Source organism: Manacus candei, unplaced genomic scaffold, assembly GCF_025592945.1.
Source record: "Manacus candei isolate 608988 ecotype Guabito, Panama unplaced genomic scaffold, ASM2559294v1 h1tg000062l, whole genome shotgun sequence".
NCBI lineage: Eukaryota > Metazoa > Chordata > Aves > Passeriformes > Pipridae > Manacus > Manacus candei.
In genome coordinates, this window is record NW_026138110.1 from 766,973 (window position 1) to 827,920 (window position 60,948).

General features: G+C 46.0%; 1 protein-coding gene across 3 annotated transcripts; it reads left to right on the top strand.

Moving 5' to 3' along the window:
* The first annotated feature begins 13,286 nt into the window (after nucleotides 1-13,286).
* Nucleotides 13,287-46,766, top strand: UGT8 (UDP glycosyltransferase 8). 3 transcript variants are annotated; one of them, XM_051804901.1, is made up of 7 exons: nucleotides 13,287-13,683; nucleotides 14,291-14,408; nucleotides 28,641-29,464; nucleotides 40,804-40,946; nucleotides 42,772-42,848; nucleotides 43,744-43,963; nucleotides 45,203-46,766. In XM_051804901.1, exons 3-7 carry the CDS (start codon nucleotides 28,643-28,645, stop codon nucleotides 45,564-45,566), a joined length of 1,626 nt encoding a protein of 541 aa, XP_051660861.1. In that variant the 5' UTR covers nucleotides 13,287-13,683; nucleotides 14,291-14,408; nucleotides 28,641-28,642; the 3' UTR covers nucleotides 45,567-46,766. The 3 variants fall into 3 exon arrangements, with proteins under 3 accessions (XP_051660861.1, XP_051660860.1, XP_051660862.1); XM_051804900.1 differs by lacking the exon at nucleotides 13,287-13,683 and having other exon boundaries at nucleotides 14,277-14,408; XM_051804902.1 differs by lacking the exons at nucleotides 13,287-13,683; nucleotides 14,291-14,408 and adding an exon at nucleotides 23,925-24,074.
* The last annotated feature ends 14,182 nt before the right edge of the window (nucleotides 46,767-60,948 follow it).

A 60,948-nucleotide genomic window follows, 5' to 3' on the forward strand; every position in this document is an offset into this window, starting at 1 on the left:
ATTTTAGTTTTGAAACCTAGACTGAAAGGGAATTTATTTGACTGTCAGAGGGCAAAGAGCACAGATTTTCTTTCACCCTTATGCCTACAGTGTGGGACCAGAAGATTTACAGTTTTTACCCATGGTAAGAAGCCTTGAAGGTCTTAATCCAAGAGTCATTTTTTTCATACACACTCCTTATTAAAATGCCCCATTAGACAAAAGAGTTCATCAATATGCCAGAGTTAGGGAAATTTCCCTTCCCTGCCCTTTGAAAGTTTGGTGACCTAGCAAAGACATGGCACAAAATTTCAAAATGGAGCCAGTTATTATACAAGATTTGTTTGGAGCCCCAGTAACACTGAGCATACTGAGCTTTGTGAGGCACACAGTGCTACTAACTGCAAACATTTCCAGCTAAGCAGAAGCAGGAGACTGTCCAAGTTCTCATCCCTGACACTCCAGAAACAAAAGGCTTTCTTACTGTTTGCTCAGCTCCACATAAACAGTTTGACCAACATAAGCCAGAACCCATATTATACACCCCAAGTCGCAGGTAACAAGTTCAATTTCATTTTTAAATGCAACTCCAAAACATCTCAGCAGCTCCTGTCTACAATTCACAACACAATCACCACATTAATCATCACTCTTGCAGAGTGTTTCACAGATGCCTTCAGGTTTGTGTGATAATTCACACCTAATCATCATTTGGAATCAAGTTTGAGAATTGTTTCTAATCAACACTTACAGTGCACCAGGGGTTGCAAAAGAATTTGAGTCATTATCAATAGTGTCCTCACTTAAGAGATAGTTTCATTACCTGCTTTGACCTTAACCTTGCTGATTCAAGCACCTCGTGCCTCTGTCCCATCTGCTCTGGCAAGAAAGGAGGGATCCTCTCTGATGGCTAAACCAAGAATTAAGATCTGGTGATAGCTCCTAGTTTCGTGCTGTGAGGATACACCCTCTTACGACTTTAAACTGCACGGCAATAGAAACAATACCAGCAGGGCAGTTTGTCTGGAAAAATCTCCTAAATGCTGTTTTAAGACAAGTGACTGCACTCTCCTCAAGCAGCAGGCGGTACCTCCAGCTCTGTCACCCTTTTCACCTCTGTGCCTGAGCCACACACCAGCCCAGTTCTGTAGCACAACTCTGAAGTCTTCATGCTAACAATGAATCCTATCCCTGCATTAACACATGAGTGACTCTGCAATCAACAGCTCTGATATCCAAGCAGAAAACTGAGAAGTGCTTTGCCTCCCTAAATTTTAGATGTATTGTGTGCAGCACAATACTAAGAACACAGAAACTTCTTTTCTTTCGCTTTTGATTCTTGATTTTACCAGAAACCTGGTATCAGTTGGTTCAAAATTGAACACAGGTTAGGCTGAAAATATTTCCAGAATCGACAACATTAAAGCTACTATATTAATCTTGGTAGTTATGTGTCATTTTTATGGGTCAAAAAAAAAAGACTAGATTTCAAACCTCTTCCTATTTAAAGCTGTTCAAGCTCATTTTCTCTCCAAACACTAAAAAAAATAAATCCAATGATAGCATGGTATAGGACAGGCCCAGAATGATTTATCTGTTAAGATGTTGCACTTAGATATGCGCATACTCACTGATCACCAGTAAACACCTTTTCCTTGGTAGTTTTAATGAAATTGGAAGACACCTCTGGTGCTCTCTAATATGGTGACAAAGAGGGAAGGCAATGCTATTCTGGGAGGGAGATATTTTCAAAGACCATTAGTCAGAGGGAGCATTTGATGCAGGCAAGACAGCAAGGCGTGACACCATCTGTTCATCACTGTGGTTATCAGTGATAATGGAATTTAGTTGTTCATACCCACTTCTGTTTTGTTAAAAGAACACTAATTTTTGTCTTTAAGGAGTCAAAACACAATAATGCTCATTTCCCTGTGCTGCATGTATTTGTGTTTTGTTCAGTGACCAGAACAGACCAATTACTGGCCAATGTCCATCCTGTTGAATCCAGGCTGTCATATGGCTACATTAAAGCAACTACTGCCAACCTTGTCACCAACATGTGCAAGTCACTGCACAAATTCCTTGGTGGCTGTCCTGAATTCTCAATGGACCCTCCACAATTAGCTTCCAAGCCTCAACTAGTCTGGAGAGGAATCTGCTAAAAATAAGGCTCAAGAGCATTTTTCCAAAAGAGAAGCAGGAGACATTTACCACGGGAAGCAGCACTGAAGGAGGAACAGAACCTGTTCCTGCATTTCTCGGTGAGCTTTTACCACTAGATGGTGCTTTCCAAGAGAGTCAAACAGTAAGAGTCAGAACAACAGGCAAGGTCAACATGCCAGAATGGAGGAAAAAAAAAATCTCAATAAATCTAACTAGCACCATGCTCTTATATTATTGAGTTTGCAATCTGGGCCACGTTGGGTTCTCTGACAGAAAAAGGGAGCCCTAACACACCCTGTCATCACAACAGGGACATGACAAACAGTGACGTATTAATAAGTGTTCCCAGCTCTTAATTGCTTCCAGCAAACAATACTGGGGCATGGAGAGAAGAAAATAGACTGGAGCAGCCTCTGGGCAAGCAGATGTCATTTTGAGAACATAGATGAGTTACACTGCAAGCGACCTAAAGGCATCTCAGTTACCACCTGGCATAGTCCCTCCAAGTATAACACTGGATCATTGGGCTCAGTGGCCTGGGAAAAAAGGAAAAAGTTGCTGTTTGTCCTTGTGAAGAGGCATCAACTTAGAGAGCTTCGCTGGTTATTTCCATCATTTAGAACCTCTTTAAACAAACACTAGGAAAAGCTTGGCAACTGCCCTTTGAATGATGTTGTAGGATGTTTTAAGACTCATGTACTGACAAAACTCATGGGGCTGGAAGCTTTAAGATGTGTTGTTTTCCTCATGCTCTAATCAGGTAATGAATAGAACATGGCACAGAACAAATATATACATTTTAATGTCAGTCTTTGCACTGTTTTATTGTTTGTTTAAGCCTGCCCAACTGAGACTCCTTGCACTATACGCCCCTGGTTGCATTCCACTGGAAACAAAGGCATATTTCAGGGAAGTACCTCTCACAAAGAGGTATTGATGAACCAGAAATCAGAGTCTGGACAAATGACCATTTTTCTATAAACACAGCTCTATTGTTTCAGCTTTTCTTCTTGCAGGGAATAAATATTTCATTATTCAAAGCAGTGGCTGAAAAGCAAACGACTCCTCCCCCTTCTACCAATAATCTTTCCCTCTCCACTCTAGAAAAACCCAACTCCATGGTTTCCACAATCCCCATGTTGCAATATTTCTATTCATTTTCTCCACTCTTGTCCACAAATACATTACTGTGGAGTGAAAAAGGGAAAGCCTCAGCCTATTAAGATGTACACAGTAATTTCTGTGGTCACTTGCCCACCACATAGGAATTCTAGTTTGCTCTTTGCATGTGTATCATCTACACTTAACACTTATCCCACTACTACCAGTGTCTTAGTTCTCACTAATCCTGGCCCTGTTTTGTTTTACTCTGTCCCTTAAGCTGCCTCCTCTGCAATGAGTTCTCCCAAGGAAGTGTTCTCAGCTATTTCATTGATATGAAATCAAAGGGAAGAACCAATTCTGTCTTCCCTCCACCCTTTGCACATTTCAAGATCTGATCCAAGTCAGGAACATAAAGCTCAATCCAGCCTCCAAACACGGTACTTCTGGGGATCACTTTGGTCCACAGGAACCCCACTGCACCCAGATTTCCACAACAGGCCCAGAGTTGAGTACATGTGAAGGGATATTTGCAGGTTCTCACCTAAAGTCTGCTCTCGAGCCAAGATGGAAAGAGTACAGGTAAATATCTTCTCTATTGTCCTTATCTCAAGAAAAAGCTGAGGGGAGATCTCATTGGTCTCTCCAGCTACCCAGTGGAACTGCACAAAGGAAGAGCAAAGCTCTTTTGGAAGGTGTACAGTGATAGCATCAAAGGCATTGGACACAAAGGTCAAGACTGGAAGAGCTGACTACATACCTGAACAAAAACACTGCCATGAGGGTTGGCAAACTGGCTGTGGAACCCACAGCCTCAGACATGTTCCAAACTCAAGCCATCAGGCACCCAAGACTAACAGGGTGGTTCTGGGATTAGACCTCCGGACATATCTTCCAACCTAAACCATATTTCAAGATTCCCATGCTCAAGGACCTGTTACTGGCTGTAGCTACTCCAGACACACATCATGTCCAGAACTGGGTTCCCAAACTTCTACAGGGGCAACATTAAGCAGCAGACCCCTCTTTTGCAGAAGGAAGACTCCCTAAGGCTCTCTAACATCCCAGTTCTGTAATGATTTTGCTACAGTTCTCCATTCACGGCACAGTAAATCAAAAACCTCAGTTAATAATCAGTTACTAAGTCTCGGTTCATAATCATACATAGAAAAAAAAAACCAGAAAAGGACCAACCACAACTCTCAGCACAGAAAAATGAAATGTTACATTAAACTTCCAACTGACCATGCTTTGCTATTCCCTACCAACCAAAGAACCAACCTCCCATAATAGCTGGTAAAACTACTTTGTAGAAGGAGAGATTAATAATTATATAACAGATTTTTCTTTCCTAAACATACATTTCTGATTGGCTGGAGTTCAGTCATCACTCCTGCAGTAACAGGAAAATGGGACAAATCTAAGTGTAACAGGTCACTGCTCCAAACATTTTGATGCTTTTGCATATATTTAACACAGTCTGGGTATGAAACTATGACAAACTGATTTCCCTAGGCAAGATATTTAAAATATTATTCAAGGTTCCTGAGAGGGCTTTAATATAAATGTACCCAGTGAAAGACACTTAATACCTCCAGTTCCATCCCTGAAGGTTTGGTGAGGGACAAGGTCCTGCAGAAGATCATTCACGTGAGGAGGCAAACCCAGGAAATGCATCATTATATGATAACATCAACACAGGACTGCAGAGATGGAAGATTTCCGTACTGACAAAGAGTGTCTGCTCTCTCCTGCACCACAAGTTAGGGCCAACATATCTGTCTGCAATTATGCTATTTCCTATCCAATTTTGGTTTTCCTAGGAGATCATAAGCACAGATGGGATTACACAGATATCCATAGATACAAGCCAATTAGTTCCATAGCCAGACGACTCCATTTGAAAATGTGTTAGCCCAAAGACAAGGCAAGGAAAAGAAACAGAAGATTAACACAAGGCCAACTTCCCCTCCAGGAGAAGAAAGGTAGAAAAAGAGTCTTGGAAAATAAAAGCAGACAAAATGTTTATTCGAAAAGGAGAAATAACACTTGGTATTATTAAAAATGTGTTATTTTCTGCAATTGTTTAAAACCAATTCCCTAGAGTTAGTTTGTATAGAATATCAGCATCGTGACTCATACATTGTACTTATTTAAAAATAATTTTCCTTATTCTATTTAATACTCAATTTTAATGCAGCCTTACCATTATGCTGTTAAAAATTACTTCACACACTGAACAATTTTGATGTAAGTTCGAAGGTTAGTACATGGGAAACTCATTAAGAACTCAGACTAATATATGTATGATTACTCAGTTGAGACTTTTGACTTGAAAGAAGCATGAATGTCATCGGGGTACAGGGTATGGAACACCAACAGGCTTCTAACATGCACCCCTAAGTTAGGTATATAATTAAAAATTTCAATTATCTTTATGGCTTGTTAGAGCTCTAATTTGTTAAGGCTACTCCTTTCTCTAGTTTTGAGACAACTGGAAATGGATTCTTGCTCTTCTTAAGAGTTTCTTTCCCATCCTTCTCTTGATATTTAGCTCTTGTTCTAAATAAAAGGGAAGATGGCTACACTGAAAACTAAGAAGAGCAGCCAAGAGAGAAAATGCCTTTCAATTTGTTCTCTCTTTCAAAGCACATCACCTGCCCTAAACGACTCTCTATATATTCAGGCCTCCAGGCTTTCTGTTGCCTTTAGCCCAAGGACAGCATGAAATAGTTAAAAGAAGAGGGGGAAAAACTTGGCATTTTAGGAAATGGTCACAGATACACTCCAAAAAACAGAGAAATCAGTACAGAACTAATATTTGAGTAATTACATGCTGTATTTGTAAGAAGGGACGATGTAAAAATCACACAGCAGGTGTCCCACAAGGGGTAGCTATAAAAGTAAGTCACAGCCTCAGTTGTATAAGGCTGTGGTCTCCTAAACAGATTTTGATGGTGCATTTCTTAGATCTGAGTGGAAGAAGTGACACCTACTGTGAAAAAAAAAACCAAACTCCTGCAGCTTTTAAAAGAGAGCTTGATATACAGTTTTTATTACTAGGGCTGCTTGCAATCAAGGAATAAGGGGGAATAGTTCATAAGATGTACAGGAACGGGTGAAGATGAAATAGGGATAAAAAAATCCTGTGAATACGCCTGTTACAACAAAACAGAACTGCTTCCTGAAAGGACAGCTTCTCCAGCTGAAGCACAGACCTCTCCCCTGGGATTTAAAGCAGTGGATGGCAGTAATTTCAGCATGACATTCTAAGAGCGTATCAATGCTTGCAAAATGCAGACAGACATGCAAGTGAGGAACTCGTTTGGAAAATCTGGCATGAGGATGTGGTGGTGGCTACCCAGGCGTTGGGAAACAACTTCTTGGCCTGGGGTAGGTACACACAGTGATTTGGGCACACTTCCCATCACACCCAGCACGGGAGCTATAATGAGATGAACCAGCACTGCTGCTGCAGGCTCACAGCTGTTGCAGTAAGTTCAGTACTAGAAGTTACTGACTTTCCAAAGCACTGCAGAGTTGCTGAGATCCGCTCGTGGCACTTGAAACGCCACGTTCCCTCCATGCTCTGGGGACTCACATCAGTGGCCACACTTTATTCCCTTGGCAGTTTTGATCAATCATGCTGTTGGGTTATTTTGTTTCCCATCAGTTGCTGGAAATCACTGTCCCCTACCCCTCCCAGCTTTTTATAGAAATAAATTGATATTGAATAGTCACCTGGCACTGGAGCCTGTACTGAGGATCTTTGCCCTGTACCCCTGGCAAGCATCCCAAAATCAAGGCTGGAGAGCCCTGTTCTGTTTTTTAATCTTATAAATCTATAGTCACAAATTCAGGGTTGCAAGGGACCTCCTAGGTTGGGACTATTATCCTACCACTGAAGGAACTCAGTCCTACCATGTCTTTCACAGACTTACCAAGCTCATCTTAAAGTCAGGATACAAATGGAAGAAGGTAAAACAGGTTACAGTCAGTAGCTTACAATCACAGCCTAGCAGTATCTGAGGAGACATGTTCAGACATCTAAATGAAGGGTGTCAGTTCTCTGCAGACTCTACTGTTTAGCACATTTTGAGACCGTGACTTAGTGTTGTCTTTAACTACAAAGACTCCAAAACACTGAGCTCAATATGACCTACTCAAGTTATCTTACCTCTGACAAGAGGAGGAAAAAAAAAAAAAAAAGTAGCCACCTGAACAAGACCCCAAGGAAAGCTCACTATTTGTTTTGCCAAGCTTCTGCCACTACATGCAAGGCTATGAATGCTGTTACAAACCACTTCTAAACCAGAAAACTGAACATGCACACCCCTAACCACACCCCTGTCAGCTGTGCCAGTATCCAGTGACCACCTAGATGTCAATTCAATTCTCTATTTCCTTGAGGCCCTATTGAGGTGCTCTGTTCCTCACTTCTGCTTCTCAGCTGAGGTAAGGAGAACAAACGAGATGAACAGTGTTTCTCACATTTGGTGGTGGTTTTTAGTAGGTGTGGTAAGACATCTGTTATTAATGAGAAATGTTGCAAGAACCAAGTACAATAAAATACTGCTAGAGCAACACATTTGTTTGTTGCCTTTTCTTCCCCTTCAAACAGAAACATGTTTCAGTGGAGTATCCAAGCACTATTAATTGTCTTATTTATGGTCATACACAAGTAACTTTCCAGGGGAAAAACACACAAACCACAGCTTACCATCGTGCATGATTTAAGTTATAACCATAACTACAAACCTCAGCAGCACTTCCTGAAGCCACTTACAGGTGTAAAAACAAAGTACAATCAAGAATCCTGTCAGATGGGTTCACTCCCTCTGCAGCCACATTTTGAACTCCGTACTTGTTACAATATGGAGATAGTGTCAGTGGGTTCTGAAAAAAACCACTTGCAAGGGCCAGGTATGAAATTAGTACTAACTCCAAGCTTTGGTATTTCATTTTTTTTTCCCCTTCTAAAAATGAGACTTTATTGTAGTACCACTTTGTAATTGCTTCTTCCTGACTAACAAACTGATTACAACAAGCAAGCTCTATCAGGTAACACACTTGAAATATCTTTTGATACTTAAACTGAAAAAAAAAAACAACCTACCACTAATATTTATTGTGTGATGTTCCTTAAGCTTAAGACATGAAATTGTAGCTCTTCTCTTTGAAGAGGGACAAGGATGGCTACATAGGGCACTATTTGCATGCAATATAACAACCTGCAAGGTAACAAATTACATATGCAAACAGTTTTAACCAAACCTAAACCCACTATGTTTTAACCAGATTAAATCCACACAGATAGTTTTTGAGTTTGTACCAATCTGGCATTTGAACCTCCCTGTCCATGACACCAATGGCTTCTCAGTTTTTAGTTTCTAAAGAGCTAAGAAAAACATCTTAACTGAAAAGTCAAGTTTATGGATAGAAACAATAGTTTAAATAAAACCTCATGAGTGACTTTTCATGTGCAGGGGGTTTTCTTAAAGACTTAATGACTGTTTTCCTTAAATTGAATGGAAAAACATCAATTTCTGTCATAATGGGAACATAAGCATCCATCTTGCTATTGTTACATTTCTTTGCAAACGTATAACAAGGAAGATGTTATCCCCCAATTCAAAAAACAACTAGAGATGCAGTGTCAAAGGAGCAATATTAGAATACAGCAATGCTACAGCAAGTTGCACAGGTTTTGAATTGACTCCAGTGAATCACAGTTAAGCATTGAAAAAAACACAAAGGAACAAAGAGTCACCAGAATAGGTAACATAAACAAAACTCGACTCAATCAACAAATACCTACACCACACCTTATTGCCTGTTTGGATTTCAGCCTAACATCAATACTGCCCAAAGATTTACAAGTGCTCAGAAAAGACAGCTGAGACGTCCAGACCCAAGTTTCACAGAAACAAATTAATCTCCACTTGCTAACAAGAAAAAAACAGAAGGGTACTGTAATTTTCCAATTACACCCTAAAATACAGAGTTCTGCTTCGACCAGTGCAAAAATAGCAAGAAAACTTAATTAACAAGCTTCTCTACTCTCTACTTTAAGAGCTTCCAGTACAACAAATACCACATGGGTGACCAAAGCCCTTCTGGGCCACTATTCAGTTTCTAACATCAGGAAGAGAAAATACTTTTCAGAGACAGCACAACTACTTGGTATAATCAAAACCTTTACTACTTACCCAGAACACTCGGGTACTGGACTTGCACACTCCCAGAATCAAACTCTGCCCTTGGAACAGGGTTATAAAGCTGTTGCCCACAGAACAGCTCACTGCCTTCCTACCCTGCTCAAACAGCCTGCTTTTAAACTTCCTGGGGTAATCAAGGAAATCAAGGTCAGCTGCTTTTCATGAAGAGCTTGCTTTCATCTCTTTCACCTGTTTTGATACTTGCTGCAGTTACTGTCGCCCGTTCTTGGATGACAACGAATAGCAGCTGTGTGGTTGCCATCTCTACCCACCTCGTGGTTTCACAGACTTTGACCAAATCCTCCCTCAGCTTTTCCCTTTCCACACAGAAGGGAAAGGGACACAGCTTCTTTAGACTCTCTATCCCCCTAAATACTCTTAAGTGTTCTTCCCTGTACCTCCTCCAACCACATAATGTGAAGTGGGATTAATGGTTTTAACACCTTTGTACAGTAAAGTGTTCTGACTCCGTGGTCAACAAACCCCCTCAGAAAGTTCCAGTACTGCCAGACAAGGAATAATAAGAGATGAGATCTCACTTGAATTTGTTCATAAATGATTCCTTCTTTCTTTGTCACAATTTCTGCTCAAGGAAATAGCACACACTGTTTTGTGATCACGCAGGCTGCACTGAGAGAACAACTGAAGGTGCACCACAGGTTTCTCAACCGGGAGAAAAAGTGATCGAGGCACTTGACATTCTGCCCTGCCCAAATACACAGCAGTTACCTGCAAATTAACATTTCACACCGAAAAGATCCTCAAAACACAGGGTGATCACACAGGGCTTATCTTCTGTTGGGCACCACCACTTACAGGTGTAATATACGGTTCTGGGAGTCACCCACACAGGTAGAATTAACATCACTTCTGTGTTAGTGTCTCTTATGTGAGATAATAAGACCAACAAGCACCTAAAGCAAAGGCAGGCTTTTTTGGACATTTTTCTTGCTTTTATGGGGATCTGTGAACAAGTTCCCAAGATGTGGCAAGCAGATCTAGAAGAGCTGGTTGTCTGGTAACACTGCAGTTAAATCAGGTAATATACATTTCAGATGATTAGTTCCATCTGGCATATTGGAGAGGCAAAAGAACTCCAAACCGCAGGTAAATAAATTAGTTTGGCCGATCACACACCACTTAACAAGCAAAATCATCTCACACTGTCTCAGATGAGCTACAAGGAGGTTTGTACTTCTACTTTGCTCTGTAAAAGCTCTTGAGGTATGTGCATGTATAGCCAAAACAATCAAGGCAGGGGGGAAAACAACCCAAAGAACAGGGTGTGAATCATCACGATCCAGAAATCTACCAGAGAAATCACTTTCTCTTTTGCCAACAGACCTGTGCAAATCAGGAGAAAAGCACAAGGGACATAATCCTCAACTTAACTTACATACACTGAACAGTTCAACTAACCAGCTTTGAAGAATCACAGATCTAGAATATTCCTTGATTCTTATGAGCACGATAAAAAGTCCACAAGGAAGAAAATGCAGCAGGGAACAGTTGCCTTCATCCAACAGAATCAAGTTAGAACTTGATTCTATTGGGTGAAGGCACACTACAGCCTCAGAGAAACACTTCGTGTCAAGCACCATTTCCTTGTTCCTCAGCCAGTAAAAATAACTTTGAGACATCGCTGTCCAACTTACAAACAAATTTTCATTAACTATTCCTCTCTTTAAAAATAATATAAAAGTGTCCTTTGGACAACAATAGAAAGTTCTTCAAAAACACTCCTGAAGGGTTTATTAGCTCTGCAAAACTTTAACCGAAATTAAGAATGCTTCAGATTTGTGAATTTTTATTATTTTATTTGAATCCAATTTTCTTACCACAATTTTTAATTCCAAGATTCCAATTCCACTGACTTCCTGGGTTACATTCTGGAATTTACCAGAGAATAAAAAATCCCTGTTTCAGGGTTGGGCTGTACAACTTATACACCTTAGAAATATAAAAATAGCTTAGTTAATGATGAACTCTTCACACTTACCTCGAAAGAAATACAAAATTGTTAAATACAAAAACTTTAGGCAGATCTGGATTTTGAAATGGAAGCAAATTTGCAATAGCATGTACCCATAACAGGACAGTATCACGTTCCTGGAGTTGAAGTGTTTGCACAAGGAAAGATCACTTACATGCTGTTACAATAAATGTATGATGTTCTGAGGAAATCATTAACTCTGAGCACAATAATTTGTGTCTGACCCGTGCTTGCTTGCTGAATAAGATAGGACACTGGCAAGGCAGAACAATGATCAAATCAAGCAACTATGACGTGCTGACAGGAAAGACAGAGTGTGTGGGAAATAATACAGAAGCTCGTAGAAGTACCATTCTCTCCTGAGTTAGAATTAAATGGCACACAGCAAATTCAAAACACTACCACCACTGTGAGACGTTTTCAGTACCACATTCCATGAAGAAACACTTAAACTGATTTTTTACCAAGGTCTGATAAGCAATTGTAATAAAAATCCCCAGGTAATTGCACCAATTGCTGCTTTCACAGCAAGAGCACCTTTATTAAACCGAAAGAGAGAAATAAAGAGAATATCGATAAATGTACAGGAGATCTCAACATAGCTCAGGGAGGTCTGAACAAAACCTACACTGGGTTCAAATCCAGACTTATGCCCATTGTTACCCCAAGAATGGTTCTGCTGGGTTTGGATTTCCTACATCAGTTGCCACTGGAATAAAGAGGTCCCTTAGATATGCAGAGAAGCTGAATTTACTCAATTGTTACCTATTGCCTTCCATTGGCATTACAGTTTGAAATTTATTTTGTCCAGAAGGAACTACAACCTTTGACACAACAATGTGAATATGCTTGATTTTGAGACATTGAACTTCAGAACCTCCTTTTGAGAGCTCAGTATTTACCTCAAAGCCAAAGGCCACTATGAGCTTGTAGGATTTCAGTGTCACCCACTGAAGCTTAACACGGGATGTGATGTTAACTAGATGTCAAATGGGGCATGGGATTTGAGAAACTTTAATGATTTGTTTTATATGTGAGAAACGCAAGGGCTTTTAAAAGGCTCTATAACGAATATCAGGAGAAGTTCTATGTCCCAAATAAATTGGACTAATTTGAATGAAAGTGAAGTTTCATTTTCTTTCGCAAGCCATCTGTACTAGAATGGGGATCGATCTAAAGCCTATGTTCATTTCTCTTATCGTGCACGTCATTAACTTACCACTCCAATTTCATTAACTTTCTTGTTTTGTCTGATGAAACTCAAACCTTCACTTTTATTAAAGGCGTAACTTGATCTGTCCAACCTGAAAGAGAGACTGACACTTCTTTAGAGTTCACTGTAAAAGTTTCAATGAAACGGTGGGTCCATAAAACACTTTTGAACGTAAAGTGTAAAGCAAGCAGACGGAAAGTTTGGATTTTAGAGTGCGTGTGAGATGAGGGACAAATTTTATTGTTTCAAAGAACTTTATTGTCTGTCCGCTGTGAAAATGCACTTTTATTGTACTTTATTGTTATGTTATTATTATAGAAGCGCATAGCAGGAAAAAAACCCACCCAAAAACCAAATCCACACCCACCCAAAACTAAGTGGAGAATTAGCGTCAGTATTTAAAGCCCGTCAGGTCAGGGCCTTAAAAGCTACTTTCTCAGGATGATGGAGGACGGGATAACTTCATTGCTCAGCCAACGTTTAGTCAGTTGGACGGACCTGGTTTAGAGGCAGGTGCCTCTGCCTCCAGTGGGGGTTAGAGCTAAAGAGGTTGGGGCTAAACCCCATGGGCGCTGGGGCTGATTGGCGGAGGCGGCCGCGGCCCCTCCCGCCAGAGGCGGGCCCGGGGGACCTTCCCTGTGCCGGGAGCTGCCCGCTGTCCCGGGAGCGGGGCAGTGCATGGGGCGGGAGGGCAGCCGAGCCTTTCCCCGGAGCCGGGGGCGGACGGCAGCGCCGGTGTATGCGGCGGCGCGGAGCGGGGGCAGCCCGGAGTGATGCGAAGTTGAGGGAGGACGGAGCGAGGGAGCCTCCTCTGCTCGCAGGGCAGCCCAGCCCCGCAGCAGGTGCAGCAGAGCCCGGGCGGAGGCACCGGCGGGCCCGGCGCTCCCGGCGCCGCAGCAGCGCCGCAGCCCGGGCCGGGCGGACCCGGCTGAAGGACGAGAGCCCCGAGCGGAGCTGCGGCCATCGGCTCCTTACCACAGGCAGCGACGCGGAGGAGCGGCCCTGAAGGGACAGCGGTGAGGGCGCTCGGCGGGACCGAGCCGGGCGAGGCGGTCCCGGCTCCGGCGGGGGGTCCGTGCCCGGGCGGGGCGGCGGAGAGGGGGCTCTCGTTCCGCCTCGCCGCTTGCTGAGGGGGGCTCTCGTTCCATCTTGGTCTTTGCTGCACCCCTCCCACATTCCCCCCCCTTTTCCCGTCTCCCTCTTTCCCTCCCGTAACCCAAGGGGAAGCCTTGGGCGCCTTGCATCACCCCGCGGCGGAGGGGTGATGGTGGGGCGGGAGGACTGAGAGCCGGGAGCTGAGGGGAACAGCCATGGCTGGAGGTGGGGGGTAAGAGCCGTGGGGCTGAGGGGAACAGCCATGGTGGGGGGGGTAAGAGCCGGGGGGCTGAGGGGAACAGCCATGGTGGGGGGGGGTAAGAGCCGGGGGGCTGAGGGGAACAGCCATGTCAGGGGGCGGTAGGAGCCCTCAGAGGGGCTGAGGGGAAGAGCCGCAGGGGAGCCGCGGCGATGCGGTGTCCCCGAGCGAGGGGACGGTGTGACCTGAGGAGGGACGGGCAGGGGGGGCGCGCCGCGCCACGTCCTGAGGGGCACCAGAAGGACACGTCCCTTCCCGCCCTTTTCCAGGGCGCTCGGGCAGGAAGAGAAGAGGGGCCCGGGGACGGCGGGCAGGGCACCTGTGTGGCACGGCGGTCGGGCGGTCGGCAGGCGGGCTCTGGCTTGGGCGTCCTCCGGCGCCGCAGCGGTGAGTGCGGGGAAGCCCGGCAGGTGCCGGCGCTGCGCCCTGAGGAAGTTTGGGCTCCGTGAGGGAAGAGGAGGAGGAGGATGAGGAAGGCTGAGGGGGTCCCTCAGCGGCGGCTCCTCAGCCCTGAGGGAGCGGGGCGGGGGGGGGCGCGTGCCGTGCCTGGCGCGCGCGGGGCGCTGAGGGCGGGAAGGCGGGAGCGGCGATGGGGGGGGGGGGATCGCGGGGAGGACCCGCTGCTTCTCGGACACCCATTTTTTGGGCTCGTTTCAGCCCCTCGGGGCGCTCCGGCCCCTTCCCCGGTGACTGCTTGGTGTGTCGCCGTGAGGGGGTCTTGTCGGCGCGGGCAGTGCCGCGGTCGTGTGGGCGCAGAGCCCCCCCCCTCCCCTCCCCTCCATGTTGCGTTGTCACCCTGGGGCCGCCGCGTGAGGGACATCGTCGAGCCGGGATGACTCCCCGAGGGCCTGGGACGCAGTGCCCTCCCTGGATATTCCCGGAGTTTCCATCCCGGCCGCCTCCGAAGGAGCAGCGTTGCGTAATTGCCGCTGCGCCTCCCCGTTGGGCTCAAAAAAAGGAGGAAAAAAAGGGCCAGGCGTGAACTTTTGGGGCCGCGCGTCAATAAAGTTGCGGTCTTTAAGCGGATTATCGGGTGGCATCTTGTCTTTCGTGGCTTGTTTACGCGCTCGCATGAGCACCGACTGTGGAACAATAGGGAATGGTTGGGAATTGCGCAGCCCGTTCTGCATGCTCATCAGAGTTCCCCGGGGATGAATAGGGAGTAATTCCTGTAGTAGACATCCTTGAAGGTCTCCTCCCCCGAAGCGAACACCTTGAAATTAGTATTTTTGTTTTCTGTTTGTTGGGTTTTTTTTTTTTTAATGCTGTGAGCAGGTGACTTAGTTCTGCGAATAATTCACACGATATCACTTGTTTCCACGTTTCTATCCCAGAAATTCTCAGCTATGTTTCCGAACTGAAGCCGCCTGCCTGCTTTTCCAAGCAATTATCGTACAAGGTCACTTATATATTTTAGCTGAGCTGGTTTTTAAAGCACCAACACAATGTAGTGTGCAATTAACCTTTGCTTCGCGTTTCCTTGGTTTTGTTCTTGTGTTTCGGTCATCGATCCAGGCCGAACACTGGATACTACAGTGGCTGCTTTTTTTTTTTTTTTTCCTTTCCAAAAGACTAACCAGTTTGTGCTGGAGTCTTGCACTCTGAGACGGCTTTCATGCTATTGTGAAAATATCATGGTTGAAATACAAGGAAATGAGGAAATGTCCCTTACGTTTGATTTTCTTAGAGTGCTGGAAGCAGTTGGGTTGCTCTGAAGCATGATTTGGATGGAGAAACCCATGGGACTAACCGGGGCTGGAGGAGAGGACATCTGAAATGATCCCTGCATCCCTGCCCTGGTGATGTCACCTGAGCTCTGGGAGAGTCCTGTCCTTGCCCGTGTGAGTGGATCGTAGGGAAGTGACTCATGAAGGAAGTGGCAACGAAGCAGTGGGTTGGTTTTCCACGCTGGTGGCAACTTAAACTTGGTGAATGGCTACTAGCTGTTGTAGTTCACTGGTGGTCACTCATTGCAGCTGTGATCGAGGCAACGCTGTCATCACTGCAGGCTGATAAACTCAGGTATCTTAGTTACTGTTTGCAGAAATCAAAGGCAGTCAGAACTGTCATGTGCCTGAAATTTTAATGCCACATTTATCATATCTAAAGCACTTTATAGTCCTGTTATCCATCCAGGTCAACCCTTTGGAACGATAACTCCACAGTTCTTCCAGGTACTGGGTTGGTTAGTAAATAAGTGCCAGGGCTGCTGTGGATCCTGAGGAAGAAAACGTAAGAACGTGCCATAATTCTCTGCTGTGTATAATTTGCATGGTTGGTTTCTAGCAGTATGTTTTATTTCCAGGAATGGAAAACAAATTTTCTGTGTGGTGGGTGTGTTAATACCTGTGAAAACATGGTGTGAGGAGGTACCATAATCCGTAAAATAGCACTGAACTTATAGCTTTGTGTATGTTTTTCCTGTACCTGTTGAGACTTGTACAGAGGATGTGTTTTGCTGGAATACTACTCCTACCACTTCAGAAATGTTCTGCAATTAATTAGAGTTACAGATGTAACAACAGTACCTATCCTAACTTGATTTTTCTCTAATTGACTTTTTGGAGTACGAGCTACATTATTTCTGACTTGACCTGCCAGGTTCAAGTCTTACTGCCTGCCCCTACTTTCCTTGGTGTTTTCCACTTTTGGGTGCTTGAAGTGCTTTTTTCCCCACATCACTGTTTTAACCAGGTTGCTTCCCTTAGAACAGTACCAGGAATTATTGGTACTGTTGGTACTATACTTGGTTTATTCCACCTTGGTCGAGTCCCTTGCCATTTAATGATAAGAAAAATCCCACTGCAGTATGAAAAGCTATTGAGATCTTTTTTGGTAAGATCAGATTCATGAGATGCTTAGTAAATGAAATACCTTTTCTCTCCAGATCAGGACTCTGAACAGAAATGTTTTTATTTCTGTTTCATTATTACACAGAGGTATTTCAGAAGAGAACAGGGCTGTGTTTGAGAAAGGCTGATACTTTAGAAGGATTTGAAATCATTCGCCTCCTTTTGTTGGTATTTCTAGTGTTCAGAAAAAAAATCTTTTGTTGTTGTTTTAGAAAGTATCTTTGGGCTCAAAACTGACATTCTGATACAGCTCCAAGGGTTTGTGAATAGGCATTGTAGAGGGCTCTTCTCCCTGTTTTCCAGGAAGTAAAATACACTGGGACCATTTAATATTCTGTCCTTCCCCTGGGACAACTATGCTTGGAGGGAATTTCTGAGACTTTTGCCATAAGGTTTCTTGAACCCTTTGACAAAATATTTCTGATGTTTTATGACACTTAGATGTCTGTATTTTAAAATGCTGAGGGTGTGGGGCCCTGTTATTCCTTGTGAGAAGGAAGTATTGCAATTGTTTGTAGCCAGAGCTGTGGTTATAAGCTGGTTTGTTGTGACCATTTCTCTTAAGCAGCACACTTGTCATGCACATAATTTTATTTGTACAGGGAAACAAGCACAGCTTTCTTCTTTGCTCTGTGCTCTTCTTTCCTCCTATGAATGGATGGGTCAGCTTCATCAAAAATAAGCAACTTGAGACTGTTTTCCCTTCCTACTCAGTGACTGAAGGGAGAGTTAATGGGAAGCCTTGAGTCAGCTTCAGATTGGGAACTGAGCTGGAAAGGAGCCCTGATGCCCTGCTGAAACACTTCCATTGAAACAAATTAAGGTTGTCTCTCTCTAAGGGGAGATAACAGTATGAACATCAAACCTTTTGGAGTTCCTTAATTTAAGACACTGTATTCCATCAGAGGAATTATTTTTACCCATACATCAACACCAGACTGGAAAAAGTTATTTAATTCATTGGTTGCACCCAAGGATGGAGCACATAACTGTAGCACAGCCTTCAAACAGGAAATTTTTAAAGTTCAGGGCCTTGGTGAAGATTTAGATTAAAATGCAGTTAGGTATGTTGAATTTGATTTGTGTTTTTTCACATTCCCCCCATCCAATTTGGAAGCTGTTTGACTGAAATGAATAAGGTGCTTTAATACCAAGAACACCAATTCATGAGACAAAGGTATTCAAAAAAGAATTGCAGAAACTTTCAACAAAATAAAATACCAGCTTTAAAAAAAATAAAAGTAATTGCGTTGTTACTTGCCCTTAATTTTATTTTCAGGACATCATTGTTGTCCTCCCAGTTTAGTGCTTAAACTGAACAGACCCTTTAATTTGGAGCCAAGTGAGGCGTTGCATGGCATCAGAGAGGCATCTCTCTCTGAATGGAATCTGGGTAAGGCTCAGGAATTTCAACCCCAATGCTGCTGTGAACATGAGATGCACAGCTGGCTTGGGAGGTGATGTGGGAAGCGTGGAGCCCACTGCCATTATCAAACCCTTGACCTGTGGCAGCAGTTTATGTTGTATCTCTTTCAGATTAGTGAGTCCTAGTGATATTTTTTTCTTCAGAAGGGGGCAGTTGTTACGAGAGCTTGGGTGCTGTGCAGGCAGCCCAGTGTTTATTTTGTAGGTTTGCTTGGGGAGCCAGTTCTGCCAATTTATCATAATGCAAACAGCTGCTGAAAAGTATGGCATTTTATATAGCATGGGCGTGTTAAACCTGGGTAGCAGTGTCTTTCTCGAAAGCTTTCTTGACTGTGGAGGTCTCATAGATGAGGTTTTGCGCTGGGCAAAGTCACTGTAGTCTAAATAAAACCTGAACAGCAGAGTGCTGTAAACAGCAGCAAAGCTTTGGGGAATTAGACCTTGATGAATCCTGGCTGGCCCTTAGAACAGTGTTATCTCCTGTCCCTTTATTTTCAATAAAGTACACTTGGAGTATTCCAAATAACTCCATCTCAGACTACACATTTTATTAAACAGTCCATTTTGCCTTAAACTGCTTACTACTGAAATAACTAACTACAGCCCTGCTCCGGGCCCTCAGGTTATTTCTGTTATAACCCCCTGTCAGACATTTGTTACTGTACAGTGATAATGTTCAGGAAGCTTTAGCTGCTTTCAAGAAGTGGAGGAAGATCTTCCCATCTCCTGGGTAGGAACAGACAGTGTGCACGTGTAGAAGCATTTGGGGGGGGTGGATTGTTTATTGTGGATTTGTTTTGGGTTTTACACCCAGATCTGTTTATTGTGGATTTGTTTTGGGTTTTACACCCAGATCGTTCTGTGAATCACAGTCTTGGAGCTGTGAGCCATCTTTATGTTGACCCTCTGTAGCCTTTGGATCTGTTTTCCCTTTTGCTTGATATTTGTGAATGAACAGACTGTACTGAGTCTCAGATTGTCTTTGGAAACCCACAGATCTCCTGTCTTTAGACCATTCCTTTCTGAAGTTACACTCCGGTCTCAGTCAACCGCTGATGCTAGAAATTGGCAGGACGTTTGTGTGTTTACAAATTGACAGAGCTGCTGCAAAAAAAACCCCAAACTGACCCTTACTGGAGTGTTTTACACATCTTAAATGAAGCCCAAGTTGATTGCTGTCCCCTCTTGCTCTTAAAATCAGTGTAAGCATTAAACTACATAGCAAAGCTGTTACATACACCACTTCTGTCCTTACTCTAGGCCCACATTTTGCTATCAGGTGGTTCAAAGCAGACACCCCAAAACACAAATCTGAACCTAATAGAGAGCAGTTGACTTCAAAGAAAACCTACCTGTACATTTCAAAACAGAACCTAATGATTAACAGACTGAACAAGCTGAATGTTTCTGGAGTGTGTGTGGTGCTGCTGCAATTATTTTAATTGAGCTTGAATAAGAACAAAACATTATTAAATCAAGTATTTTAACTTTTTTTGCCCGAGTTGTATTTCCCGCTGCAGAGACAAACCTGCCACAGTTTCCCTTTGTGGGTTCTGTTTGTGTGGCTTGTTAAAATGTGCTTATTTGCTATAGCATGAAGTCAGAAATGGAACAAAGAAATTCATTGAGTGCTTCTGGGTGTCATGTGATGGCGTGACCGGGGGGAGCTTGTACCAAGCTGGAGCCAACTGGAGTGAGAAATGAAGCATCCCCCCAAATAATTATTGAAGTTGAAGGAAAATCCCAGTAAAATGGGCTGAAGTTTAAAAGTAATGTTGTTTCAGAACCCGAGGCTTGTTCACGAGGCGAAATTCATGCTTGGGTGATGGTAGCATGTAATTACAGGCTGTGCTTGTTGCACCAACAAATTAAGCTCACTGTGAAGCTCTGTGATTTCTTCCAGTCCCTTCTTCAGAGAGTCATTTTATCAAAGGAGATTCAGTCGCTGATCAAAGTCTTGAAAACCAGAGTCAGGTGGTTTTTCTTTTTTTTTCTCCATTTTTTCCCCTTTTCTATTTGGTGCTTCGTTCAGCCGCTATTTCAGCCTGTCTTTTGATGCCAGTGTGACAGCAAAGGCCTCCTGGGTGGCTTTGACCCCCTCGGTGGAGACATCTTTGTCTCCCTCAGCTGCTGTGGCACTCGTGCCTCCTGCTCTCCGCAGGTAGGAGGCTTCCTCTCGTTTTCCTGCTCTGTTCCCGGGCTCTTCGGGGCAGTGTGGTCACACAGCAGGAGCAGGGCCGCTGAATAACCTCTTACACAGCACTGGTGTCCCTGGGAAACATGGAGCAACCTGTTGGCTTCTCTCTGGTGGCACTGCCGAGCCCCGGCTGCCACAGCAATATTTCCTGGGTGCTTCCCGGTGCAAAACGGCTGCAGCAGGTGGGGAAACTTTGCCCTCAGGTCTTGGTGCTTGGAGAGAGAGTCTCCAGGAGCCGAGGGGACTCTCTCAAGGGACTTGTGTGTCGGTGCCAAACCGCTGCATGTTCTGGGAGCTCCCAGGAGCTCTGAGGGAGGCGAGCGATTTGTCTCGTCCGGTCCGGCGCGACGGGAGAGCCTTTCCTGACAAATCCCTCCGCCAGGAATGTACGTGTCCTGCTTGCAAGCAGATGGCTCTCTCGCTGTGTGCAGTCAGCAGTTGTCTTTCCAAGGTGCTGGGGGGTGGGATAACCACGGGCAGCAGGAGCAGAGCTGCAGAATGGAGAGTGCCAACGCGGAGAAATGCGAGTCCCTGGCACACGGAGTCAGGTTCCTTCAGTCCCCCGGGGTTTGGAGCGGTGCGTTAAGCGGTGGGCTCTGCTCATCCCCACTGTGTCGAGTGAAATTATAAGGATCTGGAAATGTCCCATTGGAGTTGCCCAGTGCACAGCAGGGCGAAAGAAAAGAACTTGCTGTTCTTGTTCTTTTTGCTTTTATTCGGGTTATTAAAATACCTCAAGAATACATCTTGATTTGTTTCTGCTCCCCTACCTGAGATGTCTGCGGAGGTTAATGTTTCACAGGCTGTAAAATCTTCATGGAACTCACTTTAATGCAGTTAGTTGGACTGAACTTCGCTACTGCTGTACCTAAGTATCTATTTTCATTCAATAAAGTTTACATCTTGACCTATATACTGTTTGCCCACTGTTTTTTAGCGCATGGGATGTTAAGAACTGTAGGTCCTGTCGAGTGAAAGGTGCCTTTGCCGTGTTGTAACTTCAGGTTGTGAAAATATTTAATCAGACTTCAGACCTTTACTCTCAGGTAAATCAGTTCTTGAGTGCTGTCAGTACTGCAGTGTTATAATCTCAAAGTGTGCAGGGACTTGATGTAAAAGATCAAATCTGAGAAACTTAAATGGGTTTAGAACCTATTCATGGAACAATAATGATAGTCTTTGTGGATTTTTAATCTTTTTAGATATGACTGATGTTTTCAGAAGTTTAGGACAGTTTTCCATAGCCACGAAGACTCACAGTTATTATTTCAGGAAGCCAGTGGCAAAGTGTTGCCAAGAACGTGGTACTTTGGCCACTTGCTATAAACTCATCTTAATAGGGCATGATGCCTTGCACAAGAGTTTTATTCCCATGTAAGTTCTGGAAGATCTGCCTACTAGCATGTCTGCTGAAAAAATATTTGTGTCTCAGCTGTAAAACCCGTGTTTTGAAGGAGAAGTGCCTCTGGTACCTTGCTGCCTTTGGAAGTGAGGATTTCTAAAATTGTTTTTTCCCAACACTGTTCAGTCCAAAAGCTCAGGTAAAATCCTTCAGTGTTTGGTAAAACCTGTTGCACAAATTCATAAAAGCAGTTTCATAAATCACATGTTCTTTTGACTCCCTCTTGACAGCTCCTTTGCTGTTTGCACAGCTGACACAGTAAGTCAGGATTGCAGTGACACTGTAATGCCTATAAATCTTCCTCTTTTATCTGTGGATGAGATGTTCTTGTATTCATTGAAGTGCTTCAGTGGTTGGATAGAAGATGTAATTGTTTGGGAGACTGTACGAAGTAAGCTGAAAAGCCTGCCCTTGTTCATGCACTCAGGATTTCTTACTAATTTCTTAACTTATCAGTTGAAAAGGGAGCCTATAGTTAAAAACCAAATCCTTCCACTCATCTAAAACGTTGCAACACAGAGGAACAATCACATCACACGCTCCCTCAGCAATTAGTAACAAGATGTGTGACAGGAAAAACTTCAGGTTCTAAATCTGAAGGCTGTACAATACCTGTTAGGGGAGTGTCTCCCTAGATAATATCCTGCCTTGCTGCCCCAAGGCTCTGTGCATTCCCACACTTCTGCTGTTTTGTGTGGCGTTGAGTAGCAACCGGTTCCTCACCTCAAACTGCCTGAAGTCAGCTTATGGGCCTGACTTATTTAATGCTCCTGAAGGATTATGGAGTAGCGTTTCCTGTTGCCTAGGGAATATGCCCAGCAGAGTAGGCAGCCTTATGGGTTAAGGACATACTTCTCCATTGCTGGCTTAAAGGGTTTAGGAGGCAAGTTGCACTTGGAGCTTGAAGGTTGTGGTCTTTAATACTGTCATGTATTATGCCACTAATTAAAATCTTCCTGTGTCTGACAGCTTGAGCATCTGCTGGGATTTGCTGTCAGACATGATGTGGTCAGTGCATTGCCTCACACGGAATTTCCAGAATCAATGCATCACATTATTGCTTCTGCATGTATTTTTTTTCATCTTTGATATCAGCTGTTTGCCTGTGGCTGACAGGGCTAAGATTTGGGTTGAGGACACTTTCATCACTGAATCAAACTGTAACCAGTGTTAGTGAACCTCTGGTTTGTCCTGGAATATTTTCTTCCTCTTTCAGCATTATACTTGCCCTGTAAGTGCTTTATGTTAGTCATTCCTGGCTATCTTGGGCTTGATAAAAGGCTTTGCTTACAGGGCCTTTGGTCATGCAACCTGCGTTGTAGGGCTTGGTTCTGTGTTTGGCCGAGGTGTTTACAGGCCTGTTGGAGGCTGGATACCGTGTTTTATCTGTAACACTGTGTTTAATAACAGCTAAAGGAACCAGATTTGCACATGAAATAAGTTTTGTCCGTGGGGGTTCGAGTAGCAGGGCAGGACTGCAGCTTCAGTCCATCAGGTAACAATACGTGGTCACGGGGGGGGGCAGTTCGTGGTACTCAGTTTGCTTAAAGCGTACAAATCTCACCTTTCCCCTTCTTTCTTTTTGATCATCATACTCCTGTGGTGCACGTCGTTAGCTTTCCGCTTGGGCACAGTCATTTCGGCGCTAATCAGCATCCGCGGCTGGGTGAGCCCGCTCCTTTACCGTGTGCCCGTCTCCGCTAAATTGTAATGAGTAATTCGAGCCCTTCGGGAAAGGTGAGAGCGATCGGCAGCTCGGAGATTGCCCCTCCGCTGCTGTCTGGGACGAAGGGCACCTTTCCCGGCAGAGATTCTGCTCGAGCTGCCCGGGTAAACTCATCAAACCTCAACAAACCTGAAGGGAAGAACTTAAAAGATCAAGTGGCATCGCCGAGCACAAGCTCTGTAAAGCCTCCCTTGCTGCGTTAAAGCCGGGAGTGTTGTGTGTTACTAGTGAATAAAAAGGACTTTTTATATCCTTAGGTGTAAGTGCCTGGGAACTGTTTACTCTTCTCAGAGTGATATAAACACTGGAGCAGTTTGAATTCAAGCTGTGCTGTGTCTGGAGGTGCTGGAGAGCCTCTTCTGCTTCTAGACCTGTCTACAGCGGAGGAAAACACCAATAATTATACTGCTGGCTCGAAAATGGTTATTTCTGAGACATCCAGAAATAGCAGGTAGGCAGCCAGTGGTATAAAGCAGAAAAAAAAACCTAAAACGTGCTTGTAAGTTTTAATTATGGAGTGATTAGCAGATTATTAAGGATTGGCAGCAAATCTAAATCTCACTTTGGATATGTGTTCCAGCACTGTAACTGACTGTTGCACTAATTAATTGGAATTAATCTAAAATAGTGCCACTTAATTCTTACAGTAATAATGTAAGCATTAAGACTTTTTAATGTCATTTATATAAACCTAAATGTCATTCAGTTTATTTCCACACTGTCTAGCTCTGAGATATCAGCACTTTGTGAACTATGTGGGGGGAAGGACCCTCCCTCTTATTTTTCCCTTGGAAGTCACTATTTCCTACGTAGTCACACTTCTTGTTCTGGATCCTGCTTGGTCCTCCTGAGTGAATGGAAAAATACTTCCTTAAAAAAAAAATAAATCAGGATTTATAAGTGTTTTGGTCAGCTGTCTCGTAGAGTATGTCTGGTGTTCTGTAACACTTCAAAACTCACACTTTCCCTTTCATTTGAATGTAGGTCATTAACTTAATGAGCAACTGTTGGAGTAGGTTTAATGTTTGACTTGGTCTATCTTTAATATTCAACTTTTTCTTGCTGTGCTCCAGTAGGTGAACCCTTTGCAGCCAGAAGGTGCTTTCCCTCCTATAAAGCCACTCTGCATATTTTTTTTTTTCTCCATAGCATTGCTTTTAGGGCTTTTGGGCTGAAATGAATGGCTTTGATTCAGTGATTGTTTTGGGGGCGTTGTTGGTTGGTTGGAGGTTTTGTTGTTGTTTAAATTTTAGCAAGTTTGGATTTTTTTTTTTTTTGCTCTCTTTGATAAAAGGATGTTACACACCAGCTCAGACCCTGAAACAGTCTCATTTGATGGAGGCAAATCCTAAGAAAAAGGACTTAAGATAGGGGTACAAAATGGCTTTATATTGTTTATGGTCGTGGAGAAACTCATCATCCTTTGTCTTTGGGCTTTCTTTTCCTTTCTTCTGCCAGGACATTTGACAGTTCTTCTTCATGCCCCAGGTGTGTGCAGAGACAGAAGGCAGTTGCACTGGCTGCTGATCCTTTTTGTTTGTTTTGGCCCATGATTTGTTCTGGGAGTTTACTGCTGGAGTGTGACTGGGAGTTAGTGGGAAGAGTCCCTGTGGCTGGGATGAGCTGGCTTCCAGCTGCCCCTCAATGTTTTCCTGACCCCTGGGGGGCTTACAAAATGCTGTTGCCTATTGCCCTTGTTCCTCTTAAATTGAAGCCTGCCAAGCTTCTCCTTCTCTGTGGCCAGGGCATGAAATGATGAGGCTGCAGGTTCCTGCCAGAAGTTCGATAGAAGGTCAGTGCCATTTTTCCCAGTAAAAATGTCACTTAATCTGCATTTCTCTAATAGCATCATGTGTTTAAATATCCCTCTGGCTTGGCAGGGCCTGTACATTTTTTTTCCTGTCCCTGTGGAAGGTGCTTGTGTTGAAAAGGCGAGTTGCATCATAGGTTTTGGAGAAGCGATGATGGTTTTACCAGTTCTGAAGGTACCACAAGGTACAGGCTGCCAGGGAAGTGTGTTGTCATCTCTTGACATTGATACACTGCAAGAAGAAAAAAAAACACAAAAATGTGATAAATTTTTTTGTAGGTACATTATCAGATTTGCTTGTTAGGTAGGCAGTGCTTTAAAATGCCTTCACAAAGAGTAAAATATGCAATATGATTCCTATTCAAAATGGTTTTGTTTGATGAGTGTGGGGGATAGGAAGCAGCGGGGCGGTACTTCCAGCATCCCAGGGAAGTACAGCTGGAATTCCCATGGCTTTTGATGGCGTGTGCATAACCCTGGCCATGGAAAATACACCTTAGGGCTAAGGGTTATCTTCCTGCGCTGTGCTCCGGGCCTGTGTGGGGTCAGGAGATGGGAGTAGAGCCGGAGTCTGGCGACCTGTTGGATCCTGAGTAGCCCTTAGGCTGCTGGAGCCTTTGATTTCTGCTGCTGACAGAAACACTGATTTTCCCCATCCTGCTCCTCCATTCATGGTTTTGTAATATCGCTGTTGTGGACAGGAGCAGTAACTCAATACCATGGGAATGCTCCTAGCGTGGGGACATGGAATCAATAATGGGCTTTTTCCAAGTTTGATTCATCATTTTTCTTGGATGTTTCATTGCTGAAGCATCACTTTGGGGTTTGGCTTTTTTAAACCACTCTTTTCTAAGGAGTGTTATCCTGCAGCGGGGCCCTGTTGAAAGTGGCTGAACATGGATGAGGGAAGTGATTCTCCCTCTGTACTGGGCACTGCTGAGGCCACACCTTGAGGGCTGTGTCCAGTTCTGGGCCCCCTGCTTCAAGAAGGACACTGAGGGGCTGGAGCGTGTCCAGAGAAGGGCAACAGAGCTGGGGAAGGGTCTGGAGAGGAGCTGAGGGAGCTGGGGTTGTTCAGCCTGGAGAAAAGGAGGCTTGGGGTGACCTTCTCGCTCTCTGCAACTCCCTGACAGGAGGCTGTGGCAAGGTGGGGCTTGGCCTCTTCTCCCAGGCAAGCAGTGACAGTACAAGAGGACATCAGGAAGAATTTCTTCATGGAAAGGGTTGTCAGGTATTGGGATGGGCTGCACGGGCAGGCTGTGGAGTCACCGACGCTGGAGGTGTCCAGGGAACGACTGGACGTGGCACTGAGCGCTCTGGTCTAGTTGACCAGGTGGTGATCAGTCCAAGGTTGGACTGGACGATCTCGGAGGCCTTTTCCAGCCTAAATGATTCCATGGCTTGTTGGCACCACACCAAGCCTGTGCACTTCTGCCCTTGCACAGCCCTCTGCTGATGTCCGTGACAGTGGTGCGGCATGGCGAGCTTCTCAGGTGCTTCTGCTGATGTTCCCTTCAGAAACTTCATATTGGACAGCAATAAACCTAAATTACACAATTATTGTACGGTAACCATGTAGTATATAGTAAGTATAATTATAGTATTTTATATAGAATTACATAAAATACGAGATGCTCTATTTGTGGGCTGGTAACCCACATAACATGGAAAAAAAAACAACAAACTAAAGAGTCCTGAGCAATGTGTTTAGGACAGTTATAAGACTACAGTGTAAGGAGATAAGGCCTGAGTAGCAGCATTATCTGTTGTTCTTATTTACAAAGGACACTGCAACAGACTCAGGTTTCTGCATGGATTGGTTTGGCACGAGGAAAGAGCAGATTGTTTGGTTTGGCGTGTGCTTGTTTCTCTGTCCTAGGAGGGTTATGGTGACTGAGGAGTTTCTGACGTGCCCTCTCTGTGCTTCTAACGCACTTGGCTTTCATCTGGTGCATACAGGGTTTTAAACCCCCAAAACAGGGGTGTAAGGAGTGTTTTCCCTTTCCCCAGCAGCCTGCTGCTGTCAGGAGCTGTGTTTAGGATGGCTGTTTGAGTGTAGGTTAGAGCTGGTGCTCAAGTGGGTGTTCAGGTGCTGATTTAAGTAGGTTCAGAATCGAGTACTTGTCCAAGTGCTTCAGTGGAAGTTGAGATGTTCACGTGTGTGGTGCTGCCTCCTGTTACTACATTTCATCTCGTACACAAAGTGTAATTTTTGAAAGCTCACAGTAAAGTTGGTTCTTACTCTCTGGTAGCCTCTTCCTGCCTGGTTGTGACTTTGCATCCCTGTCTGGCTGATCAGTGTTGACACTAAAGGAAAATATTGCATGGATTTGCATGTGCTTTTAGAAGAAAAAAACTACCTTAATCTTCTCTACTCCTCTTGGCTTATATGAAAAAAAAAACAAACCCTCAGAAGATGTTATCCTTAAATCAGACTAGAGTTGCAACTTAAAGGAGGACAACCTGAAGCCTGTGGACAACTGTCAGACAAGAGCTTGTAGCAGGAATGCTCATAACCATGTTAACAGTAGTGTGAAGTGTGGTGTGCTCAGACTGCAAAATGGATGTAGAAGTTCCAGTTGAGGAACTGAGTTGCATTTGTACTAAGTCATCTTATATCCTGTGCACCGGAATATGAGTACTGGTGATTTCTTTGGGTCTCACGTGTGAATAAGTACAGCATTTTAGCCTTTGGGGTCTTTAAACTTAGCATCTTTCTTAGCCACCTAATAAATTCTAATACCAGTGACGCAGTCGTGCTTTTAAGTGTAATCACAAGTGTAGCAGGATGCAGCTCTGAGGGCTGACGTGACGATCTGGGAGCCGTCGGGTGACGTCTGTGATTCGGAAGTGCCGCGCGTGGTACCTGCGCGGAGGGCACCGACCTCGCAGCCTCACTTGGCTTCCCCGCTGCTTCACGCAGGTGCCAGATCGCTGTCTGCGTTGGAAAAGGTCTCTTGTTTACCCTCCATGCCAGATGGAAAGGGAGGGGTGGGGGAAAGGCGGATCTCACCGGAAACAGGGCGCTGCCAAGTGCGCTCTGAAACGGAGTCTCTCTCGTTCCCCGCGACCACCGCAAGGATGGCTCCAAAGCGGGGAGACGGGATGAGCTTTCGTGGGACAGCCAGATAATAACTTGCCTTAAATTCCCCAGCAGGTTACAAGTCTGTAGTGTGTCGCTCTAACGCTTTTCCTTTCCCGTTCCAGCTATGAAGCCGTACGCTCCAGCTTTCATTCTCCTGTGGAGTGCCGTCGGGATAGCGAGGGCTGCCAAAATCGTCGTCGTGCCGCCAATTATGTTTGAAAGCCATCTTTATATTTTCAAGACTCTGGCCTCAGCCTTGCATGACCAAGGTCACCAGACAGTGTTTCTCCTCTCTGAGGGCAGAGAGATTCCTCCATCTAATCACTATAGACTTCAGCGCTACCCAGGGATCTTTAACAGCAGCACCTCGGATGATTTCCTCCAGTCCAAGATGAGGAGTATCTTCTCGGGGAGACTGACAGCCCTCGAACTGTTCGACATCTTGGACCACTACACCAAGAACTGCGACATGATCGTCGGCAACCAAAACCTCATGCGTGCCCTGAAACAGGAAAGATTTGACCTGCTCCTGGTCGATCCCAACGAGATGTGCGGATTTGTTATAGCTCATCTTCTGGGGGTTAAATACGCCGTGTTTTCCACCGGCCTCTGGTATCCAGCAGAAGTGGGCGCTCCGGCTCCCCTGTCCTACGTCCCCGAATTTAACTCGCTGCTCACGGATCACATGAACTTCTTCGAGAGGATTAAAAACACTGTTGTTTATCTCATTTCGAGGTTCGGGGTCAGCTTTTTGGTTCTGCCAAAATACGAACGGATAATGCAGAAACACAAGGTTCTTCCGGAGCGGTCCATGTACGACTTGGTCCATGGATCCAGCCTGTGGATGCTTTGCACTGATGTAGCCCTGGAGTTCCCGAGACCGACGCTTCCCAACGTCGTTTACGTGGGAGGAATCCTCACCAAACCGGCCAGCCCTCTGCCAGAAGTAAGGTTTGCTGAGTTTTACTGAGTCATTTCTGTGGTTTCTGGTTCACCTCGTGTCACGAGGGACAGTTTTGAAGCGGTGAATTCCAAATGGGATCTGGTGTTCTGCTGTTGTTTGGTGGAATGTACTCCTGCAGTCACTGGAAGTTGCTTGGGGTGGTGGCACTGTGAGACAGAGACTCCACAAAATGAGTCTTTTGTGGCTGCAGGAAGTATTTTGCCTTTGAAAGTAAAGTGCTTAACGGTGCATTAGAGGTGAAAAACATCAGTAGCTTCTACCCAAACATGGTTTAGAATGGGAAGGAAGGAGGATGGATGAGTACTGCTTATGCTTGAACGAGCCTGCTGATATGTTGTACGATCTAACTTCGTGGTATTAGTGTTCTCTGTGGTGGCTTTTGCCTCCCTTGGGTTCGATAAGGAAAAATGTCTTTAAAATTACATGTACGTAAGCATGAAAAAACTCCTGTATAGGCCAAGATGTGGAGGTGTGAGTTGACCTAAATGGCACCGCTGCTACACTCAGATGGGAATTTTTACTGTGCACGTGCTGGCCATCAGGTACTGGAACGGTGACAGTGATTGCACTGACTCCAGAAGTCCTGGCTGCACAGATCAATTAGTTGGATTACTTCAGTACAGTAGGTGAACTTTGATACCTGATACCTAAGAGTGCCTCTGTTCAGCAGCAGAGGTGGACAGGTGGTGAGGGACAGGCAGAACACAATCTCATAGAGCACCATGTCATTTACAGTTCGTGTCTATAAAAAGGCAGATGTTGAGTTGGAGGTGCCTGTTAATGGATGCTTATGGCTGGGTGATAAATAGGGAGGTAGACCTGCAGTGCTCAACAATATCCTTGTTAAAATGCCTCGTTCTGCCTTTGCTTTTGGCATGACAACTGCTGTTGCCTGTGCTGCAGGGTGTTCTCAGAGATGGCCCTAACAGTGTTGCTTCTGACAGGTTCTTGCAGTGTGTACACTCCTGTGTTTGGAAAGGGTCAGGCTGCACAGGTATCCTGAGAAAGCAGGCTAAAGGTGCTTTCTGTCTCTGCTGTCTACACGTTCAGCCCTGTTCCCTCCAGGAAAACGTGGTGGGCCGGACTGAGCTTTTTCTCCCTTTTCCAAACTGATTATTTTCTTGTTCTGCAGAAAGAAAAAAATGTCTTTGCACGATCAAGTTGGGCGCCAGGGTAACATTGTCTGTTTTGTCTTTTTGTTTAATGTAACCAGAGTGACAGTGACCTGAAAATAGACCTGTAGGTAGAGTACACGCTGGCAAATATTCATTGCAGCGAGGGGGAAAAAACCACCCGTAATTATTTGTAATTTGTCTTCAGTTTTATCGGGCAATTCATTCTTTCGGAGTTGTAAGCGGGAGATTGAAGGTGCGGGAGAGAAGTAACAAAGTGAGCATGTTCCTCTTTTATCCTGTAATTTGTCCGTGCCCAAGGTGTTACACGTAATCCCCTGTGGAATGTATTGTAGGTTAATTACCGGGCAATCACTCGGTGCTTGCTGAGCGGCGAGAAAAAATTCGCAACTGTGGCTCTGCTCTGGCAGATTTAAAGACTGGATAGCGAGTGCTGCGGCTGTTCCCTGCTCCTGCTGCAGCTCTGAGGCAGGAGCCTTGGCTGATTTATATTCTGCAGCTTTGAGTTTGGTGCATTAAGGTGAGCCAGAAGCGGAGCTGGTTCACGTTCCTGTGCTGGGCCGGAACTGGTGATGCTTCAGGAGCTCTCAGAGATTACGCTCCTGCCCGGAGGGTGATCGGGAAAGAGGGGCGTGTGGCTGGAGACGACAGCTTTAGCAGGCTTTTTTAGGCTAAAATTAGAAGTTACTGGGTCTCTTGCAGTCTCCAAAACTGCTTGTGAGTAGCCTAGTCCACTTTGTCTGCTAGAGATGTATTAGGGAAAAACCAGTGGTGTTTTTTTCCAAGCCCAAAATACCTGGTCAACCCTGCACACCTCAGTAGTGGCACTCCAGCCTCGCCGGCAGTTTTTTTCCTTTCTTACCCCTCACTCAAAATAACCAAATAGTTTGTTTACCCAAACCAGAATGCCTGCACTTAACTGAAAACCTCTCTAGTTTTCTGCTCATAAGTAGCACCTAAAAAAAAAAAAAAAAAAAAAAAAAAGAAAAAAAAGAGGCCGAGAGGAATAACTCAGCGGTCAGTGAGGAGGTGAAGGTCAAGGTGTTTTGAAGTGTTACGGGGTGGCCAGTCTTTCATTCTGGGGGATGTGGTAGCTCTGTTTTGTGGATGCTCAGAACCTGCACCTTCTCTGAGGTTAAAGAAGCACGGCTGTAAAGGCAGCACGTAGCAGTGGCTGCTGAATATCCAGGTCATGTGAAGGGGAAGGAAACATTGCTCCTGCTTCGCTCTGTCCCATCCACATTCACATTCTGGTTCCGGGCAGCGGGTGGGGTGTGGAAATCCTTTCCCTTTTAGCCGCGCTTGCCGCCTGCGGGTCCCTGTGCTTTGTGGGATCGGGAACCCGTGCTTGGATCGGGGAGCGCCGGAGATGCAGCCAAACCCCGGCGGCTGGAGGTGTGTGCTCAGGGAGGGGGTGTGCGCTCAGGGGCTCTGCCGTGCTGGCACAGCGCTCGGTGGGGCAGCTGCAGGCCCTGCAGGGACCGTGTGTTACCTGTGTAAGCCTTCCCCAGGCTCCCATCCTCCTCCTCCTCCTCGCTCCCTCCCGGGCAGCGTCCCGCTCTGCGCTTGGCGCAGTGTCCCCGGGGCGGTCGCAAGCGATGGCCGTGCCAAAGGAGCGGGAGCCAGCGGGTGCGCTTTGGAGGTCACCGCGCTGCCCGGCTCCCTGCGGCGCCCTGCGGCTTCCTCCGGCTCGGCGCAGGGTCGGTCTCACCGGGACGGACGGGCAGGGTGTCCGGGCAGCGGCCGGAGTGCCGGGGGATGGCACATTTCCTCGCTCCCACCCCGGCGGCCGGGGGGATGGAGCGCTGGGCACAACTTGTGTCGCTCCGCTCCGTGGCGGTGGGAGGGCTGACGGTCCCTTCGCAGAGCTCGGAGTGTAGGGCAGCGTTAGTCGTCCTCTGTGGGGGCCAGCGTGACGTTTTCACTGGTTAGACCGGGTTTAAAGGTGCTTCTCGCGTGAGGTGTGCTGCTCTGTAAAAGGCAAGGAGATGATTGCGGCTGTACCCATTATCCCCAAGGGAATCAGATGTTACATGCACGTGGAACACAGTCCAGGATCAAAAACCGGTGTGTTGAATAGCATAGAGGACGGTGGGATCAGAATTATCCTTAAAAGATCAAAAGCTGGAGACAGACTGACCACCGAGTCCTTAAGGTAATCACTGACGTGAACTATCAAGTGCGTGCTGTTCCCTGGCAGTATTTCCCTGATAACTGTCGGTGCCCATTAGGAAAGCGAAGGGCTGCTCTGCTTCTCCCTCGCTGCACTTCTCCAGAAGCTTTGTAAAGGAACACCCATTCGGAGAAACAATGAGGAAACCTCTGCTCTGCCATTTATCGTGTGACTGGGTTGGTGTGTATTAGGCATTAATGAGCCCGATAAGAGTCCCTGACTCAGGGCAGGAACCGGGGGGGTGCTGCGAGCAGCCGCCTGGGGAAATACTCAGCCCGTGAGTGAACCAGATTTATGCTGTGGAGGAGGGTGTGTTTCGGAGTAAGAAGTGGGCCTTTCAGCCACAGCTGTCAACAGCTGGTAATTGCAGTAAGTTCCTCACTCCTCCCCGTACATCTCTTATCTGAGCTTGTTACTGCGAACATCAAAGCACGGAGCAAATTGGTGGCTTTGAAATATCTTCACTGAAAAGTGTCGGTTTGGTGTTTGTTTGTTTTCCCCTGAGCCTTGTTGACAGTTGTGTGTAGCTAATACTGATATTTATCTTTTAAAGTGAGGTGGAAGACTAAGGAGATGTTCTACTCCTTAAATCCAACTTTTCTCCTTCATTCCAGTTCAAGGGCACGGTCTCTAAGCTCTTGCAGGCTGTAGCAGTAGATTTTTGCCCGTGGCAGAGCACCATCATTTTAGTTTTTTGGGTTTTTTTTTCAAGTCTGGGGAATAGTTCTTACAGAACTGTTTGGACAGTAAATTTCTGGTGATGTGAAGCAGCTCTAGAGCTGTTCTAAAATGCGTGTGATCGTCAGCTGGGGAGGCTGAAAGTCTTTTAAGGGTGATGGAGATGATGCAGCACTGTGTAAATTCCGTGCTGAACCGTGTGATTGTGTGGTCAAAGCTGAAATTTGAGAGCAGCAAAGCCTAATTACTGATATTATTGACTAACAGCAATACTTAATCAAGACAGCTTTTTTGATGTTGCTTAAAGGTTAAGTGAAGTGGATGATCTGTTTTGTGGTTAATAATCCTCAGGAGAGGCATCTCCTGAGCCTTCCCAGGCTGTTCCCAGCCCACCTGGGGAATTCCCAGTGGAGGAGCTGCAGGGGACAATAGGGAGGTCTTGGTGAGGGATGTGACTCTTACCCAGGATCAGAAGGCAGCTGATTTTAGGCTTGTTAAACAATGGGTGGTGAGTGGCCTGTTTATGTGACTATTATATAAAAATACATGGGTACTGTGTATATAAACTTTATATGTATCATAAGTCTTTAAAAAAAGAGAGAAGGGAGGAGGTAAGCCCTGGGAAGAAAGAAAAGCTGTTTTTATCTGAAGAAGATACGAAGAAATTGCCATTATTAAATCAAAGCTGCAGGTTGGAGTTGTATCTTCTGCCATCCCCAGAGCACAGGTGTCCCAGAACAACGAGGGACAAAATTTCCCACCTAAATTGGGTTATAATATGGATTTATGGAAGGGGGTATATGTCAGTATCTATAATGCAGAGCTCTGGATTTAAAACTGAGCTTCTCTTTCATTTTCTTCTTCTTACTGTGTTGGCTGCAGTTGAATTTGACCTGATGTTACAGAGTAAGTAAAAACAGTCTCTTAAAGCTGGTTTTTTTTCTTAACAGTTGTAGAGTTTTTTGCTACATATGGAGCTACTGAAAGTGCAGAAGGGTTGGTAGAACCTTGGTTTGCATTTACATTTGATAATCATCAACCCTCCTGTGCATGCTTTTGATTCATGTTTAGGAAAGTGGCTTTTTGGGGGGTATTTTTTTAACAGGATGTTGCCTCTGGGATAACACCAGCAAGGTTTTCAGTTTGGATCCTGGATTTGAGGATCCCTCTGCTCCATGCAGCGCTTTTATTAACCTCTCCTGAAGGACAAGCTCCTTATTTTCCACTCCTGCCATTGCACTGAGAGGCAAGGTTGCTTTCCCAGGGAGCTTGCCAGAGGTGTGGTGAGTAATGGATTTTTGACAGGGAGTGTTGCAGCAGGGAAGTACTTGCACTGCAGTTTCCTGGTTGACCTCTAGTTTTGGGTAGACTGTGTTCTGGAGGCTTCACTGGATACTCCTGGAACTCCAGAGAGGAGGGGCTCTATTTCCTGACTGGGTTTTTGGGAGTGAATTTCGTCGCTCTTCAAAGTTAACTGGACTTAAACACTCTGGTGTTGGATGTTCAGTGGGAAAAGACAGAGGTCAGGGATAAAAAAATACAATATTTTAGGCATCGAAAAGCTTAAAGACTTTTTTCATTCCCTGATGTATTTTGATAAGCTAAATGTACAGTGAGTGTGTATATATCTCAAGTAATTAGATATATATCTCAAATAGTTAGTGAAAAACATGAAAGTCTGTATTTCAGCAGGGCTGAATCTGGGTCTGATATTATTGAGGAAGCACTTTATCAGCAGCTTTAAATTAATATGTGGTGACAGTGCACTTGGTAACACTTGGGGTCCTGACAGAAGACAGTTCAGATCTTAGTTTGCTTCCCAACTGATGGTGTTAGTGTGGCTTCAGCCAGCAAGAAAAGAGGGATTTAGTCTAATGCCATAATCTGAGGGTGCTTTTTTTAGTGGGTACAGGGTATTGTTCTTGCAGTTACTGTACTCTGTGCTAGCATGAATTCCCAAATGTGAGAGAACAGTGTGAATGTTAACTGCATGGAGTTTTTATATGGTAGTTGTTGATAAAATCAGTCATTAATAAAAGCCAGGGAAGAGCACTATGAACTTGCTGTTAACCCAGAGGGAAATGGGAGGTGGGGAGGGTCTCGTCCTCACTGGGAGCAGCGTGTCTGCTCCTAATGGAACTGAGAGTGATGTGAAAAGGAAGGAGCCCTGATAAAATGGGATGAGCACTTTTGCCTGGTGGCTGTGATTTTGGAAAGGCAGGAATTTCCTCGGTGGAAAAGAACCTCTGGAGTGTGACAGGGAGCCACCAGAAGCAGCTGGATGTGTGGAGTCAGGGAGGTGTGAGGCATCCTCTGCCTCGTCCAGCCAGGAGTTCACCGTGGTGTTCCCTCTCCTTTGTTCCTTAGAGCAAATAATTCCTGTTTTCGGTTGTCAACTGAGTTACAAATCCATGGCAAGTAAATACAAAGCCTGCTCTGCCTCAGGTGATGGTGTTTCTCTGGGTTTGCCGTGGACTGACGGGTTGTTTTGTAACTTCCACAGTATATGATATGATCTTGTTTGGTTTGGGACGGTAAAGGTTGTATAATGGCACCTCTATGACCTTTACCCACCTGTGCTGCTGAGCTGGTCTAGTAAAATTTGAAATAAAAATGTATTCATGAAGAAATATGTCACATAAGAAGTACTGTTTAGAAGATGCCAGGGGAGTTCAGACACCGACACAGAAATGGTCTGTGTACCTTTCTGTTTATTTATCAGTATCTCCTTTCTAAACACTTCATGTGTTTATAAATGGCTTAATGTGGCTTCTTATTTTGAAATAGATCTCATTTTGTCTGCTCTAGGCAGCATTTAAACAGGAGAAGTTGCATGGGATGCCTGTGCTCTCCCCTTGGGGGGAAAGGGTGGTTTGCAACCATATTTGAAGAACAGGCATTTGTGCTCTTCCCCATTTTGAATCGAGCAGCTGAACAGGGCGAAGCTTCGGCTCTTAAACCCGGTTATGTTTGTACTTGGGCACTTTGTTTATGCGAAACAAAGCTCAGTATTAGGCACCACTGGTTACTGCCAGCTGGGCCCTCGCTCTCCCGTCACAGCTGTGCCTCCAGCGCCCAGCCCTGCAAAGAATGGCTAATTAGAGAACCGGGCAGAACAAAGCCCACACAGTGGGGCTGCCACAATGGCATTCCTGTCCCTGCATGCTCAAAAGATTGATTTTATTTCTTTATTCCTCCCCCCCCCCCCCCCCCCGTGCCTATAGTACAGCACAGATCAATAAGTGCTTCTTCTCCCTATGGAGGCACAGGCTCTTCCACTATTTTTTCACCCCTGAGAACATGCATTTGCACGGGAGTGACATGGAAACGGGCAGGGCTGGGCACAGTGTTGCAATTGGGAGTCCTCTGAGGTTTTCATACCTTAACATGCGTTGCTTCAAGTGAAAATGGTAATTAATGTGTGTCTGTGTGAGGTGATATTTTATTGTCAGTGTAGGCGGAGCTGTAACTGGATGAAGCCCAACATTCAGTTAGAAAACCTAGTTCACAACTCAGTACAGAACCTGAATGTGCTCTAATTAGGCTTGCCAGGTTTCCTGTCTTTCCTGTGGGCTCACCTCTTCCAAAGTGGGAAGTTCCCAGCGAGGGGAGGTGTGTGTCCAGCTATAGGTGCTCAGTTATACTCTGAGCCTCTCCAGTGACTGTCACAGTCTGGACAAAACAGCTTCCCTCACCCAGGTCATTTTGGCAAGCACCTCTGTAATCCCAAACTTCTTAGCTGTATTTATGTCTTAAAATTTCTGGAAAATCCGAGTATCCAGCTGAATGCTTCATTAGTGTCAGCTTATTTGCAGTGTGAAATTAGAGAATAATTATACTTCTAATGGACGTGATGTACACGAGTTCTGTGAGTGGCTGATCTAAGTTTTTATTAGAACTTCCACTGAAAGTTTTGCTTTCAAGTTCATCGAGGTTTTAGGGGGTAATAATTCCTTATGGTTTGATTCTTGGCTTGGAAGGGGAAAGCCAGATCCCTGTTTCCAAGTCACTGGTAAGTTTGTGGAGTTGGCAGTGCAGCCTCAGTGAAGCTGTTTGCTGGCTGTGCTGGGACTTAAACTGAGGCAGATTTTCAAAAGAAAATCTGCAAATACTTATATTTGGGGGGGAAAAAAAAAAGTATTAGGTGTTCTGTTCCAGAACCTTCTAAAGAAGGGCATGTCTTGAGTTAACTGCAAAGTTTAAAGTTGTTTCCCTCTGTATTCTGTTCAAGTTCGAAGCAGAGTGTGAGGAAGGTTCAATGCAACTCGTCGTGTAATAACCTCCCTCCCCGGATTTCTCCTGTACTTTAGACCTCAGAAGTCGCTATTTCCTTTCCCTGCCTTTAAAAAAAAATAATAATAAAAAAAAAAATCACCCTGAGTTTACAGTAAACCTGAAAATCATTTCAAGTGGGCAAAAGGAGGTCGCTTTGCTGCACGCCAGGAGCCCGTGAAGCGCTGCCCGGCCAGGGCAGGCTGATTTTAATGAGGGCAGCTCTAATGACTCATCAGCCTGACTCAGGGCCTTTTCATACAGAGCGTAATTAGATCGGGAAGGCAGAATGAGCTGGAGGTCAAAAGTGTAAGTGGATTTAGGGAGAAGAAAGGGGTGAGCTCACAGGGGACGAGCTGGGTGTCTGTGAGGGTTTTTAGCGGGCGGTGGATTCGTCGGGGCTGGTGCTCGGGGTGTTTGGGTTAATAATATGGCCCTAATGAGTGGCGAGGTGACTGAAGGCTGCTGAAATTTTAAGCAAACAAGGTTGTGCTGTGGCATCAGCGTGTGCTCTTCCAGTGCTACAGTTCTGCGGACATCGCCCCAAGCTGACATTTCTTGCATTTACATTCCTAATTTTGCAAAATAAAATGAAATCCACAGCTGTAGTAGTAAGTAGTGCTGTCGAAGTATTCGGTCTGTTTGATGTGCCAGGATCACAGTCTGCTTCTTATCTGCTCTATCACTGCTGCACCTTGTATGTCACACAAAGAACAAGGAAGGTACAAGGAAATACTGAGCCCTTGTGCCCTGGCCCAGTTAATTTGTACCAGGACGTTCAGATCTGTCTTAAAACCCAAAGAGCTGTGAACGCCCCTCCTTTGGATTCGGTTTCACTTGATCTTCGGTTTAGAAAGCCCGTGCTAAAAAGCTGTCAGGAGAAATAATGCTCAGAAGTTAAAGGAACGTGAGAATGATGGACTCAGCCAGGTCACGGCCTCGGGGAGCTCTCCAAGGAGGCAGTCAGTGTAAGTTCCTCGTTTTCCATTTCCTGGTTTTCCCCCGACTCTGCGTTTCTAGTGATGCTCAGTGATCCCATTTAATCCAGGCTGTGCTGTGCCAGGAATTACACAGAAGTGTGCGAGGAGAGCCCTCATCCTGACAAGTCTCTAGTTGCTTTTGAGCACTGTAGTGATGTCCAGCACCCCTCTGGGGGGAAGCAGCTTGGAAAGGGGCTGCAGATCAGGAGGCAGGTAAGCAATTAATGTAATCCTATTTAATGCAACAAACAAATCCCATCTTTCGAGCCTGATGGCAGGATCTTGCCTTGCCTGTGAAGATTTTAAGTTCACCTTTGTACATGTGATGTTCCACTGGAAGCAGTGGGATTACCTTCAAAGGGAAGGATTACAGGGGTTTGGCTCTGAAACCAGCCCTCACAACACAAAGCAGGTTGCTTTGCTGTTGCACAATAATAAAATGGAAAAGCCTGTTTGCAGGTGACTCTGATTCTGTGGTACACAGTAAAATTGCCTGCTTTCCCCCATACATAAAATTCAAAGTACTTAATAGCTATTTGTTGCTGTGCATGGGGATTTTTGAATGCTGTTTTAGAAATTCCATTGCCAGGAAATATTTTACACTTCCTCTATGTTTGCATAACGAAGTATAATTTTTGCTTTGTGGATACATCAGAGATGTGAAGTCCCACAGAATTTCTAATTAAGCACAGAGGAGCAGTAGCCTTGGGAGCAGTTTCTCAGCCAGAACAGGCTCATCCCTGGCAGCAGAAAACCACGTGTCTGACCATGCAGAAGTAGTCACAGGTAGGACCTCCTGATGCCAGGATCCTCTGGGATTATTTGCTCCATCCAAAGGCCAACCTCACCAGTCAAGGCTGAGATGTTGGGCTTTCCAGAATGGTTTGTCCCAGAGCCCACAGAAAGTTATTTTCTCTTGAGCTTTAAACTGATAAGAAATGGTTTAAGATGTAACTAATTGAACCACTCCAGTTGTTATAATTCAATGACATTTGCAGCATGCCTTAGGTCCTTAACTAAGATTCAAGGACGAGCTTTAAATAAATCACAAAACCACTTGGAAACTTTTTTGTGTCAGAAGTTCAGCCCCTAATAAATGATTCAGCTTCGAGGCAGGTCACAGCCGCTTCCCCTCCTTCCCCTCCTTCCTCTCCCTTCACATGAATAAAAAATAGGAAGAGAGAGCGCACTGGAAAAGGGTGAAGTGTGGCCTGTAGAGAAAATGGGAGTGTTTTTTGCTGCATAGCAGAGAGCAGAGTGGGTTTGGGGGCAGATTTTGTGCTGGGATCCGATAGCACGGCGTTACTCCGGTCCTGCCCGCCCCGCTATTTATTCCCGGGACAAGAGGCACATTGTGAGCAGGGCTCTTGATTTTTCTCTTTGCTCACTTCCTATTGCTGTGCTGGTGTTGAGCAGGCTTGTGCTTACACTTGGTGAGGCCAGAATTGAACCAGGTCCCGAGAAACACAAAATATTCCTCATCTCAGTGATATATCTGCATGTCTGTGGGGTCATTTTTTTTTTTTTGTTTCCCCTTCTTCACATGCTGGAAACCGAAAGTGGTTTTTTTTTTTAAGCTCTGGCTTCTTTCAATTTGTGTTTATTATTTTCATACGAAAGAAAGCAAAACAAGCCTTTTGAGGTACTGTCACTTTCTTAAAAGCCGAAAATGCCACAGCCAAGCCCCAGCTTCATTCACACTTTCCCTGTGCCGTGCTTCCAGGCTGATGCTACAGCGTGGATCTGTTTCCTGCAAAGTGGATCTCTTCGTGTTTTGCTGAGTTAAAATGTGATGTGTTAACTTGGGAGAGGGTGTGTCAACTGATCAGTGAAGGGACAGATTGTCTTAAATCACTAGGGGTTAATATGGAAGCTAAAACAAACATGGAAGGGTTTTGCTGTTAGTGGCCATGGATTCTGAGTCATCGAGTCATCGTTCCCGGTGATATCTGGAACGTTTGCAGCTCCTGAAACTTGGCTCGTGAGGCAACCAAGGCACCCCCAACTGTTCTTCCTCAGCCCTGTTTGCTCCCTGTTCGTGTGCTTTGCCCGTGTGGTGCTCAGTGTCGGTTTTCCCTCCCCCAGGATCTCCAGGCGTGGGTGAATGGTGCTAACGAGAACGGCTTTGTGCTCGTCTCCTTCGGGGCTGGAGTGAAGTACCTGTCGGAAGACATCGCCAACAAGTTGGCACATGCCCTGGCCAGGCTGCCCCAGAGGGTTATTTGGAGGTGAGTGCAGAGGGGGAGGCGCTTGGGGTGCTCTGCACCAGCCTTGTTTCCTGCTGTGCCATCTGAACCCGGAGTTGCAGAGGCTGGAATTGGCACAGAGCACCTGACTCTGCTGAAAGGCACTCCTCATGGAAACAGTGCAATTCCCCGGCAATAAAGGGGAGCACTGATTTTTTTTTTTGTGGCACAATAAAGCATGGGTTACATTCCTGTGCCCAGTTGATATCCTGGAAGGATTGGGGACAGTGAAAAGAATCTGAGGTTATAACATCTGTGACACACTTGTCATCATTTTTGACAAAAAAGCCACCCCGGGGCTCAAGAGTGAATCCTGATGATTAAATCCTAGGTTTTCTTCTTCTTCTTTCCCTTTACCCTCACTTTTTTAGGCCCCTTTTCCATTTTCATCTGTGAACACAGGCTTTCATTATTGATTTTCTCACTTGTTTTTGGTTTGTTTTTTTTTTCTGTGAGAAATTGGAGGGAGAGAAATCTGCAGGAGTCAAAATCAGCAATAAGCTTTCTCAGCTCTGAAAACATCTTGTGTGGTGCTCTCGACTCGCTGGAAAAACCCCAAAATTGTTTAGTCAGCTCTGCTTCACGTGGAGCATCAATGATTCATTTGGAGGAGTTCATGTGAACCGTTTATTTCTAAATAATCAGTGTCTTACAATGCCTGCCTTGCTGCCCTGCTGTTGGAGTTGTATTAACAGGCTATTTAGCAGCCTGTTCCCTGCCATCTCTTAAGGAATGTCCTCACTGCTGTGTGTAATTGGAGTGGCAAACCCCACTAATGAACAGGAAAATGGGAATTCTTCAGCCTGTGGCACAGAACCTGGGGTAGTTGGAGTAAAGATGGCATCACTTGTGGTTTGGGGTAGAGCCACTATGTTTTCTCTGCTTGGCTTCCAGTTAATTATTGGTCCCAGTTGATCTTGCTGCTTTTCTTCTCTGTCCTTACATTATATTTTCCCTGGAATATTTCTCTGTACAGGTATCCACTTTTTGTAGTAAGTCAGTCAATGTAAGTCAGTCAATTTTAACAGATTTTTTTCCTTGATGATAACTTTTTTAATGCCAAAACAACAACTTCAACTGAAGCCTTCTATTAAATGGCTTTTTTTGCTAGTGTTTCCTTAACATTTTTCCTTGTGGTGGATTTTTCTTTTTGTTACCTGCAATCTATATTTTGCTGAATGGCTTTTTGGATAAGGGAACCCAACCTGCTGTTTCTTTCCATCATGATTTATAAAATGGGAAGATGTCCCTGGGACAAAGGGCAAGACATGATCTTTTGGAGAGATAGGCAGTCGATCCACCCCAGTGGGAATTTGAGATCCATAATTAAATACCTAAATATTATCAGTCAAACACGGCTTGGAGGTTTTTTTTGGGGGTGGTTGGGTTCATTTTTGACATCACTGACCCATGCCTGTGTTGGACACAGGTGGATTTATACTGGATACTTCTGGGAATGAGAGAGGTGGTAGTACAGCTTGGCAGTCTTACGTCACCGTGATAAACCAAGGGAATCTTTGTAGTTCTTTGGATTATGGAGCCCAAACTAGTAACTGTTTAGTTGCTTTTCTGTAACTTAATGTAAATAGTCTTCTAATAATACATACAGAATGTACAAGCCAGTCCTAAGTAAGTCTTGCTTAATTGGGAATGAGTGGGTGGTTGTTTAAGTAACTGTTCAAATGCTCTCCAATAAACAGAGTATTTAAGTGGGTCGATGGAGCTGCCACAGAACAGCTCTGTCCTACAGGACTCATTCTGGAGGTCTTGATAACTCCAGCTTCCATTTGATTTTTCACTGGTTTAGGTTTTCAGGGAACAAACCAAGGAATTTAGGCAACAACACGAAGCTGATTGAGTGGTTACCGCAGAACGACCTCCTGGGTGAGTATCTGTTTTGATCAGACACTGCCTGTTCTCACTTGATTTCAGTTTGCTCTGCTAAAAATATTCTGCTGTGAATGAGCAGTTATTATTAAGCCAGGATCGCTTCTGTCATGCAAGTCAGAGAGCAAGGACACAGAATTAGGATTTCAAGATGATAGCTGAGTCCCTTGAGGATAGGAGAGGCCACAGAGTGTTTCTGACTGTCTCTGGGATACCTGGATGTTTGTGTTCCCAAAACAGCTCCAGTGGGTGCTGATGAATGCATTAAGCATCAGTGTGTGTGCTGTGTGTCAGCTGGAGTATTTATCCTAAGGTGGTGATTAGGCAGATGACTTCTAAAGCAGGTAGATTGTTTTGGTTACAGAAGTGCTCTGAGGCAGTGTGATTTTTTTTTATTTTTTTTTTTCCCCATTCCATGGAGCTGTTACTGTGGCTGTCAGCGTTTGCTGGCCTGAAGTAAGGCATGGGAGGCTTTAGAGAGAGCCTAACATCAGTTGTCCTGCATTTGAAGGTCTTGTATTTCATCCTCAGACGTGCTCTCCCTCGCTCACTCGTACTGCTAAACCTGCTGCGGTCACCACCTGCAGCTACTCGCCAGTGGGAAGTGCATGTTAATGACTCCATTAATCATTTTACATGACTCATGTACATGAGAACTTTCTTTGCTTGGGCTGTTCCCTCTCGTAGTGTATCAGGAAGTGATTTAATGCACGAGGAATTTCAGCAGAGTGGGCTTAGGGAGAGCTTTAGGATAAGTTGAAATAATTTTTGCCTTGCCTGAGTCTCAGCCGCAGGAAACACTGACAGATATGTTGTACCCAGGTGCTTCAATAACTTCACAATAAGGAGATAGAAATGTGTCTTTTAACCTTCATGCCTCTTCTGTTTTCAGGTCACTCCAACATCAAAGCTTTCCTTAGCCATGGAGGTTTGAACAGCATTTTTGAAACCATGTACCACGGGGTCCCAGTGGTGGGGATCCCCCTTTTTGGAGACCATTACGATACCATGACCCGTGTGCAGGCCAAAGGCATGGGAATACTGCTCAACTGGAAGACTATGACTGAGAGTGCACTGTATGAAGCCCTAGTAAAAGTTATTAATGACCCCAGGTATGGCACGAGGGGTTTTCTGCGGGTTAAGGATGACTGTACCAAACCTTTGTGCAGTGGGGGGAAAAAAATGCATGTTGGGTTTTATTTGTCTGTCCAGCTGGGGCAAGCCTGGGGCTGTTTGTCCCGTTTCCCAGGATTCCCCAGGGCTGAGGTTTCTGTGTAGCTGCTGGGCTCATTGCTCCCCACCAAAACTCGATTGTCTCACGTGCTCTTTGGGGCAGAGAGGTTATGGAAACAAACCTGTCCTGACTTATTCCGTGTTGCAGACCAAGGTCTGCCTGTGTCTGTCTGGATTGTTCCTTCCTACCAGCCTGGCTGTTGTGCTGCCTCAGAGGCCTGGAGCAAGATCCACATACACAACTTGGGTTGTAGTTTAAAGAGGGAGGTATTCACTAAGAGTGACTCTTAAGTCCTATGATCTGATTTAAAAAAAAAAATTCAAATATTTTCCTGTTCTAGTTAGTAATACCTGTCTTAATTCAGGAATGTCATTTTTGCATTCACACAAATTTGTCATTTCACAATGACAATATTTTGACAAGTTGTTATGAATGAGGACTCCAGTCTGATTTTTTTTTGTTTTGTTTTGTTACTCAGGGGAATAAGTGCAAGCCTGTGAGCAGTGTCAGAATTCTTTCTAATTCCAGCAAATAAGTTTTTTTTCAGCAATCCTTGTGCTCCACGAGTTGGTTCTGAGTGTTCTGTTTTAAAACACCTTTGTTGAGACGACCTCCAGATGAAAAGTAGTGAGGTGTTAGCTGGCAATATATTGTACTGGCTAACCCTGACTTTGGAGCATGGTGCTGTTGATGCTTCTTGCTTTCTTGGGAGTGGAGTCTTCAAGTGGTGCTTGCCCTGGGGAAGGAGAATCCTGTAGGGATGGAGCAGCAAAGGGGAGGAGAGAGGGGGAATGTGCAGCAGAGAGACCTCGATAACATCAGTTGCATCACCTTTCCCTTGTGCAATTACCCTCAGTGAAAAGGCAAGTCGTGGGTGAATAACCTGCTGACCCTGCAGGGAGGAGAGGAGCAATTTGACACAATGAGTCACTGGGGTGAAAACGAGAAATTTTAGGTGAAACTCCGGCCGGGAGCGGAAACGGTCCGTTGCGAAACCAGCCCCGGGTTTCTCGTCCTTCTGCATTTCTCCACTTGCCCGATAGCGTAACGTGGTGATTTTTTTTTTTTTTTTTCTCTCTCCCTTTCTTCCCCCTTCCTCGTTTGTTCTCCCCCCCAGCTACCGGCAGCGGGCGCAGCGGCTGTCCGAGATCCACAAGGACCAGCCTGGCCACCCCGTGAACCGGACTGTGTACTGGATTAACTACATCCTCCGCCACAACGGAGCCCAACATCTACGTGCCGCTGTTTACAGCATCTCCCTCTTTCAGTATTTCTTACTGGATATTGCCTTTGTCCTTCTAGTGGGTGCTGCCTTACTTTACTATGTGTTGGCCAGGGCGGCCAGGTTTGTCTGCAGGCAGAGCAAAGAGCTCTGGTCGAGCGACAAACACAGCGCCGCGAACGGACACTACCAGAACGGGATCCCCAACGGCAAGTACAGGAGGAACGGCCACATCAAGCATGAAAAGAAGGTGAAATGAGCCAACAGCCCCCCCCGGTGTAAAGTAGTAACGAATCAGATCAGTAATCGAATTTTATCGCTGTAACTTAGCCTAACAACTACTTAAAAAAAAAAACAACAAAAAACAAAAAACAAAAACCTCGGTAAGCAGTTCTAACACTCCCCTTCGGTATGTAATATTATGTGACAAAATTCTACGGAACTAAGAGAAGTCTTTAAAAAAAAAAAAGGGAAAAAAAAAAAAAGAGCAAGCAAGCAAGCAAGCACAACCTAAAATGGAAAATGTTTTATTCTTAATACTGATGCAGAGAGGTTATTTTGGCACTGAAGTTTTTAGAAGCCTTAATTCTCTAAAGTTCTATACGACGACCTTATTTATGAATTTTGAGTTTTTTTTAAAAGCTCAGTGTGTGCGTCCCAAATGAGGAGAGGTTTCTTTTTATTTGCAGAGGTGTTCTCCTTTTATTTTTTTATTATTTTAATATGTCCATCCTTTTAGCTGAGAGAACTCTAGTGCTAGTTCTGTGTTTCCCTCGTTGAAGGTTCAACATGTTGTGTAAGAACGCTGTTTAAAACAAAAAGTTTTTCCCAGTCTTTATGCAAGAAATAGCAAGTTGCAGACTGAAAACACAGACCTTAAAAAAAAAAAAAAGAAATAATCTTAATGAGCACTGAAGAAAAATGGCAAAAATATGTACTTGTTTTACTGATAAGCTGCATGACTCTTCTGCTCACTCCCAGTACTTCGGCGAAAAGGGTCTTGAGCAAACCTACAGTAGGTCCTGATTTTAATTTAGACAAAATTTCATTTGTTGCCTTTCTCTGCATAATGTAATTTATGCCACGAAAATATTAGGGAGTTCTGTTCCAGTTCAAAAATACGGCTGGGTGGGGAGGTAGATTTGCGTAATTAAGAAAAACAGATGAAACAACAACAACAACAGCAACAAAGAAAAAGATAAGAAGACAGTAAAAAAATCTATCCCTGTGCTTGGTGCAGGAGGTTTTGCAACGGCCCAGAGCTGTGCAGAATCGAACCACTCCTTGGGGTCTGTTTAAAAAGGAACCCACCAACCCCCAGCAAACACCCCGCACTCCCCCCAGAGTTGAAGGTCTTTCCTTGTTAATTCTCACCAAGTTCTTTCGGAATCGCAATGTTTGTAGCTGTTCTCTCTTTCAATGGTTGTATCTGGAAAAAAAAAACCCAAAAAACCCCCCCCCCCAAAAAAACCCAAACAACCCCTCACCAAAAATAAACCACCCCCCGACGGAAATCTTCCCTTCCATTAGTCTGGGCCACGCCATCCGTGTTCCGCATAGTTGCCAATGGGAATTGCGCGCCGCGGGCGGGCGTCTGGGGCCCCGGGCGGCGCGGGATGAAGCCTGGCCGCTGCTCTGGGGAGGTGGCCGTGGCCGTGTCCCCCCACCCCTTCCCATCCCTGCAACAACCTCCTCCAATCACTGTCGCCGACACGCGTCCGAGGGTGGGATGCGCTCCGGGCGCGGGGGCCGCCGCCGCCCCGCTCGACCAAAGTTGGCAACTCTTGAGTTTTTTTTTTTGATTTCCGCGTCATTCTGTTTACTTGGAATTTTTTGCACTACACACGTTGTGAGTGTACGCTTGTATTTATTTGTAGTTCGAGATCCCATTTGCCTGGAAGGGAGAAAAAGGGAGGAAATGCCCCGTTTTTACCCGGTGTCGCTCACTAACATGGCAGGAGTTGGGAACGATGATGGGATGCTGAGATCATCTTCATACACAGTGATGCAATATTTCGCTTGTCATTCCATCAGGAGCCTCGGTCCTATAGCAATAAAATAACAGTGCAGATATGTTTCTAATACACAGTACAGCTACTTGTACTGCTCTCCGAATACTTGAAGAAAATGGTATTATAAATAAGCCTAGTAGCTATTCCTTTTTACAATCTTGCAGTTCGTGGCAACTTCAAGGAGCACACAAGAGGCGATGAATGGTGGGATGGTGAGAAGACTTCGAGTGTATGAATGACTTGGTTCAAATGTGGGGGAGGGGGGGGGGTTGGCATTAAAGAAGGTACAAAAGCACTGACCGGATGATTAAGCATAATTTAATCTCCACTGTGATAAAACTTAAGCAATAAACATGGATTTAATAGAGAAATTCTGTGGTTGGGAGTATGGTTTTTGTTCAGTTGAATGGTGGTTGTGTGTGTGCACATAAATGTGGGTGCTTACTAGGGTGCACATAATCTGTCTCAACATGTACTGTGGGGGACGACACGTATTTGAAATCAAACATTATTTTTTTCTTTTGTGACTGTAGATCTGTTTCCTGTAGCAGCTTTGAATCCATCCAAAGGCAAAATGGTTAACTAGGTTTCTCTGAGGCAGTTCAAGCTTTTCAAAGTTTCTGGGTGTCCCTGGCAAAGTGGTTTTTTTTTTTTCTGTTGTTTCTTCAGAAGCAGAACTAAAAGGTTTTCCACAGTGATGCTGGATGAGATGATGGATTGTTTTGGATAGTCTCTGTAGATACAAACATGCTGCAGTTCCACTGCAGGAAGAGGCAGTTGCTGCTTTAACTGTGTTACCAAATTTGTGATGGGTCTGACCCAACTCATCTGAGTAAACACCAATTGTGTTTCAGCTTTCTTCAGGTATGAGCTGATACTGTGATTTCACTTCTCTCTTTGCTATAGCAAGTGAATATTCCTGTGCTTTAAGACACAGAATTTAGCAATGATTGCTGTTGGTGCCCAGCCGGTTTTGAAATGGGCCACATTGCTGAAGGAGTGTTAAAAAAAAAGTGTTTAAAAATACATGTGTAACTCCAGACTGCATCACAGCAGTGAGCCTGAGGCTTTACTCACCTGTTATTGTGCACTGAACAGAGAAGATGGTCTTCTTAAAAAACTGAATTCACTCCTTGGTAAATACCACACCTGGGGTTTATTTATCCTAAAGAAAATGACACCTTTCAGTACTTCATTTATTTGGGGGTGGGGTGGGGTGTGTTTTCTCTCCTAAACAAAAAAAACAACCAGTGCTAAACCTTATTTCATTGTGGATGAATAACAGAAATTGCTCTCCTACACCTCTGTCTTGATCTTTACATAGTTACTCCGTAAAGAAACAAAAATTGAATGGAAAAGATTCTATTCCACATGGAAATAGGAGCATGGAGGGCTGAAAAGTATTTAGGGGAACATTGACCAGGATTTTAGAGTGGGGGATAGAATCCTAGAGCCATTCAGGTACATGAGGTTTATATTATTTAGGTATTGTGTAGTGGTAACTTGGGCTGTCACTGTGAGCTGAGTCAGGAGTTGCTTCTTCTAAGACCAGCGTGGACTGGGGAGGTTTGGGTTGGAGGATCTCTGGAGTCAAGGGTGCCAGGTGGGGTTTTGAGGCACCACCAGCAGTGTTCCACGGGGTTAGAGGTGCTGGTCTGTGTGAAACACGAGCATCACTCCGAAACCAGAGCGTGATTGCACTGCACGGAGCGTTAATTGGCTCTGTAATGTCAGTGTAATTATGTTTTAATGCAATAATGGCATGTCTGGCTGTAAGAGCTGAGGCTGGTGAGCAGTGATGGCTGAAGCAAGCAAGATACAGTAGACTGGGACTTGTTGCAGAGGAACAGCAAGATTTTTTAGCAGTCAAATAATCTGAAGCCCACAGTGGTGTTTTAAATCAAGTGTTCTTCTGGCACTCAGAGCCCTGTTCCCTGGAACCCCCAGGTTATGATGCCATGGATCCTCCTGCAGATACACACTTTAAACTGGCTTTATTATGCTGCTGCTTGTAGTTTTCCGTGAATGCCACTAAAAATTTTGAATTCCAGGCTTAGCTCTACAGGCAAACCTTGAATATTCCAGCTGTGCTGCAGTTGTAGTTTCAGGCGTGGGATTCCCACTGCCTTTCTTTTTCTTTTCTTTCTTTTTTTTTTTAAATAAAGGAGAGAATGTTGTCACAATTCACTGTGAGGATTTCAAAATAAATTTGCACGTCCTGGGGTGTTAAAAGCTTTGGGAGGGAAGGGACCTTAAAGATCCTGTAGTTCCAACTGCTTACCATGGGAGTTGTTCTGGCGTGTTGTCTGCTGGTCATCTTTTCTTTGGGATTGATTCCTGCATAACAAAAAGTTTTACTGGAATTTAATGTTATTTTAAACTTTACTGCATTCCTACATAGTTAAGAATCACCTGGGACAAGCTGAAGCTCAAAATTGTGATTTATTGTCCATGCTTTTAGTCTGAAAAAATCCTGAGAGACCTCCTGAAACTGGCAGGTTGCTTAATGAGATAATGGAGCTAAATGCATAGGTACAGACACTTCCTCCTTTATAGAGACTCTTTCATTGTGGAAAACAAATGACTGGAGCCCGAGACTGGGAAATCACAGAGGGCTGGAGGTGAAAATGAGCTGTTCCTTTCGAAATCAGGAAGAATTCCTTGTCCCTCCTGGCCTGACACGGTGTTGAACCGATGGGGCTGTGCAATGTAATAATTAACTCGGGAGAGATATGAACAGCATGATGTGTTTTATCTGTGCTAGTTTTACAGGAAAATGCAGGATTACATCAGGTGTTCAGAAGGGGCAGAGGTGGAGAGGGAGAGAAGACAATGACAGCTGCAGTTGGTGTGATGTTCAGCATCCTCTTGGGTGTCTCTGTGTTATTCATATTGCTCTCAGGGTGGCTGAAGCTTAAATTTTCCAGGTTCACTACAGAAAGATGCACTGAATTCCTGGGGTGGCTTGAAAGGAAGAAAATGTTCTCATTCCAGTCACAGACAACCTGCTTATCACATCTCTGCTGCTTAGTTTTAAGAAGCAATCTCAGATACAGGCTTGAAATAAATTCCCCTCTTCGGCTCCCGTGAGATTTAGAGCAAGGATAAGAGTTTTTCAGCACCAGGAGATGCCCACTGAGAAAACTCTGTGTCAGAAAGACAGCAAATATATATGTAAAAAGTAGAGTTCTGTAAGGAATTAACACATTTGCCCATATTTATGAGGCTCTTCTCTGTCGTGCCCTGCTTTTCTAACCTGAACTTTTACGCCTCTCTTTTCTAGATGTTTCTATATCTTCCTTTTTCAGAGCAGCAGCCTTGCTTTGTGGGGTTTGTGTGTACGGTTTTTGCAGATGCCAAGTGTTGATTTGCCACATTCCCAAAGCCCCCTTGGTGCTTACCCACCCTCCTTTGCTGGATAACTTGCCTGGGGACACCAGAACCATCCAATAGCTCCATCCCACTGCTTGTAGGGAAGGTTTGGGTTCTTCCTGTGCACCCCAGATGTCCTGCTGGGCTCTCTCAGCTTTCAGGTGGAGGTGGACCCGCCCCAGGGAACGTTTCCAAGCCGAGATCCAGGTTTGGTCCTTTGATTTCACTGCAGATAAGACCTGTCAGCACCGTGAGCTCGCACATGAGCTTCCCGATGAAAGAAATGTTTATCTGGCTGTTCCTCTCTGTTGTTCTTGGCTCAGCACCTCCTGTCTGGTGGCCTGGGAGAAGGTGCAGTGTTGGGTCTCTCGGTGACGCCGAAAAAAAAAAAGCGTGACAAGAAGATGGCATGAATTAAAATCTGCACTGCTCTTACTGGGGAAAAAAATGTCCTGGTTTGTTTTTCGTAGATAAACCGATACGGAATTGGAGTGTGATTGATTGTAGGGCGCAGCAAAGGGAAGGGTTTTTTTTTCCCCTGGGTCTCATTACTCAGGTGCAGGAGTTTTATCCATTCTTTTTTAAGGCCTCCTTGCCAAGCAGGCCACCCCTTCTGCCTTGGGCTGCAGCTTCTGCCTCCTCGCTGTGCAGACACATCTGTCTTGGTGGGGCTGCACCATAAACCAAACCTGTGGGAAGATCCAGGTTAGAAATAAACCCCATAGGTCATTGCCTGTTTGTTTGTCTCTGATTTCAGAGTGGCATTGCAAAAGCAGATGGAGCAGTGGAGAAAGAAGTGGGTAAGGAATGACACTTAATGAGGGGCAGGGACTCTATGACTCCATGTTTTTCCCAAAAAGGCAAACGAGTTCACATCTGTGTGTGGCACCTGAAAGTCTCATCAGCTCCCTTAATTTTTTTTCTTTCTGTTTTTCTTTGGATTTTTTTCTTTCTTTCTTTTTTTTTTTTTTAAAGTATGTATGTATTGGATGTTAAGGGGCGAGCACTTCAAGCCAGCAGTGGGAAACATTCCAGCCTCTGCCTGGGACCCTGATGGGATTGCTGTAGAAAATTGTGTGGGGATAAATAAAAAAAAATAAAAGCTTTTAGTTAAGAAGGTTCAAGTATTGTTATAGGCAAAACAACCTTCTAGAAATAATGAACAAATTGTCGCCGAACAAATCATATAAAAGCAACTTCCTCTAGGACATGTTATTCCTGGACCTGCAACCAACTTGCCACTAGTTTCTTAGATCACTGCGTAATCCTCAGGAAATAATCCCATTCTTGGTTTACAGGGGGCTGAGAAAAGCAGGAGAATCTCTGTGCAGATGAGGCACCAAGGTTCTCCTTCCTCCACCATGTTCTGGGATCCTTTGGATGGGGAAGGGCCACGGGCGGCTCCTGCCATCAGCCCCTGGCATTCCCGGGCCTCCAGCGAGGTTCTCCTCAGGTCACACTGCTGGTGGCAGGAGGCAGCTGAGGCTCCCCTAGTTCTCAGGAGTCAGAGGGAAGGCTGTGGATCTTCTGGATGGAACCTGTCTCTCCTTTGGGCATAGACCCAAACCGTTTCACCAGGTGTGTTCTTTGGGAGAGCTCCCGGACAGTCCTGCTTTCCTGGGTGTGGGAGGGAGGGTTGGGAAAGCTGGGCACCTCCGGATGTGTGACAGAGGCCACGCCAAGTTGCCCCTGTGTGGTCTCCTGTGGGGAGGGCACATCTCTGGTGTGTTGGCAGTGCTGCTGTGTGGGTGGCCAGGGGCTGCCCAGCTGCTTGGGACAGGTTCAAATGTTCCCAGGCAGGCTGAAGGGATTTAGGGAACGCAGAATCCTGGCTGCTCTCTTAAGAACGATTTTTTTCCCAAGCCTTGAGCCTGCAAACTCCCCCTTTCTCAACTATATTTGAGGCTGAGTTATCTGTATCACCGTGATCCTCCTGAAATGAAGGCCAGGTTGTCGGTGCTCCTTGAGTGTCCATTCACAATTTGGGAACCAAGAGATAAGAGTTCCCGTGTCCGCGCGGTTCAGGAACTTCCCGGCAGCGAACAATGAGTTCTCAGGCTGGGAGGTCTGTGAGAACGCCCTGTGCAGTCCCTGCCAAGTGCAGGACCATGGAAAGGTATGTGGGGTGCTGTGCTTGGAGATGATTATCCACTTCCACGTACCGGTCGTGCAGAGCCAGCCGGTACATTCCTTGTCTCCGTTTTTTGTGGAGTTCCATTGAGCTAAACACCGATATCCCTACACCTGCTGAAGCACCTCTGCCCTCGCCGCCTCTGCTGGCATTTTTTTCTCCTGATGCTTGGCCTCGCTCCGTGAGAAACACGGAGACACAATCACTTCCCAGAAAGATCAGTGCTGGGCAGGAGTTCACCTCCACCTCCCCTGAGCGTGTGTCCAGATGGCCTTGGCTGTCTCCAGGGAAGGAGATTCCACAGCCCTGCCCTGGGCAGCCTGTGCAGCGCTCAGTCCTTGGAGTGCTGCTCTTTGCTCTCGGCATCCCTGACCCCCTCGGCTTGTTGACACTGGAGAGGGATCGACTTCAAGGAAGGAGAGGCCAATTCCCAGCTCGTTCAGTGCAGACAAAGGCTGGGAGGAGCAAAGATTGCACAGCGACAGAACGGGGAGAAGGGCTTGGGGAAGGTGTTTTAGGCAAAGGATTCTTCTGTGAGACGAAACCACACGGGCACAAAGTTGGCAGGAGAATAGGGAAGTGTCCAAGGCCGGGTTGGACTGGGCTTGGAGCAACGTGGGCGAGTGGAAGGTGTCCCTGCCCATGGCAGGGCCTTGGAACTAGATGGTCTTTATGGTCCTTTCCCACCCAAACTGTTCAGTAATTCCGTGATTCGCTCTATGATTTAGGTTGGGAATTTTCTCATTTCATCGTGGGGGACCAGAGCAGTTGTTTAAATGGGGTTATGGGAGCAAAATGCTTCTTGCTTTTGCCCTGGAGCTTGATAAACTTACCGGCAGCCCCTCCTGCCTCGCATCCTGGCTGGAAATCCCTTTCCACTTCAATTCTGGGCATTTCTGGGCTTGGAAATATTTCTGTATTTCCCAGCATCACCTTGGTTTCTCTCTAGCTGTTTCAAAGGATGGCTTTCCTCAGAAAATGGTGCTATTTTGCTTTTAAAGGGCATTTTAAAAGGCCTAAACTTAGACAAAACCTGCTTCTCAGTATAAGCCTGCGGCTTTTCCTTGGAATCCCAAAACCGCAGCTTATGGCAATTCTGGGAGTTTAGTGTTGATTTGTGTTTCTCATTAGAAATAAGATGATTATTTATTTTGAGGGGTCGAGGAGGAGTAACAAATGTGTGCATCCCTGTCCGTGTGTCTGCTATCTGTGCCAGTGTCCGTGCATCCATGTCCTCGGTGCCAGCCCGGTCCCTGGAGCTGCTTTTTCCGGGTCTGGAAGCGGCATGGCCCCCCGGGGGCTATTCCCGCCGCGGCGCTGCTTTCCCTGCAGGCAGCCTGTCAGAGACCCGCCGGTTTTTTTTCCTCCTTCGTCTTTCTTTTTCCTCCTCTTTTTTTTTTTTCCCAATCCCCCGCTCCCGCCGCGCTCCATGGCCGGGGCTGCGCTGCCACCTGGTGTCGGATCGCGGGTGGGAGCCGGGAAGGAGCATCCCGCTCCCCTGGGAAAAAGTGGGGTTTCTGCTGCCTCTCGGGGCCGTATGACCTTCAAAAAAACCCCACCAACAAACAAATATCACACACCCCCCCCCCCAAAAAAGGGAAAACAACTAAAGAAGGGAAGCAGACATTGTTGGTACCTCCCAGAGAGCTGGAGCTGCCTCCCTGGGAGGAGGTTTTATTGGATGTTATGTTATCTTTACTATATATTAGTAGAAAATTCATTTGGGATTTGAGCCCTTCTGCAGTATCCTTTTCCTTGCCCCTGATGATCTCTATAATGAATCAAGTGGAGTCCTCCACGTGTTACCTTTCTCCCACAGGCTCCCCGTGGTTTAGGAGATGTGTTTTCCCACTAAACATTTGCCATGTTTACATCTCCTGGGCTGTGCAAGTCTCTGGAAGCAGAAGGCAAAGACCACAGCCATTAATATGCCTGGCTGTGGAGTTGAAGGCTGGGGGAAGATAGGGATGCTATTCATTTTTCCTCAGGACGGTGTGAAATGTTTTTTACAGGGGATGTCCCTGGCAAATCCTAACGGGTTTGTTTGTTTCCGGGTCTAGCTGTTTTCTGGGATGGTTCTGTGTCTCCAAGGGAGTGAACAGTCCTTTTTCCCTTGGATGTAACCCGGGCACAGCCTCGCTCCTGAGTAGTCGCCGCTCGGGGTGAACTTCAGGACAGAGGGGTGAATCGCTGAAGCATCCAAAGGGGTCATTCCCGTTTCCAGCCTGCTTCATCCCAAACAACCCGCCCGTGGCACCTTGTGACAGCCCCCGCTGTCCTGCCCTGTGCCCGGGGCAGAGGGGGCCGAGCGGTGCCACCGCTGCCCGAGGGGGCGGCTGAGTAACACGGGCTCCCGCTCCGCAGGAATTCTCCCCCGGCCCCCTGCCCCGGCTTTTCCCCGCAGCGCCCCGCGGATCCCCCTGGGAGAGGTCCGGGGTGACACTGAGCGCCGTCTGTACCCGGAGACAAGGCGGCGATTCAGGGGCCGCGGCTGTTGATGCCCCGGAGGCAACAAAGGCGCGATTGAGGCGGGAGCAGCCCCGTCCCGGGGATGGAATCGCAGCCCGTGCATTGTGCCCGGCCCGGGGGGCCTTGTTCCAACCCAGAACCGCTGCTGCCCTGCAGCGCTGGCGGCTTCAAATCCCGCCGAAAGGGAATCTGCATGGAAATGCGGCTGGGAGAGGAGTCGGTGATGGCAAGGGAACGAGATATGAAATTAGAGCCGGGGTGTGCGGGCAGAGGTTTATTTTGGGTGGGGGAATAGCGTCCATGTGTGCACTCATAACCCCAAATTACCAGTTCTCATCTCGGCCTTGGCAAACAAGGGTGACCTGAGGCAGAGCTGATTGCAAGGTATGCTAGTTTAGAAGGCATACAAAGTTATATCTTACCCCTCTATTCTGTTGCATCCTCCCTCTCAAAGGTGTGCGTGCTTTAAAAACCCTGTTTTTCCAATTGAGGAATTCCTCGTCTTCCTGGGTGGGAAAGGAATACGTTTTCCCAGTACGTTCCCTTGCAAGATGAACAGAGATTGTGTGGAATAAATTACATAGGTACTGACTGCTGAGGGACAGGTGGCAGCTCAAGACTTCAGTGTGTTCCTCTCCTCTGTCCTAGCTCGGGAAAGGTGCAAATGATTCACCAAATATCACAAATAACGTGTCATTCCTGATAAATTAAAACACTCCTCAAGGCTGCTTTGAAGGTCGTTCAAAGCATCAGTGGCACCGTTGAATTGCTTTTCTCTGAGACATCCACTTTCAACCCAAACAAGCTCTGCAATATTTTTAAAAAGGAATTAAAAGGTGAGTGGACACTGAAAGGTCGAACAGGAATTCTGCTTGCCTGGACCTTGCTCCTTACGAAGGAGCTGGGAATGATCCTTCTGGGGTTCTGGATGCGTCTCAATGCACAAAGGGGAGGGAAGGCACTCCAGGTTTTACAGCTCAAGCAGCACCACGGGTCTTTCCTCAGCAGAGGTGAGTCAGACCCTCAGAGAAGCAAAGGGGTTTCATTCCAAATTCTTATTTCCATTTAACCCCTGTACGAACCATATCAGTGCAGGATGCTGTGAGATGTGTGTTAACAGCACAGGGACAAAATGTTTGTGACCTGCAGCGAGAGAGGGGCTTCTTTGCAGAACTTTTAGTGAATTTTTCATCGCCTGTCGGTGTTTTATTAGGCTCCAGGCTGGAAGTTGAATCCATAAAAACGTGTGCCAGGTGGTTGATGAGTACAAATTGCTGAACAGTGTGAGGCTGGAGGATGCAGGAGAGGCACAGTTCTGTCTTCCAGGCTGAGGAACTGGACTGTGAAATTAAGCCCAGGGTTTTGCAGCCTCGTCGTGTGGCCTTGCATTGCTTGGGGTTCCACCGCTGTGGGCACGTTCAGGTAATGAAGAAGCCCGTGGAGGTAAGAAATCCCCTGTGACACAGACAAAAAAAGCATGGAAAAGCTCTAGGAAGGAGGTTAGAGAGTGCAGGGGCTGGTGTGGCTGCAGGAAAGCCTTTGGGGAATCCAGGTGTAATCCAAATGGCACACGGGATGAGGAGGGGATGTCCAGGAGGAGCCACAAGTGTGGCTGGGGGGACACCTGAGCGGGTGTGAGGGGACAGAAACCACCCCGGGCATCCAAATTTTCTTCCCCCATGGAGGAAAATGTGACTTTCACAGGCTTTCAACTTCAGCTTGGCATGGGCTTTATATTAAAGCAAATGAGGTGTATCATAAACAGCGATGCAGGGAGGCTGTGCTGGCCCTTCCTCTGAGCTGGGAAAATGCCCTGATTGCCCTGCTTGACTGAAATCTGAAATAATTTCACCGGCCAAAGGCTCGGAGAATAATATTTTGTCGAAATTCCTGATTCTAACGGAGAAGCAGAACAGACCGTGCTCCTCAATTGCAGCAGCAATTCCAACCCCTCTTCTCCCGCGAAAAGCACACGGGGAAAGACACTTGGCATGTAACTAAATCCAGACTTAAAGCAGAGATTTGGTGCTGCCTTAGGAAGGGGAGAGCCTTCCCAGGGTGTCGGTGGCTGAGGGAATGGAAAAGTTTCAGCCTTGGAGGGTGGTTTTGGTCACGTCGCCCCTTACAAAGTGTTCTGCCGCCCCTTGGAGACGGCCCAGATGGATTAGGAGGAAAAGGCTCATTTCTTCGGGATGGATGGCGCTCTCCAAAAAGGAAAACGCTGTCAGATAGATTTTCATCCGCCGCAGGTGCTGCCTTGTGGGCAAGGTCTTCCCGATGGATGAGCCTGGAGCTCCGAGCCGGAGCCGTTGGGCAGGTCTCCGGAGACAACGGGAATTTTGGATGTCGTGGCTGTTTTCCTGGTGCTTCAGCACATTCCACAGCCGCTCCATGACTATCTCTGCAGCACGAGTGTGGCCTCACAGTCTGCCTGGGGCAGTTTGCCTGGTGTTTTTAGGGAGGATAGGTAAAAATATCGGGAGGCTTTGTGCCTTCCTGGGGAATATTTACATGCCTGTAGTTCTTCTTCGTAGAATAGGGTCTAAATGGTTGTTCTTGCAGGATCATAGAATCCTGGAATGGCCTGGGTTGGAGGGGGTCTGGAAGTTCAGCTAGTTCCAGCCCCCCTGCCATGGACAGGGACAGCTCCCACTAGCCCAGGTTGCTCCAAACCCCATCCAACCTGGACATGAAGCCCATAGCATTGTCACTGCCGGGATTTATCCTGTGGAGCAGGTGACTGGCAGTCGGGATTGACACCTGGAGGGTGAGCTCAGTCAGTGGCTTCACTGGCAGAGAAATTAAGTGGCCAAAACCACGAGTCAGAACTTGTGTGTGAGCGAGGCCGGACGTGCCCCGTGCGCTGACCTGCACGTTCCCCAGCCCAGCTCCCAGTCTGGAGCGTCACCACATCCATCCTGCTCCCTGAGTCACCAGGGACACTGGTGACATGGATATAATAAACCCTCCTGGAGGGTCTGGGGGTTTGCTGTCAGGCGGGAGGAGGGCGGTGCCGGCGCTGGCTGTGCTTTCTGTCCCACTCCCGATTCCCCGGGGGCAGCTGATGGGAGCAGTGGTGGAAAGATGACAGTCTGCCTGACTGCAGAGGGCTGCCACGGCTCAGTGTGCCTGGAAAATGGGAAATGCAGGGAGAACAAGAGCTCCAGGTGCTGGGAGGCTTCCTACTGCTTTCACTTCATGGAGTGTTACCTGTCGGAGCCCACGGGGGGTGTAATGAAATCCTGTCAATGGATCCGTCTGGAACAAACAGGGCAGGTGGGAGCAGGGCTGCCCTCGTGGCAAACATCCCTTTCCCATGGCAAAAGCCTGGTGGAGACCTGCAGGAGTGCTGGGAGCAGCTCAGGGAGCACCCAGCACCCCCCTGGGCTGCGTCTCCTGGGGGGAATCCTTGGTGACGGCTCAGGGTAAACAAAAATTTCTGTTCTTCCAAGTGTCATTTCATTAATCAGGGGCCTTCCATCTGAGCGAGCCAAGGACACTCACCACCAGCTCAGGACTGAAATTCTTGATGTCCCTCTTGGATATACCAGGAGAGGACAAATGATTCCAAGTTAGGCTTTTGCCTTTTTCCCTGTCTCTGAGAGAACTGGGAACAGTGTGGTGAACCTGGCAATTGGAGGGCCCTGTCTCATCTGAACTGAGCAGATGGGACAGGGCCTGAGCAGCCCCAGGGCTGAGACTTCTGGTGAAGCAGGGAAGCAGCTGCCTCTGTTATTCCCTCTGTGTCCCATCCCTGGAAGTGCTCAAGGCCAGGTTGGACGGGGCTTGGAGCAACCTGGGACAGTGGAAGGTGTCCCTGCCTGTGGAACTGGATGGTCTTGAGAGTCCCTTCCCACCCAAACCGTTCTGTGATTCCATCTCTGAAGAGAGGCACCATTATCTTTTTAACAGTGGCTGCCCAAACAGGGAAAAGGAAATCTATTTTATTCCCTAATGGATGGCCAAATCGCTGCCTCTACAAATAAATATTTACAGAAATTATCAGCTTGCAAATAATTCCTAAACACAGAGTAATTGCAAAGCGAGATGTGTAAATATTGCCCAAATAAATTGCTGTTGGTTCCCAGTGTAGCAGATGGAAAAATTTCTGTGAAAATGTTCCTCCATTGCTCACTAAATATATTAAGGACTCACTCAAATCTGTGGGTAATAAGGGCTTAACACAGGTTATTCTTTTTTTTTTCTTTTCCTGTGTGCCACGAAGATTAAATCAGAACCAATCTTTGCATTTGAATTCAACCCCAAAGAAGTGTAATGCTGGGTAGGCTTAGGGTTGTGCTGCAGAAAACGTGCCTGAAACCACACATTTTGACCAAATTGTGTAACTTTGCTGGTGAAAAGAATGAATAGCCTTGTTCATTCATCGTCTGAAGCACCTTTAGAATAAATCACAATATACAGCATTTGAATCCTCCCTGTAAATACCAGGTTCCATTACTTTGCTTTGTCCACCTTTGGAGCTCTGTCTGGGAGATGGCAGAGGCAGGGAGGAGCGGTGGGAGCTGAGGTGGTGGCCAGCAGCCCTGTCCATCAACAGACCTGCTTAGGGAAACAAATCCCCTTGGCATCGAGGGATTTGTGGGAATGAGGGAATGAAACCATTCGTTTCTTTCATTGCTCTGTGGAAAATGCTTTGATATGATTTCTTGGGGGTTTTTGGGGAGCGATCATCTGTGTGGGTGTAGTGCTCTAACAGTGAGACTAAGAGTGAAAAGAAAGGAAGCACAGGATTCCCTGTGGTCCTTTACAGGCAGCTCACTAGCTGTGGCATCCCTGGAAGCGTCCAAGACCAGGCTGGACGGGGCTTGGAGCAACCTGGGCTGGTGGAAGGTGTCCCCCCTCTGGCAGGGAGGTGGAACTGGATGGTCTTTAAGGTCCCTTCCCGCCCAAACCATTCTGTGGTTCTGTGATTTCAAGTATTATTCTCCTTCAAAATGACAACCAGTATCTCTCCCACGTGGCTGCAAAAGGCAGTACTTGGGATCCAGATGTTATTTCCCTTGTTCCAAAAGAGGTGCGTCCCTTCAGAGCATGGGCAGTTTAGTTCCCGTCCATCCCTTCCCGTGAATCATCCTAACAGGGTGAAAAACAGCAGCAGAGGAGGCAAAGGACAGCGTGCTTCTCCCCAGAAAAGAGATTCAAGACTGAGGTTAATGGAGGGATTCGAACAAGGAATATTCCTCATGCTGCAGGACTCATCATTCCACAGGCAAAAATATCGCGGCGTGCAAAAATCGTATCTTAACCCTGTGAGTGAAGTTTTCCAGTTCGTCTCCCTTTCGCTTGCTGTTCACTTCCACGTCCTCCTGGAGGGGCTGTTTTATCTGTAAAGGGAGGGAAAAAAAGTACTCGACGTGTTTCAAATAACCTCCATCAAATTAGGAGCCGAGCGGGAAGCGTTCCCCGCAAAACGTCCCTTGGAATTCATAAAAGCCGGACATCAAAAATCATGAAATTATTTAAGGCTTTATTTGCTGCGGCTGGAACAACACGAGATAAATCAGGGGAGCGACATAATGCCTTCCAAGGGTCTGGATCCAAGGCTTTGGCAGTTCCTCGTGCATCTGTGTCGCGGGGGGGGGGAGCGGCTCCATTTCCCTTTCATTCGTATGCAGATTGCTCCCGCAATATGCTGG

Excerpts from the sequence above, each read along its gene's own strand:
- UGT8 (XM_051804901.1), top strand. The coding sequence starts at position 28,643 with ATGAAGCCGTACGCTCCAGCTTTCATTCTCCTGTGGAGTGCCGTCGGG. Across the intron at positions 40,947-42,771 it reads CCCCAGAGGGTTATTTGGAG|GTTTTCAGGGAACAAACCAA; the intron begins GTGAGTGCAGAG and ends TCACTGGTTTAG. Across the intron at positions 43,964-45,202 it reads AAAGTTATTAATGACCCCAG|CTACCGGCAGCGGGCGCAGC; the intron begins GTATGGCACGAG and ends TCTCCCCCCCAG.